Source organism: Pinus tabuliformis, chromosome 3_1 (assembly GCF_031772625.1).
Source record: "Pinus tabuliformis cultivar Carrire ecotype Pingquan chromosome 3_1, CPIR1, whole genome shotgun sequence".
Classification (NCBI taxonomy): domain Eukaryota; kingdom Viridiplantae; phylum Streptophyta; class Pinopsida; order Pinales; family Pinaceae; genus Pinus; species Pinus tabuliformis.
The window spans coordinates 817,171,683-817,243,771 of record NC_142301.1 but is presented as its reverse complement, the minus strand read 5'-3'; the positions used below and the strand labels follow the sequence as shown (position 1 = coordinate 817,243,771).

Sequence of the window (72,089 nt, the reverse complement as noted above, 5' to 3'; positions counted from 1 at the left end):
AGGAGAAATTGCGCAAGGAAATACGAAGCTTGGAGCACTGAAGGAAGGCACAGGTGTTGTCTATTCTGTCTATGAGCAGCAGTGAGGGATTGTACTGAGAGCTGGATAGCTTGTGAGCTAAAGCTTTGTGTAATCCTGAGATATTTCCACTTGTATGATAATACAGATAGCGAGGTTTTTAGCTGAGGCTTTCCCCAAAGTATTCTTTTGTGTTTCATGTGTATGATTTCTTCTTCTCTGTTATATATGTTTCGATTGATCTTGCTCAAAATCGATTAAGCTTCCGCAAGTTTGATTGTGGAAGTAGATTAAGTATATTGCTTTAGTTACATTGTATTATTAATTCCTCATCCAAGGAGTACGCACGTTGCATACTTTCTAAGGACCCTACTACATGAAAAATGAGAAATACATCAAAATCGTGATTGCATTCACGTTTTTTCATGTATTTCTCATTTTCCGGTTAGTAGGGTCCATCGAAAGTATGAAACATGGGTACTCCTTGGATGAGAAATTAAATTTTGCATCCAAGGAGTACTCCTGTTCGAAATATGATTAAAAAATTAAAGAGATAAGTTGAAAATACGAGTCGAAAAAACAATTTTATTATTTTATTATTTTTTAATCTTTTTACTTTTTTACTCCAAAAATGTTGAATCATCCCCCATGGTTGACATCATAATCTTGAATCCTATTGGTTCTTATAAATTTTATTTTGGTTGTACATTTTTCTTAGGAGACCCATTTTAGACCTAAAAATTCCCCTAACGCCAGAAGAGACCACCTCTACCTTCCCCTCAATATACTCTCTTGGTCCTCCTCGATCAAGGCCATCTATCTCCAAATTTGTTAAGAAACTTGATGATATTCTAGAAATTGTTTTACCCCCCTCTCTACCTCGTCGAGCTGCCCTCTCTCTTTCAAAGCATGGCTTGGTGGGTCAATTTATAGGCCTCTGGCCTTCTCCTAGATCAATGCAAAAGTGGGTCGAGCGGAACTGGCCACCTTCAATCAATGGGAAAATCTCCATTCGTTACGGTGGAAGAGGATATTTCGCATTCCACTTTGAAACCAAAGAAGACAAAGATCTGCTATTCAAGAATGGACCATATTTCATGGACACAACAGGACTTTATCTAAATCGATGGACACCAGACTTCGACCATGAGTTGGATGTTCTGAATGTTGTTCCAGTTTGGGTTCGCCTCCCCCACCTCCCCCTCCACTGCTGGGGAGACGAATCAGTAAAAGCAATAGGAAATGCAGTTGGAAAATACATAGACAGAAGCGAACCAAAGGAGAATATGCACGCTTGTGAAAGGATTTGCGTGGAAGTCAATTTGGGAAAAGGCCTTCCGGAAGCAGTAAAGATCAGAGTCAATAGCTGGATGCACATTCAACAACTGGACTACAAACAAATCCCATTTAAATGCAAGGTATGTCACGAGTACGATCATTTTGCTAATAGATGTCCAAAAAAGAAAGAAACTGATGAAGTAGAAGTCCAAGAAACAAAATGGGAACCAGTAAAAAAGAAGAAGATAGCGAACAAATCTTCCTCTCAGCAAGCCCCATCCCAATTAGCTCCTCTAAATCCATCCCCCTCTCTTTCAGCCATCCCCCAACCTCCCCTCCATGACCCCAATCCCTTCGGGCCCCTCAACCCCTCCTTCGATCCTTCTTTGGCCCTAAATGAACCCCTCATCCCCTCCCCTCTCCTTCCCCCTTGGTCCTCCCTCCCTACCTCCCTTCACTCTCTCTTCCTCCCCAAACATTCCTCTCAGTCCCCTTCCCCCCCCATCCTTTGAGAGAATACTCACAAGGAATCAATCTAGAGACTTCCTCTCCTCTGACCTTCACAAAAGACAAGGAAGAAGAACCAACAAGGAAGTAAGAGACAAGGTGGCAGCAAAGGAAATGGCAATGGGAACACAACAATTGATGGATTCTTTCTTAGAAAAAAGTGTGGGAAACAAAACAAAAAAACCACCACCCTAACTGAGGGAAAGTTCTGTCCACTTCAACCAAAATAAATAATGATCTTGGTCTCCTGGAATTGCAGAGGATTGGGACACTCCTCCAAATTCAATTCAGTCAAAGACATTCTAACAATTGAGAATCCAAACATATTCATGATCCAGGAGACCAAAATAAATGAACAAGAAATAAGGAAAATCATCCAAAAAACAAGGAACTATGATGGAACAACACTCCAAGCAACAGGGGCATCTGGAGGAATCTGCACAATATGGAGAAAGGACATCTGGGAACTACAACACCAACAAAAAGATCTTCATTGGATCAAAACATAATTAAGAAATAAAGCAAATGAAGAGAAAATCTGCCTCTTCAACATTTATGCACCAAATCATTACAAAGAGAAAAAGTTATGTTGGAACTCCCTCAAAGAAACTTTACTTCAGCACCATAACAAGAACATCATAGTAGGAGGTGACCTAAATCTAGTAATGAATGTTGAAGAGAAAACTTGAGGCACTTTACACGATGATCCATTTCGAGACTTGCTGGAAAGTATTATAGAAAACCAAAATCTTCTGGACATTCCACTAAATAACAGAAAGTACATATGGAACAACAAAAGGATAGGCCAAAGTAACATAAAAGAAAGGTTGGATTGAATTTTAATTCATGACAACATCATAACCAAATACAGTTCAGTGATATAAAAAATTATCCATTCTTCCGTATCTGAACACAAACATGTTGTAATCAGCTTAGGAACCCTAAGTGTAGTGCCCGCTCCAGTTCATTGACAGTGATATGACACTAACATTTATTTAGCCCTAAGGCCCACACATTATTCTTTAAGGACCTCAGGTTGAGGATCTGGGCACATGACGGTATTATTATTAGTGATTGAGATATTCATTGTTCTGATGTTTATGTATGTTATCTACTGGTATTATGATGATTGTAACATCAAATGGTTAAGTTTGGTCTTTATTGAATTTATGATGATGATGGCAGTAAAGGATATGTATGCTCTCTATTAAAATCATGATGATGATTAATTTGATAAATAGGTATATTTCTATCGATGTTACGATGTTGATAGCTTGATGGATAGGTATGTTTCCATTGATGTTTTGATGATGATAACTATGATGGATGTGTCCCCTATGTTACCTACTTTCATTAGTTCAGGCTTACTATGAACAATGATGTGAATGACTAAGTGTTGTTAATGATGCTATTATGACAATGACTAACACTGAGAAACCTTGTTACTGATGATTATTGAGTATGGCAAGAAACCACCAAAGACACTCGCATATGACGAGTTGACGACAACTGGTTTGATGAAAAAAATTATATTATTTTATCTTTGAAATTCAAAGTCAATTTTGAAACCTACTATATATGTTTATCTATATTCTGATGAGATGTTAGTGGTTGCAGACACAGATTAGTTGCTTGGCCGAATGACACACATATGGGTGATAGGGTTGTACAAGTGGATGGAACTACACGGGAGGGGTGGGACAGTGTTCCTGATCCCACCCACTAGCACTCCCGTCGTGACTTGGGCTGGAAAGGTTGAAACACCTTCGCCTTAAAGATCATGATGTCATGAGGGCAAGTCCCAAAGTTGGGTCGCTCATGAGGATTTTACGGGGGGGCGCACATCAAGGCGGATTCCTTAATCCCCGACACCATTAGTCTCACTATAGCATGCAACATAAGAGATGATAGTGGTCTATGACGTTGCACCTATACTTTCCCCTCGTAGTCACTGAATGCTTGAAGGGCAAGTGGTTTGGCACCCTTGGAACTTCAAGAGAATTTCTTGAAGGGCACGACCAACTTGGCACCCTTGGCATCACAAATAAACTATTAGGCGTGGTACCCTTGGAACTTCAAGAGAAGTTATTGAAGGGCACGACCAAACTTGGCACACTTTGAATCATTAAAAATAAATTAATTGATAAATATAATCAAGAAATGAAAACTAGGTAAATTTACATAAAGGGTAAATGAGGTTAGAAACTGAGGGAATTAAATAAAAAATAACACTTGGGTTAAGAGGATCATAGGAAGAAATAAAATAGGTTACCTTAAAAGCTCTACCCTTCCCATGTTGAAAAATATTAGGTAGATTATGTAGTTTAATTAGGAAAAAAGGGGAAAGTGGGACATAATTGTAAGGATAAAAATTAATCCTAAAATAGTTAAAACTAATTAAGAGAAGAGGATGGGGAATTAAAATAAGATTAATAAATTAAATTCTAGAGAAATGTAGAGAACCTCCATGTGGCGACAACCAACATAAGAATATCCATCTAAGAGATAACTTGAGTTAAATTAGGGAGTAGATAGGGGATCAAATCTTGACTCATTAATTGACTTTAGTAATGAACACAAATTAAGGAGTAAAAAGGGGGATCAAGAGGCAACTAGGAGAAGAAATAGGAATCTTGATTGAGGTGAGGAAAATATTAGTTTTAAAATAAAATTTAAGTAAATAATTTTGGAGACCCTTGATAAGAGAGTGATACATCGGTGGGTGAATAATCAAACTATTGAATTATAAAAAAATAATTAATTATGCATGACATGCCAAGTGTCACCTATGAGGACTCCTATAAAAGAAGGGGCAAGCCATGGGAGAAGGGACTTTTTGGGAACCCTATTGTTGGATGGATGAGACTATGTCAGAGCAGTGATTACGAAACTATAGTGAGTTTGGTGAGGTAGAGGATTTTGGAGAGGGGACTCTTGAGCCAAGGAATGCTCTCCTCTGTCAGCTATTGCATTCCTCCATTGTACAACCCCATTGCAGCTCGGGTGTCCGCGGGGAAGAAGAGTACTCAAGGGGTAGGCTGGGAGGTTAACCAGTGGGTCATCGCATTTAGATCAAGTACGTCGTCATTCACATTCGGAGGTGACCAACAACAAGGGAAGACAAGTAACGGCAAATCAAGTGGAGTCTCGTCTTCTGGTGAACGGTACATATGTGTTGCAATATTATTTTGTATGATTTCTTTATGGCCTTAGTTAAATATATGTAATTTTATGATATGTTCAGTGAAATGAATTTCAGGGATGTGTTAGATAGAGCTGAATAAATTTGAATTCCCTATGTTTTTCTCTTCTGGTTGTATTTTATTGTGATTATGTTCAAAATATATATATATAGTATAGAAGTGGTCCTTACTCTATTATAGAAGTGGTTCTTACACTGGGAACTCTGGGGCCTCTCCCATTCCATTTTTTCCCATCATGGAACAACAAAGAAGCAACCAAACAAATCATAGCAAAAGCATGGTCGCAGAAAATTATTGGATCCCCAAAATTCGTTTGAGAATCAAAACTAAAAGCAGTGAAAAAGATTTAAAAGTTTGGGCCAAGTTCAACCACACTGAAACAAACAATAGGAAAAAAGAATTGCAAAAAGAAATGGATACAATCCAGGAAAGGAAAGAATGCATAGAAGAAACAAAAGAAATCCAGGTAAAGGAGAAAGAACTATTTTGGGAAATCTACAAGAATAACAAAGAGGAAGAGGAATGGAGACTCAAATCCAGGAGTCTATGGATTCAATCCAGGGACAAGAATACGAACTTCTTTCACAACACAACAAGGATGAGAAGAATAATAAACAAGATCGACACTCTAAAGGGTGAGGGAGAACATGAAATCAAAGGGCAAGAAGACTTGAAAAAAAAAGCACACACCCATTTTAGAAATCTTCTAACAGTTGATCCAACAACTCCTGATGTTGAGAACTTCATCAAGCACATCCCAAAAAGGATATCTGGAGAATTAAACTCAGATCTTTTGAAAGAGGTTGAAGAAAGAAAAATCCAAAATGTTGTTTGGAGTCTCCATCCTGACAAGGCTCCCAGTCCAGATGGATTCTCAATAGCATTCTAGCGACTCAATTGGGCCATCATAAAAAAAGATCTCATTAGAATGATTAGAAATGTTTTCCGGAAAAAGAAGATAGGGGGATACACAAACTTGACATTCCTATCCCTCATTCCAAAAGATCCTAACCCTTCATCCTTCAGTCAATTCCAACCCATATCCTTGTGCAACTCCTCATATAAAATCATTACCAAAATCCTTGCTAACCGCCTAAAACCTCTTCTCCCCAACCTTATCTCTGAAAATCAAGGCGGATTTGTGCCCAATAGACAAATAATAGACAATACCATGGTTGTCCAAGAAGCGTTGCACTCAAGTTTAGCAAAAAATGAGCAGGGAATCATCACAAAACTCAACATGGAAAATGCCTTTAACCGAGTTAATCTATCCTTTCTAGCAGTTGTTCTTAAAAAAATTGGCTTCTCTGAGGAATTTATAGAAATCATAAAAGCTTGTACTGTTGGCCCATGGATAGCACCCCTCATCAATGGAAGACCAAGTGAGTATTTTCAAAGCCAAGTGAGTATTTTCAAAGCTCCCAAGGACTGAGACAAGATTTCCCTATGTCTCCCTTTCTTTACATTCTTGTTGCAGACTCATTGAGCAGATATCTTGAAAATTGCAAAATTAACTGAACATTAACTGGTCTATCTATAAGTTCAACAACCAAAATCATAGACCATTCCTTTTTTGTAGATGACACCCTTCTAATGGGAGGAGCATCTTGCATAGTTGCCCGAAGGTACAATCCTAGACAACTTCATGAAGGTCTTAGGAGGTCTCCTTAACAATAAAAAATGCAGGATTTATGGATGGAATGCACCATCCCGAACTCTTCAAATAATTGCACAAATTTTGGAGATTCACATTCAAATACGATGGAGCCACTTCTTATATCTAGGCCTACCTGTATCAAAAGAAAATCTGAAAACAGAATTATGGATCAAATTCATTGAAAAAAAAAAAAAAAGATCCAAAATTGGGGAATGATTTGGTTAAATCTAGTAGGCAGAGTAACTCTAATCAAATCATTTTTGTCAGCTCTGCCTATTTATCAATTTGTTGCTATTTTAGCTCCAACAAGTATCCACAAACAATTAGAACTAATCATAAGGAGCTTCTTGTGGCAAGGAGGAAAATCAGAAACAAAAAAGTTAAGTCTTGTAAAATGGGATCAAGTAACATCCCCCTACAAGAATGGAGGACTTTATATTAGACTTTTGGGTCTTCTGAATCTGGCCCTTGGAGCTAAAATTGCCTGGAGACTCATTACTGGGGACTACTACTGGTAAAAGCAGGTATTGGAGTCCAAATATCTAAATCACTCTCGCTTCTCCCTCCTCTCAGAAAGAAATCTAATCAAGCCTTGTACCCAAGTGTGGAAGCTTATAAAAAAGGTCCTCCCTCTCCTCAAGAAAAACACCTCAAGACTGTGTGGGAATGGTCATGAGATAAGTGTTTGGAATGACAACTTAATGGGAATGCCACCTTTAGCCGACCTCCCAGAAATTCAACGGTTAAGAAGATGGATGAGTACAAAAGGGCTCACCTCTCTTGAGTCAATTTCACAATGGCATCATCATGATAATACATGGAAAAATTGGAATGCCCCCAATCTCCCTCACAATCTCAAAAATTAGTGGGAAGTTCTTATTTCACATCTTAAAGGAGTTGCCCCTATCAATCAAGACACCCAGGATTCCTTCATTTGGGATCCTTCTGGAGTTGATTATATAGTGAAGTCGGGATACATGAAACTCCAACAGCAACAAGGGAATCAAGAGTGGTCCCCTTGGAAGTCGGTGTGGAAAGTTGAAAGTTTACCAAAAGTTAAAATATTTATATGGACCCTTCTCAAAGGGAAAATTCTCACTGCTGATAACTTTAAAAAAAAAAAGGAATTTCTGGACCCTCTTGGTGTCCAATGTGTCACAAGGCTGAAGAGACCATTCAACATCTTTTTCTCGACTGCACATTTGCAAAAGAGTGTTGGACCCTATTGGCAAGTCCTTTGGAACTAAATATGAATCTTTCACGTTCTTTCAACGAGTTCTATCTTGCTTGGGGGAAATATTACCTGTACTCTCTCAAGAATAAACACACCATCAAAAGATATTGGACCAATATCCCCTCCTTCCTCTGCTGGAAAACCTGGCTTGCTAGGAACCAACAAATCTTCAATAATCATGCTCCTGAAATAGACAAGTGCTCTCCAAAACATGGGGATTAACTTCTAAGTTCCTTTCAGCAAAAGGTACGAAAGCAATTGATGTTAATCAACTACAGCAGGAGGAACGAATCTGGATCTCCTATGCAAATAGCAGACCCAATCCTCAAACCAACCCAAAAAAGAAAGAGATCAATACGAAGTGGAAAATCAGACTTAAAGAGGAAGATTTCATCCTATGGATGAATGCCCTCAAAAGACCATGCCTATTCTTTGATGGAGCATCTAAGTCAAATCCTGGGAAAGCAGGTGCAGGAGGCGTTCTAATTGAATAAGGCAGTCAAAATCCCATTGCCTTTGAATGGGGATTGGGCACAACTACAAATAATAAGGCTGAGGCTTATGCCTTCCTCTTGGGAGCAAAATTTTTAAGAAAAAGGAACACTCTCAACCCAATCATCTTTGGAGACTCAGCTATCCTTATTCAAGCCATGGTCAAGAAGACCAATCCAAAAAACGCAGCATTGAGTCAAATAACAAAAAGGATCAGGCACCATCTAATCAATCTAGGACAGGTCACCTTCATGCACATTCTAAGGGAGAATAACAAAGAAGCTGACATTCAAGCCAACAAAGCTGTGACACGGCCTCCTAGAGAAGTTTGTATTATAAATGACTCTTTTCACCTTCCAATACCATAACATTTCCACTTCCCAGCCAATCCAATCAGTGTCTTTTCGTAATCTGGGTTGGCCTGCCTCTCAATCTGCTACTATCTTATCAACTCTGACCCATAATCCTCCTCAAATCCTTATTGATCTCACTCTCTGGTCAAGTTCGTTCTCGAAGACTGACACCCTCCCTTATGATTCCTGTGACCCGCCTCCCTCCCCTCCCATCATGCTTCCTCCTCCCAATCCTTTCCTCTATTTATTCTCGCTCTTTCTTGCTTATTCCCTCACTCCTCTCTGAAACATTCCTTCTTGCATTTCTACTCCTCTGGTCTCCCTCTCGGCTCTCCTCAACCGATCTCCTCGTGGCTTTCTCCCTTCCTTCTCTTTTAGCCTGTCTCCCCCTGCTTTGACTGCGAGATTTCTTTTCATGTTCAAGCTCCCTCCTTCGTTGCTTTTCCGCAGCCCTATCTTTGTTACCCTCACATGTCACACTCCCTCAGCTTCCTTCTCCCTCTCTGTTTCATCTCCCCCATCATCGAGGATCTCTTCCCTCTACAGTTCATCGGACTTCTTCGGCCTCCAAGACCATTATCAGCTTCAAATTTCATCCTCTGCATCAAAGGTCATCTACAACAACAAAGTGATTATGGATCCACTGGAAACAACATCTAAGAATGACAAATGTGCTCATTGTAGAGCGAATAAATTCATTATTGATCAACTATGAGAGACTATCAAAGACATCCGGTTCCAAGCAAAGAATGAGAACTCTCTCCTCCTTATCAAACTCGCCAGCCAGAATTCTGAAATCGAATCTCTCAAAAATCATTGTACTCACCTGGAGGAGTCCATTGCTTATCTGAAAGGAATCCTCCTCAATCAGACATGAGAGAACTCTGGGCACCAAAGCAACAAAAAAATCCAAAGCAAGAACCTTTAGTTAACCAAAATTAGGGGCTTTTAGCAGTTCTATTTTTGTTTTGTCTAACTTCAATAGTTTTTTATGAAATGCAAATGTAATGTTTTCTTGTTTCAGTTTGTAAGAATTTACAAACAATTTGTAGTAGGCAAACTAGGATCATATGAACTCAGTCTCCAAGCTTATTGGCTTTGTGCTCTTCTGGACTTCCTTCTCAGCTTGGCTGGTGCCAAAATCTTTGTAAAGGGATTTCACTCCCACATATTTTTTGAATGAAATTCAATACCCGATTGTGTAAGAAAAAAAAAATCTATATAACATACATCATTAAGAGAAGGTACATCAAATTGTAATAGAGAGATCCACTATAATAGGTTGTAAATCATTTATAAAAGAATCCTTGGAAAGAGGCTGTGAAAATGATCATAGAAGACTGTGAATAAAAAATCCATTAAATATAACATATGTACTAGAAAACATTATATAAACAACATATTGAAATATGCATGACTATAAATTCAAAATTGGACCCGAACCTTGACCAAGGATTTGGCACAATAATTCAAACCCATATGTAAATCACGTGACTATATATGTTGTAATACCACAATCTTAACTCACAAATATAATACAATATGCCATGTATTAATTGTATGATATGGTTTATGTGACATGAGTCAAGTCATGTACGTTGAGTTTCAATGACCCCAATTTGCATTGTAAATATTTTTAGTGCGAAGCTCAAGACCAAGGCTCAACTAGTGAATTGTATTAGTCCCAATGGTGGGTTAAGATTATGGAGTGGTTGTTATGTTTTCCATCATGTGCTTAGATTTATGTAAAAGCATGTAGAAAGAAGAAATACATAATAGTATGATATCCACTAAAAATTTGCTTGAGCCAACAAGGGGGCTATGATCCCACAAGATTAGAAGAGGAAAGGGGTTCATGGGGCGATGTGACCTACTTCTTGTTTTTTGAAGTACTACTCTTTCTTTCCCATGCTTTCTTACAAGCTATCCCATCAATATTTGATTTAGGCAAATGTACCTAGTACAATTTGTCAGATCTTTGAGAAGAGAGTAGTCTCATGCAATTAAAGGGTCTCTCATTTCCTTTTCCATTATCATTCTATTATTGATTCATTTACAGAAAATGAGAATGGGCATACTCCCCAATTGGTGTTCTTCTCCCATGTTGTGGGGATGTTCTCCCTATTTTTTATGGCCATTATGATTGAAAATGGAAAGATAAACTTGTGTACTTGTGGTTGGTAAGAACCCATAGAAGTTGGGGAAACTTGTCGTTGAATATGTGAGAAAAAATGGAATGGTTTGAGAGAGAAAGCATGGTTGGTCCACAATAGTTGATGCAAACACATCTAAACCTACAGCCATGTTATTACACATTGACAATTGAGGTCAAGTGATTTCTATCCCCATGTTTTTCCTAGAAGGCAACTAACAGCCAATTTTTTTCTACATGCAATAAAGCGCATTGGAAGGGAAGATGATTCTTGAGGGATTGTTGAACAAAGATGTAAGATCTTCCTTATATTGTCTTGGATAGTGTAAGAGAGTGCTAAGACTATTTGATTTGTGGATGACTTTGGGTGATCTATAAGGAGCGGAGTGGACAAGCATGGGAGTAATGGGTTGGGATGAGAAAGATTATAGGCCGTAGGAATTTCATTTGCCTTGGTGGTATCACGATTTAGCTTGTAGGTGGAGTTCGTCACTGATTCGTAAACTTGGGTGGAAAATTACTCCTTAGGAACTAATTGTAGAATTTCCTTGAAACTTTGAAGTTGCTTGATGAACCAACTAAAACTAGGTTCAATTCACCCAGACCTAGAATTTCTCTACAAAAAAAAAAATTACAGTTGAATAAACACAGAATTAGGAAAAAAAAAACACAGTCACACAATACAATAACGCAATATCTTCTAGGGAAACCAACTGGGAAAACCCTTTGCTTGATGTAGAATTTTATTGAGAAAAGTCTGAGCAATCAGATTTCTTTTACAAGGCAATATTGTTTCAATAGAAAAACAAACTAGTTCTCTTTGTTAATCCTTAGCTGAAACTCCCTGCAAATAACCCTAAACCATCTCCTCCTTGCTTGCGCAGTCTTGACCCTGCTAGAAATCTCCTATTTCCTAACATCGAACATGCCCCTATTCTTTAGGAATTAACCCCTAAATCTCAGCGCACTTCTGCAAGGAACTTCTCTCCTTTGACCTGCGTATAGGCTTCTCCTTACACACTCTCCTAGCAACAAGCTCTCACACACAAACAACCTGTGCATATAAGAATGAATTACAAATTTGCCTTCGTCCTCCTTATAAGCAATTTGACTTAGCTAAATCTAGAAAATTGGTTTTGGAACTCAAACTTGTGATTGAATTATTAACTTGAGTCAAATTGACTCTTCTAACTCCTCTTGCCTCAATTAGAAACCAAAGCTCACTAACTCGTCCTTTTCCAAAAATAAACTCACACTTGGAGACAAACAAAATTGAGTCCCCAACTCTTGTGCATCAGTTAATTGCTCCCTGACTCGCCCTCATTTCTAGGAACTCGTGCATGCTAAAGGAAGAAGATATGTGGTCATCTTGACCAAGGCACAAGTCAAGAAGACCCTCACTCACTACTTTTCAACACTCCCTCTTAGTGAGGAAGTTGCTTTTGGAAGAACCTCGTCCAACCAGATCTATCTCTAACATTACCACATTCTCCGTTGTTACAGTTGCTCCCTCTGAACTAGAAGACTTCCCTGCTTTCTTCTACAAGAACCCGATTTAAAGACGTGTTCTTTCCCACCATGCTCTGCGAGTCTACCACTTTAGTCATAACTGTCATGTACCTCGTGTACCTCGGTGGTTGCTTCCTCTGGCTAAAGGTGATATTGGAAGGTCCAACTCTATCCTAATCTCTCGTAAACAAATCCTCAGACCCTTTGGCTCAAACTCTCCCTATACTGGGAGTCATTGCCTGAGTGGTTGCCTCCACTCGCCCTGGGCTATGTTCCTTATCATCCTGTTGGTTGACCCAACTGCTAATTAGCTTAGACTCAAACTCAAATATTGGTTGAGGCTCCATCGTAATTAGCTTCTTCTTAGGTACTCTAATATGCTCTTACTCTAAGGACTACCTGTGAGTTCTTCGCTCCTCAACCATCACTTCTCTACTCTGAGCTCTCCCTGCCTTGTTGCTCAAGGTTGCACCTGTCTCTACTTGGAACTTGTAGATATTCTTCATCCTCGCACCTATCTGCTTCTTACATCTAAGCTAAGTGTTTGAGGTAAGGGTTACCTTTGTTGAAAATGACATGATAACCCTTGTCCTCAATGGTAGATACCAAAAAAATATTCTTCTTTAATCCTAGAACATAGAGGACATCTCTGAGATGAAGAGAATTTCCTGACTCCCTCTGAAACCATAATGGCCATTACATGCAACTAGGTCAGACTTAACCATAACCTAGTATTACGATAAATGATGACCTTAATCATAACTAATACTTAACAAAATGCATTAATGGCACAATATGAGATGGCCGTGATCAAATTTGAAAATTACACCTCTCAACAAAAACAAGATTGCAAATTCATGTCAAAAAGCAAAGAAGACAAGCCAAATAGAAGAATAATGATGATGGAATTTTTTGTTAAAAATATGTTAGCTAAGCTTGGTTTGTAACCCTAATGGCTCTTAAATGTCATGTATTATTTATCCTTACTCATCAACTATGTAAAACATTGGAGGGATTAGATGCCCCATAGAAGATATCATGCCTTCCAATACAATTCACATAATAAGTAACACTATCCCCTATTTATAGGGAGGTATAAGCTTCATTTATACTAGTCTATTTGAGTAAATATATTATTTATATTATTAAATTTAGATTACTAATTGTACTCATGGGATTGTTTGTTTGTGTATGGATGTGATTGTTATTAATGTTGGATTTAGTATGTTTATCACTTATAACTAATGATGTCCTACTATTTCTAACAAATTTCTCAAAAAGGAGATACTCATCCACATACACCTCCTGCTTATTTGATATCTATTATCTGACCTCTGGCCATGACTCTTACTATCATTCATTTATTCCAATATTTACTGGTATCTACAACTATTTACAATATAACCATTAGGCCATAGACATTAAAAACTCAAATGCTGAAACAGGAGTTTAAATGACCAATTTTTGTTCCAAAGCTGATAATTACTTGTAAATATACATATTCAATGAAATAGACAGTTATCGTTGTTCATAACGGTCCTGAATATCCAACATGCTGGAACTTGCAAAAGGTCCAACTGCCCAAGTTATTTACCTTCACGCATAAATTGTTCCAAAAACTCACGAAGAAAAACTTTTATGGATTAGACCGTATGTCTAGGGAAAATACATTTAAATGCAACAACAGTTCAGCAATTACTTTTTATCAGAAAGTGTTAGCAGCTAATAAATTCACTGACCAACATTACCGATTCATTCTTCAACAGCTTTGTCAAGATTGTGTTCCTCTCTTTACAAAAATAGTGAACAGCCTGAAAACAATGAATATACAACTAAATCTGTACTACGAATATAGCATTGGACTATGCTTACTCTGCAACTTTTGTTCAGCATCACTTTTTTATATCAAAAAGAGGAGAAAAAAGACCATAATTACCCTGATGGCCCTTCAGCAATTCCATTTTTTCTTGTGTTTTGATCAAAAGTGCAGAGTTACTACAGTGAAGTATGGCAAGAAGTTCCAGCTTATAGATAAAGCAATGAATCAATAATTGCCAAACAAGCAGCACTTTGCATTTTATTCCTGATGGAAAGTTAGGTAAAATATAATTTATTTGATCATCCTATCTTTCTGATCCCTGGCGAGCCTTGTAAAGATTCTTAAGTTGTTCCATTACAGGTCGGAAATCGGAAGCAAGAGGCAAAACAGAATCAATGCGCATGTGCTGTGCATTGCCACTTTGGGGTTTACGCAATACCATACGAAACATTTGTCCTTCCAAAATTGTTGCAGCAGTTTCCACTACAAGTAAGGCCCTCAAAAAAAGCGATCAGTAAAAGAAGGTATAAACATTAGCATTCAACATAGACTAAAGTTATAAGAAAATCAAATTAATAAACTGATGTTAGTTAAAATCATGAAAATTAATCTTATAGGATGCTTGAGTGATATGTGGGAAGAAGGAAGTGAATGATAACTGCCTATGACATTTGAGGGCACAAAGTTTCGACTGTACATTTTAAAGTTATTCAAGCAAAAGATAAGTTGCATACGACTACTTCAAACTAAAGGTAATCGGTATATAAGTAAAATATTTCTATCATGTAATGCATTTTAATTGGTTCTGGAAAGAAATAAGCAAATGCTTACCCTCTGCAGCATTAGATGTATGAATATGTCACAATAATAAAGTGTGCTGACTATTCAAGTGTAATTTCAGAGCACCAATAACAAGGTTTATGAAAAGTGTTCTGACTATGTGTTCTTACTGTCTTTTGTTGGCATTTTTGTTAAACAATATACCTTGGTAACTTGGTAAGTAACACATCATTTTGAAAATCATCTTTTATAGTATAATCCACTGTTGAAATGATGGTAATCTTCACTTGTGATTACTTGATATTATTAAGCACCCTCATTGTATTATTAAGTTATGTTTCAAAATTGACCTAGTCAACATCATGTATATTATTCTACGTAGCTCAAACCAACCTAGGCATTCAAGTGGGCCCATAACCCCCTGTGGGTGAAGGTAGCCTAGTTCATAAGTTCCGTATAAACATACACCATATGAGTCTTTATATCATCACCTTGGATTTATGAATGATTGAATCTTTTGCCTAAGGGTACCATATCCCTTGTTCTTATACACCATATGAGTCTTTATATCATCACCTTGGATTTATGAATGATTGAATATTTTGCCTAAGGGTACCATATCCCTTGTTCTTATACACCATATGAGTCTTTATATCATCACCTTGGATTTATGAATGATTGAATCTTTTGCCTAAGGGTACCATATCCCTTGTTCTCTTGTTCATGCGTTCACACCTCTTTATGTGATGGTTCTGTTCAAGGTTTATAATAGATTAGGGTTTTTTAAGTGCTCACTGTAGATCAATAATCTCTTGAACATCCCAGCATGGTACCAGACATACTGCAGACTCTTTCTTCTCTATCCAAAGCTGGTGTAGCCTGTAGGGTTGTTTCAGGTCTGAAACCAGGGTTTTTTAGCACTCCTTTTGGACAGCAGCATATTTCTAAGGCTTTTTTACCCTCTTCTTCACTAATGCCCCTTTTGAAAGTTTTTGTTCTTTCCAGCAGATTTAAGGTGATCTTTTGCAGGTTTGTGCCTTTTTAGGGCAGCACCCTCCCGTTTCTCCTTTGTTCAGCCAAATACTTTAGTTTGTAGGGCTATTCAATATCTGAAAGTAGACCTTTTTTTCTAGCCCCATTTAAAGACAGTAGTGCCCTCCTACTTTTTAACCCTCTTAGTAGGGATTTTGACCCTCTGCATCGCTAGTGCCCTCCTATTTTTGGTGTTTCTTGATTCTTCCAGCAAATTTGAGGGATTATTGTTGCAGGTCAGTACTCTTGCAAGTTAGTCCATCTATCTTTCTCTCTGTTTCCACCAAAATTTGGTGTTGTTTTTTTGGAACACCTTTGGTATTTCATGGTTTTACCCTGTATTTTCAGAGTTTTTCTGGAGGCATTTGCTCATATAGCATTATCAATACGAAACCAGGAGTTCAAAATTTCAAGCTCTTTGTCATGTGCGATATCCTTGTCATGTGTTGACAAGTGGATCCCCCCAAGTAGTGATGAGCCTTGGATGCGCGAGATCCTTGTCATGTGTTGACAAGTGGATCCCCCCAAGCAGAGATGAACCTTGGATGTGTTGATTTTTGAGTAGCTCGGGAGGTACTCCAAGCCCTAGGGTTCAGGGTTTGGAGGGTGGAGCACCACAAGAGTCACTTGTGGGCTTGGAACCCAAGGTTGGAGTTTTGCACCCATTGTGATTTGGGCCAAAACCATGGAGCATTTTCGACATGTGATGGGATGAGATGATAGAGGGCAGAAAGGAGAATTGAATGCTTCAAGAATCGTCGAATTCCGAGATGTCCTTGATGAGATATGAATTTTTGAAGTTAAGGAGTGAGTTTCCACAAGAAGAGTTAAGGTCCGCTAGATGTTATGGAGGCCTCATGACAGCTTGTCAAACTCTATGATGATGTTTTGAGGAAGCCCTTGTATATGGTATAAATACAAGGTGAGTGAGTCTCATTTGGGACATCCATCCATGCAACACAAGGCAGAAAAGGAGCAATAAGAAACTTGGCTAAGGGAGAAAAGACTACCTCTGTTTGGGCCACAGGTAGGAGGGCACTTCAGCGAAGGAGGGAGGCTGTTTAGGAGCCTTTTCGTGACTGTTGAAGGGTTGTTTTCACCTACAAGCAGGCCAAGTATGAAGAGGTAAGACCGCAGGTCTGTTGGGGCACATTTTATGGACATGCATCTCTGTTTTGAGCAGGCCGTGAGCATTGGAGGAAGGGTTGGGTAGGCTGCAGGCCTTAACACCCCAAATCAGGGCATGCGTAGGACTGTTTGAGGGTATTAAAGTGCCCAGATCAGCAGTGTGGAGGCAGAGGATACTTGTGGAGGAAGCCGCAGCTGCTTAAGGGGCTGTGTGGGTGTGTTTTAGGGCTGACGTGGGCCACAGTGATGCCCTAACCAGAACACAGTCATAACAGCAGTTGTACATCAGACTTGGAGCCAGATTTGTCTTGTGTTGGGTCAAAGTATTGACCAGTTTTGGATCAGTTTTATGAACAGCCTATGGGAGCCATGTGTTGAGGTTGACTTGGGCAGTTGGAGACCTCAACTAGGAGCAGATATTGCAGTGAAGTGTTGGGCATCATTGGACTGGTGGAGGGCAGCGTGTTGATAGCCCAAAGTAGCCCTAGAGCAGCATACAAGAAGGACATTGATTGTTGCGTGATTGGGTGAAGTTTGGAGCCTAATGTGTAGCTCTTTGATGGACGAAAGAGGCTAGTAGATTGGAAGTTTGGAGCTCAAGTATTGACAAGCCTAGAAGAGCAGACTGGATCAGCCCGTGTTCATTGTAGCAAAGCAACTTGGAGCAGTGATAGGTTGCAGCCCTCCTGGAGACTCTATGTGTTGTCCTTTGAAGGACTAAGGGGCAGCTAGAGAGCAAAATGGAAGCGAGGGACCAGCAGGACGAGATACGGCATAGAGGCAACAACATGATAGTCATTGTATCTTGTATTCCATAGACTGTTGTATTATTCAGATTGGTTTAATATAACGAAGATTGGGTTGTACATATTTGTACAATATTTTGTAAAAAGTTGTCTATACTTGTGCATGTGTGATTTACTGTTTTATATTTTCCGTTGTGCAAAGTAGTTATGTTGAGATTCTTGGTTTGGTAGCATCAGAAATTCTAAGATTCTATCCTAGATCCAAGATTGTGGAAATTCAACAAGTGTGTGAGATCCTTGTCATGTGTTGGCAAGTGGATCCCCCCAAGCAGAGATGAGCCTTGGATGTGCGAGATCCTTGTCATGCGTTGACAAGTAGATCCCCCCAAACAAAGATGAGACTTGGTTGTGCGAAATCCTTGTCATATCTTGGCAAGTGGCATTCCCCCCCAAGTGAATATAGGGTGATGGATGAATCTCCCCTTTGATGATTCTTCTTCATTAGAGCGAGACATCATTGTTCTAGATGATACAGAGTAGAGATGAACAGAGATGATTAGAGAAAGCAAAGATCTTTATTGTAGAAAGAAATTCCTCCCTAACTAAGAGGGAGTGTTGAAAATTGGAAGCTCAAGGATGAATTTCTAAAAATAGAAAGTCTAAAAATAGAATTTCCAAAAATAGAAAGTCTAAAAAACAGAAAGTCAAGTATGACTTTCCAAAAATAATAAATCACCTTCCTGATCATCAATCAATCCTAATAGTTCAATTTCGACTTAATCATCAATATTATCATTAATATTATTATTCTTATGATATTATATTATTATTAAAAAAAATCAAGTCTCTCAATCATGTCATATGTAACTCCCCTCAATTAATGCATATGTTACTCTCTCTCTCTCTCTCTCTTAACGGTTTCATTCCTCTCTTTAATGCTCTTACACACCTCTTGCACTCTCTTACACAGTTTAATGACTCGTCATAAAAAGATTCCTCTTACACCTCTTTAATGCATAAGTTGCACTTCTCTCCTAAATGCATAACTTACACTCCTCTCCTTTATGACATAAGTTACACTCCTATTTTGGCATATGTAACTCCTCCTCAAGGCATAGGAGTTACTCCCTCTTGAATTTGACCTCCTTGCTCTTCCTATATATTTGTGCCTCTCATCCTCACTTGATACACTTACTTGTGCTTGTGAAAAGATAATTCGAACTTGAGAAAGAGAGAGTTGTAGAGTCTAGAGGAAGATTGAGAGAGAGAGAGTCTTGAAGTCAAGAGAATATATTGGAGAGCCAAAGTGATTCAGTGTTTGCATCAACTACTGCTATCAGAGATACTTTTCAGATTTGGGTAAAATTCTTCGATCTCTCATTGTACTTTGTATTGTTGCTGAACAATTGATTTCTAGTCCAAGAAGAATCTAGTTGGGTTTTACCATTGTGGGTTTTGCCTTGGTCATTGACCTAACTTCTCTGTGTCTCATTGAGTTCTTCATTGTCTTCCATTGTGCATATGGTTTATATGGTTTATGTTCTATCTACAATTACTTAACTTATTTTGCAACATAAAGAAGTTATGGATTTAAGTTATTGTAACAGCATAGGACATTAGAATTTCAACAATTTTCAGAGTTTTTCTGGAGGCATTTGCTCATAGCATTATCATTACGAAACCAGGAGTTCAAAATTTCAAGCTCTTTAAGATGTACGAAGTTCGGTCTTCCTACTTTCACTTTAGCTACAGCTAATCTTATTATAGCTGGATGTTCCATCTCTTCTCTCTTACTGGATGTTCCTTTCGACGCTTCTTTAAATGGACAGATCATTGGCAATATTCTTCCAATGGATGTGCAATACAATTAGGATATGTCTTTTTAGACCTCCTCCATTAAATGAGCAAGTCAATGACAACATTCTTCCAACAAAAGAGCAGTTTGGTGGTAACATCCTTCTAGGAGATTATTGGCTCACTTTTGTATTTTGTCTGGCCATTACAAACTCCCTCTTTCTTCTTCCAGCTATAGTTCACTCTTCATTGAGTTGGGTATGCCCACTCACTTTTATACCCTCTCTCTCTTGTACTCATGCCTCTTTACAACACTTCCTTATCATATCAAAAATCATATTCCCCTAGATGATGAAAAATTCAGCAGTGGCATTTCTTCAAGAGTTTCAGTTCCATGTTGATGATGATTGGGTATTCATAACCCCTTCCACATTTGTATTGAGTTGGATCATCACAAACCCACTATATCTTAGTACAATTACAATTGTCTCTCTATTGACTTGGGTATGTTCGCTCATTCTGTTCCTTCTCATTTTTCTCCACTGCCCCATCCTCACAGGGGTAATGTTGAAATGATCATAATCTTCACTTGTGGTTACGACATTATGGCTACATGCTCCCATTATTGTCTTACTAGGTTATGGTTTAATAGCCAATCGAGTCAACATTATTTTATATTATTCTAGGTGCTTAAGGCCAACCTAAGCATTTATGTGGGCCCATAACCCCCTTATTGGGGAAGACGCCCCACCTCATAGTTGTGTATAAATGCACATCTCGGGAGTCTTTTTTATTATTATCATGAATTTGTTAGTGATTGATTCGTTTGCCTAAGGGCAACATATCATCTCTTGTTCTCTCATCCATGCATTCACCTCTCTTTAAGTGATATATTTGTTCAAGGTTTATGTTGAATTAGGGTTTGTTGAAATGTTCACTATAGATCCATGATCTCATTATCATCCCAACAATTACTATCATTTAAATCTGATCAAATGGGTTTGGGACTAATTATGGTGAATGCGGATTTCACATAGACCAAGGTTTATTCTTGTAGGCTTTTTGGAAACCTCAATTTAGTTACAGCCCAAAGGTAGGGGACAAACTAATAGCAATGTGTGGCACAAACCCTATCAAGATGGCATGATCATAACCCATCTCTTCAAGGCTTTCTATTTTAGGAGTCAACAAGGAGGAAACTAAGGATAGTTGGGGTTGGTGGCCTTGTTTATGACATGGAAGGAAATAAATGTTTTTTCTTTTAACATATGGAGCCTCCTTTAACTATGTTGAAGCATGTGCATTGCTAAAAGGTTTGTAATTTGCTACGGAGAGTACAGTAGAGTAGATTAGAGGAATACTAATGTTAAACAAAATTCCACCATAAGGATATGCCACAGTAGCAATAGCTTGTAATAATAGACATCACATAGATAACAACCACAAGCCAAAGAGTGCTCACATGGCATGACACCAATACCATCAATGATGTTAGTGTTGAAGTGAAAGGAGGATGCTACCACATCAAACTAGGGACTTGCACTCCAAAGCCAACTTGGAAATGGCAAAGCTTTTGGTGATTCAAATTCAACATCAATCTTGAATGGGTGGGGGTCTAAGGTTAGAATCAAATCAATGCTAGTGGGTTAAATAGTCTTCTAACACGCTTGAAGACAAAATTAAATGCATAGAATTCATGCATGTCACTCAAAATCATAAAGTGAAATCTATCGTAGGACAAATTGTCATCTGCTCAAAATCACTTCATTTTTTCTCGTTTTCTCTTGGCCATTTGATTTTAGAGAAGCTCTTCTTAGGAATACCACTAGTTTTCTTTGAAAAACAATTTGGAGGATGGGTTTAAGGGGTATCTAGGTAGCAAAAGACTTGAAATAATTTAGGAATAATTGGATAATTTCCACCACAATCACCAACAACTTAGAAACCACCACAAAATGAAACTTAGAATATAGAAAATCCTTAAAAATTCTACATTGTTGTAGTGAACAGTTCTGAAACTAAATTGTAACACCAAGGCACATAATTTCTCTACTCTTTTACAGCGGAATAGAACAGAATTAAAAACACACTCATAAAATACAATAACACAGAATTTTCTACAAAACCCAACTGGGAAAACCCTCTACTTGTTTGAGAATTTTATTGATAGAAATTTGAGCAACAGATCTCTTACAATACAACTGTTTCAATCATAAAACAATCTTGTTCTCCCTCTGCTTGTCCTAAGCTTGAAACACCTTGCAAGAACCCTGATCTGCTTCCTAAATCCTTGCGCATAGGGAGCTCCTATTATTTAGGAATTAATTCCTAAATCCTAGCGCAAATCCCAAGGAATTCTCTTCTATCAATCTATGCACAAGCTTCTCCTTAGTACACCCTTCCCACACATGAACTCGTGATCTCTATTGCCTTGTCTCACCAACTCGTGCTCACAAAACAATGATCAATTTTGTGCCCTTGTCCTCCTTATAAGCAATTCACATTAGCTAAATCTGGCAAGTTTATTTTTGGAAGTTGAACTTGTGATTGTTGAGTTAACTAAGTCCAACTAACTCATGCAACTCGTCTAGTCTCAATTAGAACTTGAGACTCAATCACTTGTCTTTTCCAATTCTAACTCGCACTAGAAGACAACAAATTGAGCCTTCCACTCTTGCACATCAGTGAAACTGCTTCATGAATTGTCCTAATTTATAGGAACTTGTCCTAACTTTTAGGAACTCGTGCATGCTAAGGAAAAAGTGGTTGTGCTCTCTTTGACTAAGGCACAAGTGAAAGAACCTTTCTCGCTACTATTTTCAACACTCCCTCTTAGCGAGGAAGATGCTTCTGGAAGAACCTCGTCCACTTGGATTTGTCTCCAACACTACCATGTTTTTCATTGTTGCAGCTACTCCCACTGAACTAGAAGACTTCCCTTCTTTCTTTTGTGGAACCTAATCTAAAGACTTGTTCTTTCCCACCATGCTCTGCGAGTCCATCACTTCAATCATAAGTGCCATGTACTCTGTGTACCTTTGTGGCTGCTTCTTTTGGCTGAAGGTGATACTGGAAGATCCAACTCTCTCCTGATCTCCCTTAAACAAATCCTCTACCCACTTGGCTCGAACTCTCCCTATACTAGGAGTCACTGAGTTGATGTCTCCACTCGCCCTGGGCTATGCTCCTCATCAACCCAACTACCAACTAGCTTAGACTCAAACTGAGATACTAGTTGCGGCTCCATCTTGAGAGCTTTGTCCTGCTCTTGTTCAACTATCACTTCTTTCTTTTGAGAACTTCCTTCCTTGCTCCTCAAGGTTGTGTCGGTCTTTATTTGCAACTTGTAGAGATTCTTCACCCTCACACCTATCTGCTTCTTACATCCAGAAGCTAAGTGTTGGAGGTAAGCCTTACCTCTACTGAAGATGACATCATAACCCTTGTCCTCAAGGGTAGCTACCGAAACAAGATTCTGCTTTAATCCTGGAACATAGAGGACATCTCTAAGCTTAAGAGAATAACATGACTCCCTCTGAAAGCTAATAGTACCAACTCCACTAGCTACATATTGACCATCATCTCCTAGCTCAATCTGAAACTGTGTGTCCTTCAGGTGGTTGAAACTATTCTTGTTCCCGGTCATATGGAAGGATGCTCGTGAATCAATATACCATACATTGTTGTCTGTTGAGCTTGCCATGCAAGCAATCAATGAGAAATATTTCTCAAACTGGGCAAAAAAAGCATCTATCTCTGCTGATGCGGCTACATGATCCTTACTAAACTCCTTCTGCTTAAGACACTTAGTGGCATAATGTCCAAACTCATGGCAATGGAAGCACTTGATCTTGCTTATATCTTTCTTCTTGCCCTTCTGACTGGACTCGGCCACTCCTTGGCCCTCCTTGCGCTTGGCCTTGCTACCCTTGCCTGCCATGGAAATGTTATCCTTGTCCTTTGTCTTCATAAATTTGCCATCTATGGTCCCTCTCTGAATCTCTTCCTGAACGCAATCAATCCAAAACCTTTCCCAATTGGGAAAATTCTCTCTACCGCTGACAACATCTTGCAAACCATACCAAGACTTGTCAAGTCCTAATAAGGCCAAACTCACAAGGTCATGATCAAATACAACCACGTCCACACCACCCAGCTCATCTAATACTTGAGTGAACCTTGACAAATGTGTGACAATGGGCTCATTCATTCTTGCTCATCTAGATACTCCTCAGTTTCTCCTTAAGGGCAAGCTTCCTTGTATCACTGGTACTCTGATATAGTTCTAAAATAGTTTTGAACATCTCATAAGTTGTCTTCTTCTCAGGGATATGAGGAACTATATGATCTCTGACCCCTTCTAGAATAAACCTCATTGCCTTGATATCATTCTTAGTGTGTTGGGTCAACTGTTGGGGATCTTGTGGTAGTGGTATGGCCCGCTTCACAAATTCTCCCACCCCATTATCCTCAAAAACTATCATGATCCTCCCTTTGCATGGAATGAAGTTCGATGCTCTCTCTAAACAATGATCTACTCTCAATCCTTAGTATGCCATCCTGCTTCCCTAGAGAGCTCTTCAACACCTACCCACTAACAACCTCGTAGTCCTTCACAAGAAATACACTTGTGAAGGCAACTTCTAACAACCCTTCAACCTGTACACGAACTGCCAACCAAATCTGTCTCAAAGGACCTCACCACCTAGCAATGCATCAACATGGAAGAACAACAAGCATACCTTTGCAATGGATGACTTCCATTGCCTTAAATATCCTCAGCTTGTGCACCCAATCCTGAGGTTTTAGCCCTCTGATTAGGGCACTTGTACAACAATACACTAGCCTAGATCTCGGCTTCTAAACCTCCTTCAAAACCTATGTAACCCTTCCTCTTCAAGCCTTCCTTCACTATGTTGTAACTTGGCCTAATGCATGTTGTTGTTCCAAGGTTATCTACCTTCGTCCAACTCCCATCCAGGGCTTTGGCCCTCCTGTAACAAACACATAAATCTGCAGCCTGATGCACAGAGAATTACACTACAAAATAGAGCACAAAACTGCCCTCAACCTCAACCACCAATTATCCAAACTCGGCCTCTACCAATCACAGAGAAAGGACACAAGAAACTCGGCTCCTTCTTCCTTTGATAAGGCTCCTAGAGGCTTTGGCTGCTACAAAAGTTCTTCTCCTATGATTGCGTTGCTTCTTGTGATATATGGATCAACTTATGTTGGTCTTTACTCTGTTCCCTGCTCTGATACCATGTAGAAAATCCTTGAAAATTCTGCATTGTTGTAGTGAACAATTCTGAAACTAAATTGTAACACCAAGACACAGAATTTCTCTACTCTTTTGCAGTGGAATAGAACAAAATTAAAAACACACTCATACAATACAATAACACAAAATTTTCTAGGGAACCCAATTGGGAAAACCCTCTACTTGTTTGAGAATTTTATAGATAGAAATTTGAGCAATAGATCTCTTACAATACAATTGTTTCAATCCTAAAACAATCGTGTTCTCCCTCTGCTTGTCCTAAGCTTGAAACACCTTGCAAGAACCTTGAAATGCTTCCTAAATCCTTGCGCATAGGTAGCTCCTATTATTTAGGAATTAATTCCTAAATCCTAGTGCAAATCCCAAGGAATTCTCTTCTATCAATTTGCGCACAAGCTTCTCCTTAGTACGCCCTTCCCACACACAAACTCATGCTCTCTATTGCCTTGTCTCACTAACTCGTGCTCAAAAAACAATGATCAATTATGTCACATGTGCCTTCATCCTCCTTATCAGCAATTCACATTAGCTAAATCTGACAAGTTTATTTTTGGAAGTTGAACTTGTGATTGTTGAGTTAACTAAGTCCAACTGACTCATGCAACTCGTCCAGTCTCAATTTAGAACTTGAGACTCAATCACTTGTCTTTTCCAATTCTAACTCGCACTAGAAGACAACAAACTGAGCCTTCCACTCCTACACATCAATCAAACTGCTTCATGAACAATCCTAGTTTATAGAATCTTGTCCTAACTTTTAGGAACTCGTGCATGGTAAGGAAAAAGTGGTTGTGGTCTCTTTGACTAAGGCACAAGTCAAAGAAGAACCTTTCTCGCTACTATTTTCAACATAGAAAAGGAGAGGGAAAACTTGAAAGATAATTGTGAGTCTCTCCCTTGGAAATTAAAAAAATCAAAAGCATAGAATTAAGAGGCTTAAGCACGAAATGTAAAATCTTTGTAAGAAGTTGGTGAAATCAAAGACAACAACCATAGTATTGAGATAGATTCCTATGATAGTCCAAGATTGCCAACTAAGAGAAGAGTAGGTTCTCGAAAGAGGGAGTAAAGCTAAGCAACACTTAACTAAACTTTGTTATGTGAGACTAGTTTGTGCAATACCACTCATTTCTCTAATATCTAGCAAGCATTCTTTCATAAACCCTCATTTTGTAGATTCTAAAAGGCCTAGAGGTATAGCAAAGGCCACATACCACATGCAGTTTATATAATTTATTAAATGTTGTAATCCCATTTCATGATAAACAGGGTGTTCCATAGGCTTCAATAGAGAAAGTGGTAGATTCAATATTTCCTTAATGCAAGAGCATCCCTAGAGGTCAAGCGATCCCACATCAAGATCAAGAAATCCCGCATCAATTGAAAAGATTTGCTTGTGCTTTAGTTAGTTTTCATTTTTATTTAGGTTTTATTTATGTGTATGTAACTATAGGATTGAGCAAGGCCAACTGATAGGTTCATTTTGAATGTCAAGCCTACTTCAACTTGAGGTCAAAGAGCCACTAGTAAAGCCTCTGTAGTTAAATATACAGATTAGTGAAGAAATCCTTCATGGACATTTACATGGTAAGGGATTTAGGTTGTGTGGATGGAGTCATGCACCCATCAAATATAACTATAATCATGACAAAAGGTATGAGATGTGTTATCACCCCAAGAAACTCTCCTAGGTTGTAGCTCGGAGATGCCTGGGAACATATAAATTCAACTTATTGTTGCAAATTGGATGAATGGAAGGAATGATGCTTGTCCAAGCCAGATAACCACTTCTACCTTGCTTAACCCCAGACATGCGTGAACACCTTCAGATTACAAGGCTTTAGACCACCAACTACTCACAATTTAAGATTGGGTGAATATGGGGAATACTGACCACACCAGCAGATGCACAAGACCATGTGATGGTTGGCTGCAACCAGTAAGGGAGTCTGCAAATCTAATCTACCAATACACAGACAGGATGACAGCTCTCTGGCACCAGATGAAGAGAAACCTGAATAACTTATGCAATGATACATACAAGATTTTAACACAGAGCTAGGATGACAGCTACTCTAATGCTAAACATCAAGAGTTCAAGCATACAGCATATCAGGCACAGCTTAGAAGAGAAGATAAATGGAAAGTGAGCAATTAACAGCAAAAGAAGCTTGTATTAGCTGAAAATGAAGATGAGACGCTGCAAGTGTCAAAATAGTTACAGTCTCCAGAAGTTGAACCTTACATCAAAACATCAACCATCAACCCTGATTACATCTTGTTTCTGGGTATATATAGAGTTTCAATACAAAGGCACTTGGCCATTCTAGGTATGGAGGGGTCATAATTGACCACCAACCGCATTTAGTTGCCTGATGGAGCTTCTGAGTGTGTTTGCTTGCTTTAGTGGATGAATCTGATCCTTTCAGGTGCTCTGTTGTCCTCTCAGGTGGTTGGAGTGTCGTATGGGATGAAATTCCATAACTGTTAAATGCAGTTATCTGCTCGAGCTCTATCATTTTCTTTCTCGGCCATGCTGTTTGTTAAATATGGTTGTTGAGGAGCAATTGCAATGGTACTGGAAGACTGGTCACCTTCATCCTTCGAGCATACGGAGTGATCAAGTGGCATGGATTGCCTGGCGAATAGACGAGTCGGATGAAGGAGGAAAATCAACCGTCGGATCAAGAGGATAGACGGCGGGGATGAATCAACGGGGATATCGGAGGAGGTGGGAGCGGGGTGATCGTGGGCCGTTGGATCAAGAGGATAGATCCAACGGTCGTCGGACGGCGGAAATGCGCGAATCTATGTTGCAGGAAACGTGGGGCAGAAGAGCGTTTCCGTACGGAAACGGGTACGAAACGCTGAAACGCGTTTGGTACGGCCCTGAAACGCGTTTCAGGCCATACTGCCACGTTTCACGAAACTGAAACGTGGCCAGTACGGCTTGAAACGCGTTTCAGGCCCGTACAACCCACGTTTCAGCATTTACTTGTGTTTTTATTTTTATTTTTTATTTGTTTTCTAATCTATTCTTACGTTAGCCTAGTGACTTCTAGTTGCTTCCAGATGCCTGTCTAAAGTTATAAAAGTGAACATTTGCCCTAGTGTTGATATGCAATTCATGGTAATGTTAAATTCTTAAAGTAAAAGTGATATTCTCCTTTATTTTTCATTTTCATCCTTTTACTTAAATTTTTAACATTACCATGAAATGACTCAGGATGTTTGAGAGTGGTTTCGCCCTCATTAGATTTCATATGGAGAAAGTAGAATTTTAGATCTCACTCAAAATCCAGCAGACTTATCTGTTTTTCAGGATTTCAAGATTGGGGGGATTCCAATGTTTCCATTGGATTTTATCATGTACTAGGGTATGGAACTTGTATTTAATCAAGAGAACCAAGCCCTCTATGCAGGGGAGACTCCCAATAATCAAGAGAATGTAGGGTACTAGGGTATGAAACTTGTATTTAATCAAAAGCATTAAGGTCGTTCGACTATGTAGGAGGAGACTCCCAATCAAGCACGAGACAAGAAATTAGAAATTTCTCGTGGCTGATTTTGGATATTTCTATTTTCATTATGTGATTATTCATGAGTAAATGTGATGCAAATTTAGATACTTATAGTTTATGCATTGACAATTGACAGTTTTATCATAATGTAATAAATTAGAATGTATCATATATGCTTTATGATTGCACATATTTCTTAAATGTCCTAATATATATATATATATATATATATATATTCGCGTTTCCCCGTTTCCAAAATTTGGGGAGATCACGTTTCGTATCGCTTCCCATTTCGGAAACTCGTACCCGTTTCGTGCAACCTTGGCACGAAGGTTAACAGGTGAGGACGGATGACCGGCGGTAAGCGGTATTGATCGCACCGGCTTTGGGGAGTTGGGTGATAAAAGGCGATGGCACGCGATGCCATTCAGCGCATGACGCGTGGCGGTGGAGGAGAGAGGAAACCACTCTCCATCGCACGTTAACGTCCCATCGGTTTGCGGGCGCGGGGAGAGCAAACGTCGTTCGATCGTGGCGGAGATGATCGGACGGCGGGGAAACAATCGTGCGGGTTTTCCATCGGATATGATGGAGAGTCGTTGGATTGGGAAGCGGAGATCGACAGCAGAGGTTACGAGTGAAGGCACACAATCGTATGGGCGCGAGTTTATGAGGTATGGGTTTTAGTGCTCGAGGCTTAAGAGCCAGGAACTTTATATGAGTTTTAATCAAAAAGCAAGGAAAATGGAGATGAAGGGAGGGTTAGAGAGGTAAAAGAGAAGGTGAGGGCAACCATTATAAGCCTTCTTCGAGCACGACCAAGGACCAAGTTTGCCTCCAGCTTTAGAAAGTCAATGTTATATAGCAGAGCTAACACTGGCTCCTTCTGGGGATGAGATCCTCCCTGCGAGGTCTCAAGAACTGCAGACCATTGTCTTTCCTACAAAAAACCAGATTAGTAAATTTTCCTAGTGTTCCATTGGGCATGGAGTCTAATTTAGCCTACACTAAAATTGATAAAGTAACATATTTACAAATTTAAGGCCAAAGGCCTTAAATAACATAAACTTTCAGAAAACGCCCATTAACTGGGCCATCAAAAACTGTTTCTCCTTCCAAACTTTGCAGCATGAAAGTATTGTTCCCTTGGATCTGAGTGATGACAAAAGGTCCAATCCACAGAGCATCAAACTTCTCATGGTTGCTTTTCTTCTCTTTCAGTGCATCCCACTTAAGAACCAAGTCTCCAACCTGAAAATTGTTTGTTTTTGTCCTCCTGTCAAAAGCTTCTTTAATTCTCTTCTGATGTACTGCAGACCTTTCAACCAGCTGTTCTCTGATTTGATGTACCTCTGCTAAATCAGTGATCCTTTTTGCCATGTCCTCCTCCTCATTCTGCTCTCCTTGCAAGAACTTTGCCACAGGGAGGGCTAACTGAATTGGGAATACAGCCTCAGTGCCATATACTAGCTTGAATGGAGAATTCCCCGTGGATTTCTTGGTGGTCACTCTGTCAACCCACAGTGCATATTTGAGCTTGGAGTCCCAATTCTTTTTGTTGTCTTCCAACAGCCTTTTAATTATCTTTATCAGGCTCTTGTTGGAAGATTCTGCTAGACCGTTACTTTGAGGGTAGTATGAGGTGGAATGAACTAGCTTAATTCTCATTGAATCACACATGTCCACCAACTCCTTTGTCCTGAAGCTACTGCATTATCTGTAACCAGCTTATGTGGACAGCCAAACCTAGAGAGGATATTTTCCGTTAAGAACTTCAAGACCACATGGTGATCAGCGTTTCTGGTAGGGATGGTCTCAATCCATTTAGTGAAATAATCTGTGGCTACTAAGATCCATTTGTGCTAGCCACTGGAATGTGGATTGGTTTCTCCAATGAAATCCAAACCCCACTGCTGAAAAGGGCCACTAGCATGTATGGGTTTTAAGGGCAAGGACTTCAATTGCTGTTTCCCTTCAAATCTTTGGCACCTGTCACAAGATTTAACAAAAGAAAAGACATCAGAGAATAAAGTGGGCAAATAGTACCCAACTCTGAGGATCTTATGAGTTGTAGTTTTCCAATAGTGATGTCCTCCACATATGCTGGAATGAAACTGCTGCATCACCTCCATGGATTGTTCTTTGCCCAGACACCTCAAAAGAATTCCAGAGGGGTCCCTCTAGCAGAGCAGGTTTTCATGAATGCAATATTTAGCTGCCTTGAGCTTAATGGTTCTGGCTTGGCTCGAACTAAGGCCTGGAGGAACTTCTAGCTTAGCCATGGTAGAATACCATTCACAAGAAGCTATATTTTCTACCAATCACTGATTTTTTCCTGGTTCAGCTGTTTCCTTTTCTTTCTGACCATTCTCTGAATTCATGCTTATCAAATTCATGTCCAGCGTTCTGCAATTTTCTTCGGCCATTGATCTAGCAAGACCCTGACCTCTGACAAGCTTGGTGGGCTTCAGTTTTATGTTGAATTCGATCAACTTTGCAATCCATTTAGCCCTTCTTCCATCAGCATCTGGCTGCGTTAGGACATCTTTTACTGAAGCAGAGGGTACATATGCGATTACCTTGGAATGCAGAATGTAAATTCTAAAAGCTTTCAAAGATTTGATAAGAGCATATGCCTGTTTTTCAATGATATCATACCTCAGCTCAGCATCCCTTAATGTTTCGCTGAAAAATGCCATTGCATGCTCTGAGCCTTCCTCATCTACTTGCATCAAAACTTCTGCAAGGGTGTCATCAGAGGCAAATGAAAATATATGGAATTCCTTGCTATAATCTGGGCTGATCAAAGTAGGAGCTTCCATAATAGCTTTCTTAATAGATTCAAAGGATCTTCTTGTTGCATTAGTCCATTTGATTTCTGACCCCTTTTTCAACATGGAGGTAATGTGTTTTACAAGTTCTGCAAAATTTGGGATAAACCTCCTTACAAAATTTATCTTGCCCAAAAAGGACTGGATATCCTTCTTTGATCTCGGGACAGACAAGGTCTGTATTGCCCTTACTCTTTCTGGGTCAATTCTGACACCTGCAGCAGACACAACATGTCCTAACAACTTGCCTTCTTCTAAAGCAAACTATGACTTTTTAGGATTGACTGAAATCCCAAACCTTCTGCACTTTAGGAACACTTTCTTCAAATGCTGCAAATGTTCTTGATGACTGCTGAAGTACACTGTTATATCATCAAGGTAGACAAGGACAAACTTATCCTTCACTCCTACAAATGCTATATCCATAGCCCTCTGAAAGGTGGCTCCAGCATTCATCGGCCCGAAAGGCATCTTGGAATACATAAAAGTGCCCCAAGAAGTGGTGAATGCAGTCTTCTCTTGGTAATCTGAATGCACAGCAACCTGGTTATACCCTGAAAATCCGTCCACGAAAGACATCACTTTGGCTCCTGAGACCTTCTCCAGCAAATGCTCTATCTTAGGTAGAGGATAATTATCTTTCTTAGAGCGTTTGTTTAAGTTTCTGAAATCAACGCAGAGTCTGATTTCTCCACTTTTCTTCCTCACCACAACCAAATTGGCTACCCATTTTAAATACCTTAGAGGGACTATGATTTTGGCAGCCAGTAACTTTTTGATTTCTTTTTCGATCAGTGGGAGGAGCAAAGGATTTATGGGTCTCAGCTTCTGCTTCTCTAAAGGGATTTTATGCTGGATGATCTTTTTGTCATAAGTTTTCAGGTCACTATATTCCCAGGCAAAAACATCAGCAAATTGCTTCATTAAATTGCAGTACTCAAAACTTTGGGCAGCAGATAGATGGGTGGACAGATTTATGTATCTTGGATGATCTGGACTCCCTATATTATGCCTATGGACTGCAGATTGGTCTTCTTTTTGGGCAGCCTTATAAGGCACATCATTCTGGTCAAACAGCTTCTCTAAAGGAACTAGGCCTTTAGGTATATGATTGCTGGGCAGTTGGACAATGCTATTTTTGCCAATTTTGTTTCTAAGCTGGGACTGGGGATTTTCTTCCAAGGCTTCATTCTCTTGGTCAATTTGCATTTCAGAGAATTCATCAATGACTTGCAGAAACCTATTCACTTCATCATCATCCTCAAAAACTTTCCAATGCTGGACATTATCAGGCAAGGATGGTCTATATTTCATCTGAACTTCATAAACTAGTCTGGGAGGCATGGGAGGGATAAACATGCTAGCAAACACAGCAAGGGAATCAGCGAGCTGATTTTTGACTCTAGGGATGTATGAGATACAAAAACTATCAAAAGAATCTTTAAGTCTCCATACCTCATCTCTATATGCTTTCAGCCTTGGATGTTTTGCTTGAAAAGTTTTGTTCACTTGCTGAATGATAAGATCAGCATCTCTAAACACCTTTATGTTCCTAATTTCTCTGTCTTTAGCTGCATTAAGGCCCAATATCATAGCCTCATACTCTGCTATATTGTTGGTGACTTGGAAAGCTAGCTTAAAAGACAGATGTGTGCTTTCTTGTTTTGGAGATATCAGCACCACCCCTGCTCCTGCGGTTTCCCTGGAACATGCTCCATCAAAAAACATTTCCCAAACCTGACTTCCTTGCTCTCCCTCGGCTTGGACTATTGGTTACTTGAGCTGTAATGAGGCCTTTTGAGATTCTTCAATTTGGAGAATACATGCCCCAAAATCAGTGTCCACAGCATAAATGGGATGATTGGAAGGATTCTTCTCATCACTAATGATGTAGGCCAGTTGTGCTTATCTGTACAATCCCCTACTTTCCCCTCCAAAAACTGGAACAATGGCATAAGATAAATCATTCTGTAATGTCCCACCTAGTCTCTTAATCCACCCTCTGGACAGCAGCATGCCAAACTTGGGAGGGACATCTACTACCACAATGTCCATCATCATGCTCTTCATGGGCAGCTGAGAGCAAGCTGAGTTAGGGTAATAGCTAAATCTTTGATTAATCCTAGGCATTTGACCTTTCTTGAATCAAAAGAAAATAGATCATGATATGGTCTGGTAATATCAAGGCCTAACCCTTCCATGACAGCTTTAGGCATTAGATTGTGGTTGGCCCCTGTGTCCAGCAGGCAGTTATGGAGGATTTTGTCATGGATGGTCAAGGACACATAAAAATGATGGGGAGCTATTATCAGCAGGTTCAGTCATTGGGCTAAACACAACTGCAGGCTTATCATCTTGCAAATTGACATAGTCAGTGGAGGCTTGTGTGGCTTTTAGCTCAAGAGCATCAAGGATAGGCTTTCTAAAAACTTCACTCTTTGCAAGTTCTATCAGAGGCACAGATATTTTAACTTCTGGACTTCCAATTCAAAGCTGAAAGGGGAAGGGGACTTGTCAGAACCTCTTACCTCTTGAGCAAGTGCTTTGAAGATGACTGGGTCAACTACTGGTCTTTTCTGTCTGATATTTTGTTGCTTTGTTGGGAGAGCAGCTCTTTGGGCAGGATTCTCCTTGACATTGCTTGTCTTTGACCTCAGATTATACCTTTGTTGCTCATTAGTCTGCAGAAAAGTCTCTCTATCCCACTTTTGACTGGTCTGGTCCTGTAATAATGATTCTTCATAGGCAACCAATGTCAAAAAGGCAGCACTACCTTTATCTTCCATGCAATGAATGTCATCCTCTTCTTCAAACTGCTCCTCCTCCATGACTACGTTCTGGAAAGGAGCCTTAACCTTTTGTTCTTCACCAACTTCTTTACCCCTCTGAATGATCTGCAATTGTTCATTTGCTCTTCTGAATGGATTTGGATTTCTTGGAGCAAATGTGTTTGGAAGCCTTACCTTCCCAGAGTTTTGCTCAACCTTCAGCTTAGATATTTCAGCAGCCAATGACTCTATCATTTTAGTCATTTTGTCTAACTTAGGTTCTGAAGATGAAGCAGAGGAAGAAGAAGCCTCACCTCTCTGCCTCCTTCTATCAGCATGACTTTTGAGCTTTTCTGCAGCCATGATATTAGATTCCACCTCTAGGGCTGCATCTTGCATTTCAGCTAGAGTGGCACATCTTCTTTCTCTTAAAAGTAGGCAGAAATCAGAGTCAAAAGCATTGGCTGAGGTGGGGTAGGCTTTACTTTAGCTGGTATCTTAATCTACATACGATTGAATCTTTTATTAAAATCAGGCAATGATTCCCCATTCTCCCTCTTGAAGTTTCCAAACTCAGTATGATAGTATAGCCGGTCTTTTTTATGCCCCCAATGCTTCAAAAATACATCATCTAAGGCTTCAATGTCTGCTATGGATCTAGGGGTCAATTTTCTGAACCACTTTCTAGCCTTTCCATCAAGGCTCTGGACAAACACTCTCATCCACACATCATCTTCACTAATATCTAGGTTATCAGCATAACTATAAAAAGACTCAAGGTGTTCTTCAGCTGTTACTCCCTCTATACCAGTAAACTTAGGCATGTATTTCTGATACTCTCCTGCAGGCATGGCATTCAAAGGAACAGGCAAGACCAGGGGTCCATACCTAGCAGCTATGATTCTTTCCATCTTTGTGGGTGCTTGTTGCCCTGCCATGGCTGGGGTAGGTGGAAGAGTACTGACAGTTTGAAAGATAGAGAGCAGTGAAATGGATGACAGAGACAAAGGAGTATGATCGACTGTATGGGAGATTTTCTTTGGACTGAAATCCAAAGGGGAACCGAAAGAACAAGGAGCTTTATGAATCTCTGCGGGTATCTCTTCACTAACAATGCTAGGCTCTATATCTTCAACACATACATGCTCAGCTATAAACCCCTCTTGCAGAGATACATACGATTGTTTAGGCTTACCTGATCCTGATGCTCCTTTCTGTGATGTTCTTCTTTGCTTGACAATCTTCTCGGGGTCAGGTACTGGGTCAACTGGTGATTCCTAAGGATTTCTCCGAGTATGCCTCACAAACTGAGCCAGAACTGCAATGTGGAGTCGCCAAAGGTTGGTCCTCCAATAGAGTCGCCAGATAGATGATTACAACCAGAAATGTGTCCAAACTTTGTCTATCATCAAAGCTGGAACTGTGTCGTTCTCCCAGGGAAGCTGAGCTTCAATCTCCTCTCCCCGGCAACGGCGCCAATTATGTTATCACCCCAAGAAACTCTCCTAGGTTGTAGCTCGGAGATGCCTGGGAACATATAAATTCAACTTATTGTTGCAAATGGATGAATGGAAGGAATGATGCTTGTCCAAGCCAGATAACCACTTCTACCTTGCTTAACCCCAGACATGCGTGAACACCCTCAAACTACAAAGCATTATACCACCAACTACTCACAATTTAAGATTGGGTGAATATGGGGACTACTGACCACACCAGCAGATGCACAAGACCATGTGATGGCTGGCTGCAACCAATAAAGAAGTCTGCAAATCTAATCTACCAATGCATAGACAGGATGACAGCTCTCTAGCACCAAATGAAGAGAAAAATGAATAACTTATGCAATGATACATACAAGATTTTAACACAAAGCTAGGATGACAGCTACTCTAATGCTAAACATCAGGAGTCCAAGCATACAGCATTTCAGGCACAACTTAGAAGAGAAGATAAATAGAAAGTGAGCAATTAACAGCAAAAGAAGCTTGTATTAGCTGAAAATGAAGACGAGACGCTGCAAGTGTCAAAGTAGTTACAGTCTCCAGAAGTTGAACCTTACATCAAAACATCAACCATCAACCCTGATTACATCATGTTTCTGGGTATATATAGAGTTTCAATACAAAGGCATTTGGCCATTCTAGGTATGGAGGGGTCATAATTGACCACCAACCGCATTTAGTTGCCTGATGGAGATTCTGAGTGCGTTTGCTTGCTTTAGTGGATGAATCTGATCCTTTCAAGTGCTTTGCTGTCCTCTCTAGTGGCTGGAGTGTCGTATGGGATGAAATTCCATAACTGTTAAATGCAGTTATCCGCTCGAGCTCTGTCCTTTTCTTTCTCGGCTATGCTGTTTGTTAAATATGGTTGTTGAGGAGCAATTGCAATGGTACTGGAAGACTGGTCACCTTCGTCCTTCGGGCATACAGAGTGATCAAGTGGCGTGGATTGCCTAGCGAATAGACGAGTCGGATGGAGGAAAATCAGCCGTCGGATCAAGAGGATAGACGACGGGGATGAATCAACGGGGATATCGGAGGAGGTGGGAGCGGGGTGATCGTGGGCCACTGGATCCAGAGGATAGATCCAACAATCGTCGGACGGCGGAAATGCGCGAAGGTTAACGGGTGAGGACGGATGACCGAGTGGTAAGCGATATTGATCGCACCGGCTTTGGGGAGTTGGGTGGTAAAAGGCGATGGCGCGCGATGCCATTCAACGTGTGACGCGTTCAGTGAAGGAGAGAGGAAACCACTCTCCATCGCGCGTTAACGTCCCATCGATTTGCGGGCGCGAGGAGAGCGAACGCCGTCTAATCGTGGCGAAGATGATCGGATGGCGGGGAAACAATAGTGCGGGTTTTCCATCGAATATGACGGGGAGCCGTTGGATTGGGAAGCGGAGATCGACGACGGAGGTTACAGGTGAAGGTGGACAGTCATATGGGCGCGGGTTTATGAGGTATGGGTTTTAGCGCTCGGGGCTTAAAAGCCAAGGACTTTATATGAGTTTTAATCAAAAAGCACAGAAAATGGAGATGAAGGGAGGGTTAGAGAGGTAAAAGAGAAGGTGAGGACAACCATTATAAGCCTTCTTCAAGCACAACCAAGGACCAAGTTTGCCTCCAGCTTTAGAAAGTAAATGTTATATAGCAGAGCTAACAAGATGGACGAGGAGCATGCTTATTGAACAATAACTCTTATAAAGAGTTTGCGAGGGGGGATGAAACATCCCTGAAGCAATGAGAACCATTGTATCCAAACAAATCACGACCATCCTTCGAGACACTTTTTGGGAGTTTGGGGAGAAGGCCAACATACCCTCAAAATGAATAAGGGCCATTGATGGCAATAAATATCAACAAATCAACTTATTTTGGAGCTTTGAGGAAGTTGAGAACAAAGTACACCCAAAGAGTCTTAATCCACAAAATGATGACATGTGGCATGAGTTAGTTGGACCTACTCTTGCTTTTTTCCCAAAGATGTGTCACTGTTTAACTTGAGCAGATTGTCATGGAGAATCCATGAAAGTGGTAGGTACAAGTTCATTGTGTTGCCCTCTAAAAATGCAAGGGTTATTTTGCATTTTCATGTGCCTTTTTTCTCTCACCAAATACAACAGAAGACCCGTGAAGTTCAACCACAGTTATAGGTTGATATGACTTTCCAGAGGCATGATGCACCCAAGGATCCCATTCTAGCACATTTGGCATAATTGAGAAAGGGAACCCTAAAAAGGTAACACCCTAACATATTAGGGGTACAAAGCATGATTGATGGTGAGTTAAGAGGTTAAATACAGTGAAAAATAGGAGTACCCTACACATGGAAGTTCAAGAACATTAAGGAAAGGATACTCAAAACCTTACAGGTGGCAAGAAAAGAGACTAGAAGACGACCACCCTAGTTTGGATGAGGACCTATGGCAATGGAAGCACTATTTCAGAAAGGAGGTCACTTCATGAGAAGCGTTACACTTTAGTGGAGTATTTTGATTGCTTGATGGTGAGTCTACCCCTTTGTAAGTGGGACATTTGGTGTAGAAGGGGCTTTAAGGGCATGATAAAGTGAATTTATGGGGCATTACACATTATTTGAGGTACATCCTACATATCTGATGCATGTTTCACCATTGAGACATTTGAGGCAAGGACACTTGGTTTGAGACATATTATGCACATTTGAAGGAAAGTCCATTGCACAAGGAAGCATTATGTGGCAATGTTGACATATTCCAAGCCTCTAAACAAAGGACAAATGGTACTCAAAAGAATTAGCAAGATGAAGAGTGGTGAGTTGTTAGGTCCCTATAATACTAGTGATTCCCCCATTGCTATTGTCATTGTATCTCTTATTGTTATTATTGTGCCCCATAGAATCCCACTATTGTTATTTTTGTGTCTTTATATTATTATTGTTAGGTCGGCTTGGTTATATTGTGACCCCTTAGACTCCTATATATAGAAAGGAGGTTTTGTCACTTGTATCATCCAAAAATTGTTCATTTGTGTAATGTAAAGAAGGTTGCCCCCTCGAAGACGCTGAATTCTAAGGCGTTGATCTATCTTTTCTATCTTTTTGTGAGTTGGTTTCATAACATTTGGTATCGGAGCTTTGGATTCTAGGGTTTCGCTGCTCCAAACAGGTCATCATGGAATTTTCGCTATAACTTTTTTTTTGCGAAGGGGTAGACTCACCATCAAGCAATCAAAATACTCCACTAAAGTGTAACGCTTCTCATGAAGTGACCTCCTTTCTGAAATAGTGCTTCCATTGCCATAGGTTCTCATCCAAACTAGGGTGGTCGTCTTCTAGTCTCTTTTCTTGCCACCTGTAAGGTTTCGAGTATCCTTTCCTTAATGTTCTTGAACTTCCATGTGTAGGGTACTCCTATTTTTCACTATATTTAACCTCTTAACTCACCATCAATCATGCTTTGTACCCCTAATATGTTAGGGTGTTACCTTTTTAGGGTTCCCTTTCTCAATTATGCCAAACGTGCTAGAATGGGATTCTCCATGACAATCTGCTCAAGTTAAACAGTGACACATCTTTGGGAAAAAAAGCAAGAGTAGGTCCAACTAACTCATGCCACATGTCATCATTTTGTGGATTAAGACTCTTTGGGTGTACTTTGTTCTCAACTTCCTCAAAGCTCCAAAATAAGTTGATTTGTTGATATTTATTGCCATCAATGGCCCTTATTCATTTTGAGGGTATGTTGGCCTTCTCCCCAAACTCCCAAAAAGTGTCTCGAAGGATGGTCGTGATTTGTTTGGATACAATGGTTCTCATTGCTTCAGGGATGTTTCATCCCCCCTCGCAAACTCTTTATAAGAGTTATTGTTCAATAAGCATGCTCCTCGTCCATCTTGTTAGCTCTGCTATATAACATTTACTTTCTAAAGCTGGAGGCAAACTTGGTCCTTGGTTGTGCTTGAAGAAGGCTTATAATGGTTGTCCTCACCTTCTCTTTTACCTCTCTAACCCTCCCTTCATCTCCATTTTCCGTGCTTTTTGATTAAAACTCATATAAAGTCCTTGGCTTTTAAGCCCCGAGCGCTAAAACCCATAGCTCATAAACCCGCGCCCATATGACTGTGCACCTTCACCTGTAACCTCCGTCGTCGATCTCTGCTTCCCAATCCAACGGCTCCCCGTCATATTCGATGGAAAACCCGCACGATTGTTTCCCCGCCATCCGATCATCTCCGCCATGATTAGACGGCGTTCGCTCTCCTCGCGCCCGCAAATCAATGGGACGTTAACACGCGATGGAGAGTGGTTTCCTCTCTCCTTCACTGCACGCGTCACGCGTTGAATGGCATCGCGCGCCATTGCCTTTTACCAACCAACTCCCCAAAGCCGGTGCGATCAATATCGCTTACCACTCGGTCATCCGTCCTCACCCGTTAACCTTCGCGCGTTTCCGCCGTCCGACGATTGTTGGATCTATCCTCTTGATCCAATGGCCCACGATCACCCCGCTCCCACCTCCTCCGATATCCCCGTTGATTCATCCCCGTCGTCTATCCTCTTGATCCGACGGCGGATTTTCCCCTTTGTAAGTGGGACATTTGGTGTAGAAGGGGCTTTAAGGGCATGATAAAGTGAATTTATGGGGCATTACACATTATTTGAGGTACATCCTACATATTTGATGCATGTTTCACCATTGAGACATTTGAGGCAAGGACACTTGGTTTGAGACATATTATGCACATTTGAAGGAAAGTCCATTGCACAAGGAAGCATTATGTGGCAATGTTGACATATTCCAAGCCTCTAAACAAAGGACAAATGGTACTCAAAAGAATTAGCAAGATGAAGAGTGGTGAGTTGTTAGGTCCCTATAATACTAGTGATCCCCCCATTGCTATTGTCATTGTATCTCTTATTGTTATTATTGTGCCCCATAGAATCCCACTATTGTTATTTTTGTGCCTTTATATTATTATTGTTAGGTCGGCTTGGTTATATTGTGACCCCTTAGACTCCTATATATAGAAAGGAGGTTTTGTCACTTGTATCATCCAAAAATTGTTCATTTGTGTAATGTAAAAAAGGTTGCCCCCTCGAAGACGCTGAATTCTAAGGCGTTGATCTATCTTTTCTATCTTTTTGTGAGTTGGTTTCACAACATTTGGTATCGGAGCTTTGGATTCTAGGGTTTCGCTGCTCCAAACAGGTCATCATGGAAGTCACTTTAAAATTAGACTTTAATAACTTTATCACTTAAAGTCACTTTTAAATTAGATTTGACTTTATAAAAATTATAAAGTTACTTTAGGAGAAAAATTGAATTCTTTTGGACACTTTTCCCTAGGCCAAAGATCAAAGCCTTAGGTAACCACCTGTCCTCCGGTACCAAATTTCAACACTCCCTCTTACCGAGGAAGGTGTTCCTCACCACACCCATCTTGTCTCTGAAGTAGTCATGCTTGCCCCGTGGGAAGGCTTTGGTAAGAATATCTGCAACCTGCTCATCAGTGGGAATATACTCAAGCTTCACAGCGCCCTTCTGAACACAATCTCTGATGAAATGATATTTGATCCCGATATGCTTTGACTGGTCATGAAATACTGGATTCTCCGTGAGTTTAATGCAACTCTGATTATCACAGTAAATCACTGAAGGTCTCAACAGCTGACCAAATAAGCCAAACAACATCTTGCGAAGCCAGATGGCCTCACAACTAGCTAGACTGGCTGCCATATACTCTGCTTCCGCTGAACTCAATGCTACTGACTGCTGCTTCCGGCTGAACCATGACATTACTGCCGAACCCAACCCAAAACAACACCCTGAAGTGCTCCTCCTATCATAAGCACAACCTGCCCAATCAGAATCAGTATAACCTGCCAATCTCACTCCATCCCCCTGCCTGTAGTCCAGACCATAATCCACTGTCCCCTGCAAGTACCGCAAAATGTGTTTTGCAGCCACCCAGTGAACCTTCCTAGGCTCACACATAAACTGACTCATCGTGTTGACTGCAAAACAAATATCTGGTCTAGTGTTGACCAAATACATCAAGGAACCAATCAGCTGCCTGTACAATGTGGGATCCACCAACTTGGAATCTGAAGCATAAAGCTTCTTCCAGTTGGTAATCATCGGTGTCGACATAGGTTTACAATCCTCCATGTGGAATCTGCCAAGGATGTCCACAATATACTTCCCCTGCCCCAGGAAAAAATGCCCCTCCTCCTGCCACACCTCCAAACCCAAAAAGTAATGCATCAAGCCGATGTCCTTCATCTCAAACTCCGCCGCAAGATCTCTCTTGCAGTGCTCTATGAGTCTCTTTGCACCTATAATGTCCAAGTCATCCACATACAGCACCAGAATGAGAGGCTCCTCACCTATCACAATAAAGTAAAGGTTCGGATCTGCCTCACTCTTTGTGAAACCCATCCCCTGCAAGTATGTATCTATCCTGGAGTACCAAGCTCTAGGAGCTTGCTTCAGTCCATAAAGGGCCTTCTTCAGTCTGCACACATGGGAATCCTTCCCATGCACCTCAAAGCCCTGTGGCTGCTCAATGTACACCTCCTCCTATATGAAGCCATTGAGAAATGCAGTCTTCACATCCATCTGGTGGATCTTCCAACCCATCTCTGCTGCTATCGATATAATGGAGCGGATCGAAGTATATCGAGCCACGGGAGCGAAGGTCTCCTCATAATCAACTCCCTCTACCTGGGAGAACCCTCTAGCCACAAACTTCGCTTTGAATTTCTCAATGTTGCCATCTGCAGCATGCTTTACCTTGTAAAGCCATCTGGAAGTAACCATGGATTCGCCCTCAGGCCTCGGCGCCACCTCCCAAACATCATTCTTCATGATGGAAGAATACTCCTCTTGCATGGCCTCTCTCCAGACCTGCTGGCTAGCTGCCTCCTCATAGCTAGAAGGCTCAGAGTCAAGGACGCTGATAGCCATTGCCATATAGCTACAAAACCTCTCAAGTGGTCTACTCTCTCTGATCGACCTCTTAGGCTCAGCAACAGATGTGGCATCTCTCAAGGTGTCCTGAAGCCACTTGGGCTTCCTCTTCCCTGAGCGCACTTCTCCCACTGGAGAATGAAACTCCTCATCATCATCAGGAGCCTGAACTCCTGATTGTCTGTCTGTTGTCCCCCTGCCTGCACCTGAACCTGTAGAAGTTGAGGTACCGTGTGAACTGTCCATCAGTGGACTCCCTAGTGAACTGCTTTGTGAACTGCTCTACATGCTGCCCAGAGCACCACCCCTCTAGCTCGGTGAGCCACTGCTCACTGATGGACCTGACATCCTCATAGATGTACCTCCAGATCCTCCTGATCCCTGCCCACTGGATCCCTGCGACTGACTCAACTACTGCTGAGGGTCTGGCTGATCCAGATACTCTAACTCCCGTGATCTCCTAAAGGCCCTGTCCTCCTCGAATTTCACATCCCGCCTGACAACAACTTTCCTCTGTGCAGCAATGTAAATCCGAAAGGCCTTTGAGGTCTCACTGTAGCCCACAAAGATACCCTTCTCTGCGGTGGGCTCTAGTTTGGTCCTCTTCTCCTTGGGTATGTAGGAGTATGTAATGCACCCAAAGATACGAAGATGACCAATATCAGGCTTCTTCCCAGAAAAAGCCTCCTCCGGAGTCATGTTCCCCAAGGCACGATGCGGACTCCTGTTCTGCAAATAAACAGCTGTGTTGCAGGCCTCTACCCATAAGAACAATGGCAACCCCTGATCATGTAACATGGCTTTGGCAGCCCCTACGATGGATCTGTTCTTCCTCTCTGCAACCCCGTTCTGCTGGGGGTTGTAAGGAACAGTGAACTCCCTCCTAATGCCTGCCTCCGCACAATAGTCAACAAACTCTCCAAGGGTGTACTCTCCCCCATTGTCTAACCTCAAGGACTTGATCTTCCGACCTGTCTGTGTCTCCACAAGAGCTCTGAACTCCTGAAACCGCTTGAAGACCTCACTCTTAGTCTTCAAGAAATAAATCCAGGTCCTCCTGGAGTGATCATCAATGAATAAAACATAGTACTCATATCCACTCAAGGAAACATGAGACATCCGACCACTCACATCAGAATGAATCAAATCAAGAATCTCAGTCGCTCTGCTGTCACTGCTGGGAAAAGGGGATTTGGCAAACTTGCCCATCGCACATCCTCTGCAAGTATCAAAGTGATCAGTACTAAAATCTGGCACACCTGTAGTGATCTCCCGCAAGGTCCTCAAGGGTCAATGATACATATGCCCCATCCTATGGTGCCAAATCTCACACAGCTCAGAACTGCTAGCTCTGCTGTCGGTACTACTGCTCAATGCCAAAAGGGGCTGGAATGCAAACTTGTACACCTTTGCATGGCGTACACCTATCACTCTAGCTGAATCAGCTGGAGTGCCCCTGGGATACATCAACACCTGTCCTCCTCTGAACAGTACCTCATATCCTCTATCCTCCAAAGCTGAGATGGATATGAGGTTCTTCCTCATCCCTGGCACATAAAGAACATCTGACACCTTCAAGGGAGGTTTGGACTCCCTCTGAAATGTCAGTGTCCCCACACCGACTGCTCTAACAACTCTGTCATCACCGAGTACTACCTCTATATCAGTGCCACTCTCTGAAAGCTCTGAGAAGTACTCACGGACTCCTGTCATGTGACGTGAAGCCCCACTGTCCACATACCAGATACCCGAAGATGCTCCGCTAATCAAGGGAAAAGCATGCTCCCTCTGAACCTGTGTGGCAGGTGATCCTGCACTAGAGGACTTACACGCAGTGAACGCAAACTCCCAGTCAAAACGACCTGCAAAGTCCTCAACCTCTGCTGAAGCTGCCATGCTCTGGTTCTTCCCCTTCTTCTTCTTCTTCTCCGGACACACAACTGCATAGTGTCCCATCTTTTGACAATTCCAACACTTCACCTTGGAATAGTCCTTCTGTGTGTTATCCTGTTTACCTTTACCTTTGCCTTTGCCCCCACCATTGCTTGTGGAAGCCTGCTTCTTCCCTTTGCCTTTCTTGCCTCCTGCCACCAGTGCTACATCCTCATCCTGCTCAACTGGCTTGGTTGCCCCAAGCTAACCTTTCCTGATCTCTGTCTGAATGCAGTCATCCCAAAACCTCTCCCATGTGGGAAGGGTCTCACGTGCACAAACCCCATCAACAAAGTTCATCCATGAACGGGGGAGGCCATTCACTGCAATCCGCACCAACTCAGTGGGTGGAATGACCTCTCCAACTGCTGCCAACTCATCTCTCACATTAGTAATCTTTGTGAGATATCCAGCTGCACTATCATTACCCATCTTAATGGTCTTCAGCTTCTCCTTCAGGACCATTTTCCGGTTCTCATTGGTACTCTGGTAGAGATTGGACAATGCTGTCCACATCTCATGGGCATTTCTCTTTCCTCTCACATGAGGAATGCAATGGTCTTTGACTCCGTCTAGAATTAGTCTCTTACCCTTGTTGTTCCTTTTATTATACTCAGCCAACTGAGTGGCATCAGTAGGCACATCAACAGGGTTCTATGTGGTATGCACCATGACGTCCCAAGCTTCTGCCTCCTCAAAGATACTCTGCATTCTCTCCTTCCAAACGTTGTAATTGGAATGCCCATCCAACCTATCCTCCACCCTCAATCCCAATGACATCCTGCTGTCCTAAAACTGAAAAATAGCACTGCTGTAGTAAAGATAAAACTGTTGTTTGTGAAAAATCAGCTTGCTGGAATTTTCTGAGTGAAAAATCAGCAGGCTGTAATTTTCCTCCTTGTTGTCCCAAACTGCACTTCAGCACTCCAGCTCTGATACCATGAAAAAATTTCTCATTTCCCACCTCGGCTTTCAGTTTCACCTTATTTCTCCAAAATAGTTAAATGTCCTTTCCCATATCCATACATTCAACAACTGAAAAATAAATTTTGCTGAAAACACAAATTCTGGAAATTTTACAGAATGCTGGAAAATGTAGAAATATAAAAATCAGCACATACAAACAGCCATTTAACTCATTTAAACACAGTGATTTTTGGTCAAGGTGACCCTAGAAAAACCCCCTACAACTCTTGGGGAAAACCAGTTCGAGAGCTCCTTCTTATTTCTGAAAAATGCCTTTTACAGTGAGAAATATTCAGCAAAAAATCAGCAAGCAAATTTTACAACTTATCTCGTTTTTCGTGCCTCACAGCCACCTGGAAAAATTTGCAACAGCAAACAGAACAGCAATAAATGTTGTACAGCCTCCTAGAAAAGCGTGCAAGCTGCCATAAATACGCTATACAGATTTCCTCTATTTGCGTGCAGAAAAAACAGCAGTACGACTGTACGGATTTGCCTTGATTTGCGTGCCAAGGTACAGCCACTTGCTGTACAGATTTCTGCTCCTCGATTTCTGTGCACTTGCTGTACGGATTTCTAGAAAATTGTGCCCAATATATGTCTTTCATTGTGTGCTAACTCAGCTGTATGGATTTGCTAAAACACTGCCTTGGAATGTGTGCCAAACTGCTGCCTCCTTCTTCTCCCTGTCCAGAAATCTCCCTTGCTCTCTTGCTCTCCTTCTCTCAATCTGCTCATGAAAGAATGAATGACCTTTTCCTCATTTTCCTCCCTTAATCTAACCCTAAGTGACTTTTGAGAAATCCCTAAATCCAATGGCTGAAATAGATTGAGATCTAGGGCTGAGATTAAATGCTCATTTAAATCTCACTTTCTATTTTTTAATTCACCCCACTTTAATAAAGACCCACTTAGTCATTTATTTCCAAAGTCACTTTTCCTTTCTAATTTTACATTGAATTTAATAAAGTCACTTTAAAATTAGACTTTAGTAACTTTATCACTTAAAGTCACTTTTAAATTAGATTTGACTTTATAAAAATTATAAAGTCACTTAGGAGAAAAATTAAATTCTTTTGGACACTTTTCCCTAGGCCAAAGATCAAAGCCTTAGGGAACCACCTGTCCTCCGGTACCAAATTTCAACACTTGGTTTCATAACATGAGTGGAGAAAAGTTAAACTTGGACCTATCATCTAAAGAAGGACATAATGGAATATCATTTGCAATGTAAAAGAAAAGCGCTAGGGTTTATGAGCTCTCCAATTGTATACTAGAGCTAAGGAAAGCTCTAGACAGTATAGAAAAGCCCCAAGGAGGTGCACACTAGGTAAGCGAGACTTTCCATGGATAAAAATATTGTTCTCTCTTTCAAACCATAGATTGGTGAAGCCCTAATTTGGGATGGAGAAAGGTACAAATAGAGGGAATATTGATTTGATAGAGGCATGGTTTGAAGAGTAGGAAATCCCCTCCAAGCTTAGCTGAAGATCTTTTGTGAGAAAGAAATCAAGGGGTGTGTTAATGTGAGGTTCTTCATCTTTCTTTTGTTTTCTTGCATCATTTTGATTGTTGGAGATTACTAGTACAAATACACTGGAATAATATTTGTAGAGGGCAATTTTGCTCCAATAAGAGGACATTAGGATCAAGGTGAAACCCTCCCTTTTCCCATTGTAATAATTGTGATTTTTGAAGGATATTTTCTATTTTAATGTCTCTGTTAGGGTTGTTCACTCTATTTTAAGGGCTTCCCTAGCGAGGGTTGAAAGTTAAGTATGGTACATTTAAGCCCTCTTGATCTTTGGCCTAAAGAATAATGTAATGTTGGTTGTTCATTCTCTAAAGAAGATTTTCTACTTTCGTCTACTTAGTTTATGATTGTATAGGTGGCTGTCCTTTAATTTTTCATGGTTGCACGCTATTACTTGGCTGATTTTGTGCTTGTTGTGGGGAGCATCTTTGGAAGAGCCGTCCTTTAATTTTGTGCATTTTGAAGTAAATACGTGCAAATATTTTTGAGTGTATTTATTATTTATAACAGCCTTACTATGCCCCCTTCCATATTGTTCAAATCCTCTTGATTGTCGTTCTTGACTCTATCACCCATCACCCAATTGGATAGGCATTGGTCTTGGCAATCCACTATTCCATTATTTCTAAAGAAAGCGATAAACATCTTTTCTAGAGTTCCCCAGTTTCTGCCAAAGGAGAGTCGGCCTAAAGTGAGAGGAGTTGCTAAAGTGACAATGGGCACCTTTCTATGTGCCTCTAGGGTTGCATTTGGTTTTGGAACTTTGATTACCTTTAAGTGCAGGTCCAGGAGGTAGCACGTTGAAGCTGTTGACATTGGTTGGGAAATGAATTTTAGGATCTTCCGACCTGAAACTTCCCAGGCTTAACCCACAGGGATATGTGTACAAAGGAACATATGGCCTTCTGTCATGTCACGAAACAGAGACTACGTAGAGTCCACATCAGTTGTGGATGATTAGGTAACCATGGGAGTTGAAACAGTTAGACTCCATGCAACAATCCAGCTTCTAAAGCTAAAATAAAATCATAAGGACTAGAAAGAGAAAGGATTTTGGGCCTCCATTTGCTGTTGCCGTAAGAGGCTCTTGGCCATGAGTGTAGTAGTGGGACCTTCAGGCTTGTGTGATTTAATAAGTTTCAGAGATTTTGAAGCCCTCTGTAATTTAATTAAAAGGTAACAGAATCTTTGTTGTATTTATGCTGTGTATGAATTTTAATTGCAGCCTTGCATATGTACTATTTTCTTTCGCTTTGTAAATCTGATTTGCAGGCCTACACATGCATCAGTCCCCCATGAAATCCGAATATTTACCCACGTGCTGAAAGTAAATAATCTTCACTACTTGAACACAACTTGCTGATATTAAAAGTTTTGCATTCCACGCCGGTTTCTATCTAATTCCCATTTCTTGCAGTTTGTGGTATCATCTATGCTAAATGTTTGATGCCTGAAAAATACTGACTTAAAGTTACCTGCAAAGGGGTTCATAGATGCAAAGTCAAACAACTCATCTGCAGAACAGCCCATTAACACTTGGGCTGGCCGATCAAAGCAGATCACCACCATTACTTTGGATTCGCTTGCAACCGAGAGCTGCCAACACAACACAAACTTGTTTAAAAAATAAATAAAAAAGAACCATGATAAGCTCAAGGAGACAGAGGAATCTAACACTGTCTAACGTTGGGCACAATCTTGGGAATAATATTAGGTCTCTGCTATGTGTGAAAGTGAAAGCTGAAACCACCCATCAGGACTTGAAATCATGCTCAATTGATTCAAACTTTGCAGCAATTCACCTCCAGATAAACCCGCTTCCTCCTTGGCATTGCCGAATATTCCTATTGAGACAGAAGGCATATGTCGTGTGTGTGGCTAACGAAAGTGCCTTCAAAGGGGGATTGCAATTATGAATACAGATTTGCATATTGCGATCATTCACAAACTAACAGACCAAACCCACTTCATGTCGTACTTCTATAGGGCCATTGCATTTTAACCAGAAGAAAACAAACAGGGATCGCTGAAAGCGTACTTTACAATTCAATAATAATGTCTATGCTTAAACCTATTAAAAATTTTCTCTGTACAAAACAAATGTTTTTGGAGTGCAGTGTAACATACAAGTATGCGGTACACTCGTTTGGAAGCAACAGGGACGAGTGGTTGATTAAAGGAGCGTGACCTGCAATGTTGACATTCATAACCACCGAATACAGAAGAAGACTCACTTCCCTTGTCTGGTATCACTCTCTCGCAGTTCTTACACACTCTGTACCTGCAATTGTAGGGTTACTTAATGAGGAGATATTCACGATTCATGAATTGTTCATTTTTCTGAAGTCAGTGACCTGCCCAATACTGTAAATCTCAAAATTTCACAATTCGATAATCATTCTGAGCTAGTCGAATCCAATAAATTAAGGTCACCCAAATGTATCGCGTTGGGTACCAGAAATTTGAAGAATCCATTGCAACGATGGTGCAGAAGGGCAGAAGCAGGTCTGCATTAGCCATAGCGTAGGGCTCCAAATGGAAACGGGTTTGAAATCTGAATCGGAGTGGTTTTTGTACCTTTCCACTTGTATGCCTTATGGCTTTGGAGGTGACCATAGTTGAAGTAAAATACTGGATAACTTCTTATTTAAATTTTTTATATTCGCACATCTCATCATAAAGCCTAGACCTTACAAATGTGAGTTAGAATTGGATGTATATATAATATATATATTGTTTTTTTAATGTGATTTTTGAGTGGTTAATATAGTTTAGATTTATTTTAAATTTGGATTTACTAAGTTTTTATAGGATTAAATTTTTTTTAGTCAGAAAGAGATTTATATCTTAAAAAAATACTAGATTAGGAGTTAATATAGTTCTAGACTAGTTTATTATTAATGTTCTGTGACTCATAATGATGAATGATAATTTCTCTGAATTAATCATAATATTATTTTAAGAGTCAAAATGAAAATGTTTTATTGATAATTATCATTATTATTTATTTTATTTTATTGTTTAATTTAATTTATTTATTTGATCCATTGGGTAATTACCCTTAACTTCTTCTTTTTTTATTGAGCTTAAAGTACAACATTTCCCCATATCTATTTACATCACTACAAAATTTCCCCATACCTTTTTGCTTTTAGATTTAATTCAAAAAAATGTTATAAAATAAAATATTTTGATTTTGGAATGAGTTATAGTTTTTGTGCAAGTGGTATTAATAAGCCATGGTGTTGCTCCATGGTATTGTAACAAAGTTTATTTACAAGTTAATAATATTCATGGTAAAATGGGGGTGAATATTTATGGTTAAAAATCTTGTTATATTTGTAAGTATTAAATTTTTATGTGCTTATTGATAAATTTTAAATATAATTGTAAAATCATTATTTTAATTTATATGGTAAAATGGATTTTAATTCATAACTACTATTTATATGTTATATTTTTTAATGGAGTTGTCTTTAGTGACTTTTTGGACTTTCCAATGCCAGAATCCGGTGGAAAAAATTGAGGTTAAATCTTGATTTGTGGTATTTAAATTGGTGCTTTGACTATATATGGATTCAACACCCTGAAAAATCCCTAGGGCACTTCGATGGTGCAGGGGGTACCCATCAAACTTGTGATTTCAATAAATTCATGTTGTATTTTAGAGAAATTAGACCAGAAAAACCCCCCCAAAAAACTTCCAAAAAGTCGCACTAAAGACAACTCATTTTTTAATGTGATATCTATATAATGATTTTCTTTTATCTAAAACAGTGTTCATAATTTTATTAATAAAAACAAAATTACAATAACTTTTTAAGTTTGGTGAGGCTATATCATGGTCATGTTCAATAATAATACCCAAATAGGGTAGGGAATCGAATCGGTAACTTAACATTTAAGAGTGTTAAGATGTTCAATAATAATACCCAAATAGGGTAGGGAATTGAATCGATAACTTAACATTTAAGAGTGCCTTAACAATGCACCCAATTACCATGTATCAAAGACCCCATGGATAAAGCAAAATTGCAATATATATATATATATATATATATATATATATATTTGAATTTAAAAAATGTTTACATATGACCTCTAAAATTTAACATCTAATGCCTACACATTGCCCCTATGTTGAGTTGTAGAGTGCCTCTCAGTGCAATAATGGGATGTTATCCACACACATAGTTTTAAATCTCATAAGGGACATCTTTGACCCATTGTGATGAGGCTCAAGGAGTAGGCTCCCCCACAAATTGATGGTATATATGGCTTATAGGTTGTTGGATATACTCTTGGTGTTATAGTAGCAATCACTAGGTTTGATTTTCGGCTTCACTCAAATTACTCTAACGAGTTTGTAACAACTCTGGTTAAAAGATCATGTAACAAAAGTAAATAAAGGCAAAATAAGACCACGGGTAAGAGACATGTATTCCAAGATGAATGTTGGGCAAATATATCCTAGTGGGCATCACTGAATGTGTGTTTTGGCTAAGGAAAATTGGCAAAGGCGAAGGCAAATGCATTAAAAGGAAAAAAGACATTTTTTGCACATTTATTTATGAAAATAAAGGAAATTAGGAGAAAACGAAGGTGAAAGGTCATAGGTTGCATGCAAGGACGAAAATAATGGAAAATGAAGAAAATAGAGGCCTCATCAATAAAAAAGATTCTGAGGATTAGTTGGCAAGTCTTGACACTGTAAGCTCTTGGTCAGTTCAAGTTTGGAGCTCTCTCATTATTCTCTCTCTCTCTCTCTCTCTCTCTCTCTCTCTCTCTCTTGGTCACTTAGAGTTTTGGTGGCCTGGGTGTAGGCAATATGGTCAAACGCCTGAGACTTGATATAATTTCTTCAATTTCTTGTTGAATTCCTCTTTTTGCTTCAACAAGTGTATCAGTCATCTATTAACAGCTTCATGAATTTTCCTTTGATACACTCCAACCTTCGTTATAGGCGCAAATCATGAAATAAGCCTGTTTCCTTCCTCGGGACTATAATTCCATAAGAATTATAACGATAGACTATTGTTGCTTTAAAACAAGTGAAAATGTGTTTAAAACGCAATGAACGCAGTCGCGGCTTTTTCATCATTCCAAAGGAACATAATACACTATTGACACTTTAATATCAATATATTGTTAATTCTAAAGAATTAACTATCGGCGCTTTCAATTTCAAACTGTGTTTGAACACAATTAACACTATTGGCGATCTATAATCGCCCTTCCAAGCTCCCTCCTCCGACGCGATAACACATAGTGTTATCAGAGGTCGCAATCGGAGACTCCAGTACTCCCAAGGTAAGGCTCCTTCCGCTCCGATCTGGCGATGCAATAACAATCACGGACCCAATATCCTTTTAACTCCTCTCTATAGTGTTTCAGGTCCGGGCTGTCGGGGTTTCGGACTTTGGCGGTTCCAAGGTCCTTCCTGCTCCACTTGTGGCACTGTGATGCGATCTTGGTTTGGACCCGACATGGGAATGAACCAGAGCTTATAAAAATTTTAAGTCCAGAACTCTGCTGCGGCTAAGTAATTTCACAAATTCTCTGTGTAAAACAGAGTTTCTGCTTGGAAGCTCAACAATGCATATAAGAGGCAATAGATGTGTCGATTGTAAGGGAAAACACAATTAACAAGTTTAAAACCAATGTTAAGAGGAAAAATTGATCTGAATCACCATTGACAACGTTCATAAAGCAAGAATCGCCACCAGATACAAATACAAATTACAATCAACAGAGTACCATAACATCAGATGCATAGAGAGGGGTTTTTGCAGATGATAATGCTTCTGGGCACCTCTAACTCAGAGCGTCCCGTTATTTTCCTTAATAGATAAAGCCTTCTCGGCCCTTATCCTTTACAAAAGCATGGCTTTTTACATAGAGTGATTTAAAGCAAGCATTCATAAAAACTTATTATCGCTTATCCATAGGCGATTATTATAGAATGCTTTTATTCTTAATTCTATCCCTATCTCAAACTAGAAAAGCATGGAAACTGCTAGCTAAAGGACCCCACTCCTTTGCCTGTAGATATTTTTTGGATTTTTTGGAATAAGTTTGAAGATTTTACCTCCAAGTCACATTCTCCTGCATCAGACTCTTGAGGACAAAATTCTTCATGGGCTTCTGTCCATGAGCTCATCTATAGAACTGCCTAGTTTCTGTAGCATGTCTTTTGTAACCCAAGTAGCTTCAACGGTTGGTTGATCCTTCCATTTTATCAAATACTGGAAGTATTCTCGTCCCCTTGTTTTCTTAAACACCTTCTTGTCCAGAATTCTTTCGGGCTGCAATTCCTTTGCTGTGGGTAACTGTTTTACCAAATCAATCTCTTGTGTCTCTTGATCTTGTGTTGTATCATCTGCAGTTTTATCTTCATACTTGTACAAGCCTGCAACACTCTGCACGGTCCAATTTTTTTGAACTTCAGTTTGTTATACTCCCTCTTTGGAAACCTCTCCTTTTTGAGATGTGCTAAAACCAGATCTCCAACTTCAAAGTTCACCTCTCTTCTTCTCATGTATGCTCTGGTCTTGTACTTGATGTTTCTATCCTGCAACTGTTGTTTCACTTGTTCATGTATTGCTTGCATTTCTGAAGCAAAATCTTCACCCTCTGCACTTCTCATCTCATCTTTTCCCAAGTTTCTTAACTCAGATACTCCTCTTGGATGCATTCCATAAACAATATGGAATGGACTCTGTCTTGTACTCCTGTTAGGTGATTCATTATATGCATATTCAACTTGTGCCAATACTTGATCCCATTGCTTTGGATGTTCTGCAGTAAGGCTCCTTAAAAGATTGCCCAAACTCATGTTCACAACTTCAGTCTATCCATCAATTTGTGGATGATAGGCAGAACTGAAACTTAATTTAGTTCCCAATTTCTTCCATAGTGTCCTCCAGAAATGTCCAACAAATTTGGAATCCCTATCTGAGACAGTACTCTTAGGCAACCCATGTAATCTTACAACCTCCTTAAAAAACAAATTAGCAATGTGAGAAGCATCACTAGTTTTATAGCATGGAATAAAGTGTGCCATTTTTGAAAATCTGTCCACTACAACAAAAATTGAATCATTGCCTCTTTGAATCTTTGGTAAACCCAAAACAAAATCCATACTTACCATATCCCAAGGCCTATCTGGATTTGGTAATGGGATATACAAACCTGTGTTTTGGCTCCTTCCCTTTTGCATATTGACAAATTTTACAAGTTCTCACATACTTCTCCACTTCAGATTTCATTTTCGGCCAGAAATAAAATCTGTTCAACTGTTCAAAAGTCTTCTCTATGCCAAAATGTCTTGCAAGTCCTCCACTATGTTTCTCTTTGATTAAATTCTCCCTCATTGAACAATTTGGTATGCACAGCTGATTTTTCTTAAACAACAGCCCATGTTGTAAGAAGTAATCCAACCATCTACTCCTATCCATCAAAACATGATTTTTACAAGCTTCAAATGCCTCTTTAAAATCTGGATCTGTTTCATACAATTATTTAAGAAAATCAAAACCCAACACTTGGATTTGACTCTCTTGAAATAATACACTTCTCCTACTTAAGGCATCTGCAACTTTGTTTGATTGACCATTTATATGCTTCAAAACAAAATGGAAACCTTGAAGATACTCTACCCATTTGGCATGTTTCTGACTATGTTTTGGTTGCTGCATAATATACTATAGTGCATGGTTAACTGAATAAAGGATGAATTCCTTTGACATTATATAATGCCTCCATTTCTTCAATGTCTGCACAACTGCATAGAACTCCTTATCATAAGAAGAATACTTCTTTTCGGAATCATTTAGCTTTTCACTAAAATAGGCTATAGGTCTATCTTCCTGACTTAATACACCTCCAATAGCTTCTCTGCTGGCATCACACTTCACTTGGAAAGGCTTACTAAAATCAGGTAAAACCAAAATAGGCTTTTTAGTGATTTTCTTCTTTAACAGATGAAAATTTATGCTTCAACAGTCCATCTAAATGGTTGTTTGTCCTTCTTTATGGTCTCAATAATAGGTGCATTAATCTTACTAAAATTCTTGATGAATTTTCTATAAAAGCTAGCAAGACCATGAAAACTTCTTACCTCAAAAACACTCTTGGGTGAAGGCCACTCCATGATTGCCTTGATCTTCTTTGGATCCATCTTCAGCCCTTCAGCAAAAATAACAAAACCCAAGTACACTAGCTCTTCTTTCATGAATGAACACTTCTTCAAATTCAGCATTAATTTCTCCTCTTGTAGCCTGTGTAAGACATAATTCAGATGCTTCATGTGCTCCTCCTTAGACCTGCTGTAAACTAATATATCGTCCAGATACATTATTACAAATTTACCAATAAAACCTTTAAAAACTTCATTCACAAGTCTCATAAACGTACTTTGTGCATTTGACAACCCAAAAGGCATTACTCTCCACTCATACAATCCCTCTTTTGTCTTAAAAGCGGTTTTCCACTCATCCCCTTCTCTTATCCTTATCTGATGATACCCACTTTTAAGATCTAGTTTTGAAAAATACTTTGCTCCATTTAAGCCATTAAATCTTCAATTCTAGTCAAAGGGAATTTGTACCTGATTATGATTTTATTGATGGCTCTTGAATCTGTACACATTCTCCAGCCTCCATCTTTCTTTGGACTCAACACTGTTGGTACTGCACAAGGACTCAAGCTTTCTCTGATCAGCCCTTTGTCAAGCAATTCATGCACCTGCTTCCTAACCTCTTCATTTTATGTAGGAGTCATTCTATAAGCTGCTTTGTTAGGTAGACTTGCTCCAGGAATCAAATCTATATGATGGCTAATTCTTCTAATAGGTGGCAACTCATTTGGCAAATCATCAACAATAATATCACAATGTTTCTCCAACATTTCTTGAATTTCAATGGGTAAATCAACGATTTTAGTAGAAGTCAGTATTACCATGGGCTTGCAAATTACAGCAAAATTTACCTCATTCTCTTCAATCTGCTTCAAGTATTCCTTTCCTCCTAGTAATAGAGTTTTTTGATCATTCTTCTTTCCTGGTACATCTTCTTCTTGCAAAGGCAGCAACGTATGATTGACACCATCCTTTCCAAACTTGTAGGTGTTTCTTTTTCCATCATGCATGGCTTCTCTGTCATATTGCCAAGGTCTTCCAAGCAATATGTGACACACATCCATTGGCATCACATCACATACAATTTTATCTTTACTTGCCCACTTGAAATTCCACTTCACATTGTTCATTCACTAACAGTTGATGTCCCTTTTGTAACCATGACACCTTGTAAGGTGTTGGATGTTTCATTGTCTTCAGCTTCAATTTCTCCACCACTTCTGTAGAGACCAAATTATCAGTGTTGCCACTATCAATGATCATCTGACAGCATTTCCCTTGGACCTTACACATGGTTCTGAACAAAGTCTTTCTTTGTGATGGTTCATCTATCTCCTTTGTTGGCTTGATCAAAACTTTATTAACTACCGAAGATTCTCCTCTCTCTAGTATATTTTCTTCTTCTGTCACTGCTGCTGTTGTTGCTTCTCCCTTAGCTTGAGCAACAATAGCATTCCTCTGATTTGTTTCTGCTTTCTCTGGGCACTCAAAGGCTCTATGTCCCAGTTTGTTACATCTGTAACATCTTACTTCTCTTCCTCTTCTTCTGCCTCCTCTTCCTCTAGAAAAACTCCCTCTGCCTCTTGCACCACCTCCTGTGGGTGCATGTTGGTTGAACTGCTGCTAGCTCCATCTTTAGGTGTTGTAGATCTTCCTCTACCACCTTGACTTCCCCTTCCTCGAAAAGTACCTCTTCCTCTGGCAGATTGCTTCCTCATGAGTTTTTCTTCAGCTTTTATTGCTATCTGATAAGCTTCCTCTACTGTTTTAGGAGAGAGTAGACTTATCTCATCTTGAATGTCCATCCTAAGGCCATTCACATATCTAGCCACCTTCTCATCTGTATCCTAGGCTTCTCCAGCTCTTATGATCACCTTATAGAATTCCTCTGTGTATTCTTTCATTGTCAAAGACCTCTGTCTAAGATTCTGCATCTGACTAAACAAGGTTTGTTGATAATTACTTGGTAGAAACTTACCTCTTAGCTTTGCTACCATCCTGCTCCAAGTCTTGATAGGTTGCTTGCCAAGTCTCTTTCTTTCTGCCTGCACACCATCCCACCAAAGTGTTGCATGGCCTTTTAACTTGGCGACGGCAAACTTGACTTTCTTCTCATCTTTTTTTTTTTCATAATCAAAGAATTTCTCTATGCCATTAATCCAGTCTATCAATTCTTCTGGATTCAGTCCTCCTTCATATATTGGAACCTCAGTCTTTGGCCTAGCTGTGGATCTCAACACTGACTGAAAGAATCTCATCTCAGGGGTAACTGCTACAGCTTCCTCCTCTGCAATTTCAACCTCAGGTTCACTAACATCTCCATCATATATGTTTGTGCTTGTTGTTAATGCATCCAATCTAGCTTGCATCTGTTGCATAGCTTCCATTACTTCAGCGTTTGCAACAGACCGTCCTCTTCCACCACGTCCTCATCCTCTTCCAAATCTGAAATCCATATTAACTTTCCTTCTCTTGCTTCTGAGATTCAATGCAATGTCAGCTGGTTGCTCTGATACCACTAATGGTGGCATGGGTGCAGGCGATATGGTCAAACGGCTGAGACTTGATATAATTTCTTCAATTTCTGGCTGAATTCCTCTTTCTGCTTCAACAGGTGTATCAATCATCTATTGACAGCTTCATGAACTTTTCCTTTGATACACTCCAACCTTCGTTATCGGCACAAATCATGCAATAAGCCTGTTTCCTTCCTCGGGACTATAATTCCATAAGAATTATAACAACAAACTATCGTTGCTTTAAAACAAGTGAAAATGCGTTTAAAATGCAATGAACACAGTCGCGGCTTTTACTTCGTTTCAAAGGAGCATAATACACTATCGGCACTTTAATATCAATATATTGTTAATTATAAAGAATTAACTATCAGTGCTTTCAATTTCAAACTATGCGTTTGAACACAATTAACACTATCGACGATTATATTCGCCCTTCCAAGCTCCCTCCTCCGACGCGATAACACGTAGTGTTATCGAAGGTCGCAATTGGAGACTCCAGTACTCCCAACGCAAGGCTCCTTCCGCTCCGATCTGGCGATGCGATAACAATCGCAGACCCGATATCCTTTTAACTCCTCTCTATAGTGTTTCGGGTCCGGGCTGTCAGGGTTTCAGACTTCAGCAGTTCCAAGGTCCTTCCCGCTCCACTTTTGGCATTGCGATGCGATCTTGGTTTGGACACGACACGGGAATGAACCAGAGCTTATAAAAATTTTAAGTCCAAAACTCTATTGCAGCTAAGTAATTTCACGAATTCTCTGTGTAAAACAGAGTTTCCGCTTGGAAGCTCAACAATGCATATAAGAGGCAATAGATGTGCCGATTGTAAGGGAAAACACAATTAACAAGTTTAAAACCAATGTTAAGAGGAAAAATTGATTTGAATCACCATTGACAACGTTCAAAAATCAAGAATCGCCACTAGATACAAATACAAATTACAGTCAACAGAGTACCATAACATCATATGCATAGAGAGGGGTTTTTGCAGATGATAATGCTTCTCGGCACCTCTAACTCAGAGCATCATGTTATTTTGTTTAATAGATAAATCCTTCTCGGCCCTTATCCTTTACAAAAGCATGGCTTTTTACATAGAGTGATTTAGAGCAATCATGCATAAAAACTTATTATCGGTTATCCATAGGCGATTATTACAGAATGCTTTTATTCTTAATTCTATCCCTATCTTAAACTAGAAAAGCATGGAAACTGCTAGCTAAAGGACCCCACTCCTCTGCCTGTAAATTTCTTTTGGATTTTTTGGAATAAGTTTGAAGATTTTCCGTCCAAGTCACATGCTCCTGCATCAAGTTTTCTTGGAGCACTCTAGTTTGGAGCAAGGAAAGGAAAAGCAAGCAAAGGAAAGGAAGGAAAGTGAGGAACAAGGAAGGGAAAGCAAGATCAAGCCGCTTCGGCAGGAATACTTGCAGGTAACCTTTTTCATGTGTGATTTCCTTTGGACATGCATGGCTTTACATGTTGGTGTATGGTTCTCTTATTATCGGTGGCATGGTATTGTCGGGTTATGACAGTGGATTTCAACCTAGCCTAGCCTTTTTTCGGATGTCGTGGTATGTTGGGATGTTTATTTCGGTTTTTGAGTTTTAGTTTGCCGAATGGATTTCAGAATCCAGGGCGAAGGTGGTCTCAAGGTTCATCCCCAAAGGCCTATGAATCCATTGATCGGTTTTGGCGGGATACATGGTAAAGCCTGAGGGAGCAGTCTCGGTTTAGGGCCTACTGATCCGGGTTTGGATTGTGGTAAAGCTTGAGAGACAAGGAGACATAAAATTCCTCAAGGATATTGATGGATTCTGGATGGCATTCCAAGTTTTATCGGTTGTGATCAAAGCACCGGTTTTGGTGTGATCACAGTTTGGTGAGGGTGGAGGTGGTTTAACCTCTAGATTCCCTTTGTTGTTCTTGGATTGGTTGTTCTATGAGATTCCACATTCATGTTTGGAATATGGCACGGGGGTGACTAGCTGAAAGAGATATTTGGTTCAGCCATGTCTATGGTTGGGTGGTACGTGGAAGTCCCGAACTTGGTCGGGTTTGCCTATGATTAATAAAAGCTAAGTTCTCTTACTTTTTCATTGATTTATATGTAGATTTAATGACTGCCATATCTTTGATATTTATATGATTTTATGTTGGCTATAAGTATGGTTGAATGACGGGTTCATGTCATGGTTATTTCATACATTTACTTGTAACTTTTAAATGGATGGATGCAAGACCTAATTGCTGATGTAATAGTTCAATGGAGAAGGAGGTGATCCTTTTGGTTATGTCTCATAAGTTGTTTCAGTCATTTATGCTATGTCTTGTATCCTATACCTGTAGGTTGCATTGATGCCAAGTGTTTGACAAAATGTCAGTCTTGGTTGGGGATGCTCAGGCCTAGTCCTGAGAGTGATTTTGATTGATCAGCATTGTTACCATGTCTTTAATGAATTTTGAAAGTTACAACAAGTTTTGGACAGAGGCCAGGATTCTGGGCTAGAAAAGTGGCTTAAATCTTGGGGTCGATGGCATAGAACTGGCAATTCTGGACCACAGTCACTAGCAAGTCGGCCTGTGAGAGCGACTTTAGGTTGTTGGTCGGTCCCTTGCCCATAGCATGAGAGCGACTTAGGCCTAAGAGTTGCAGAATAGCAGTGGGACCCAGGGAAAAGCTGTCTTAGTGGCTGACTTGTCTCCTAAGGGTTATGTTGATGATGTTGGATGATTGTATGTGATGTTCTGTCAATTCCACTTCCTTAAGGTGACATAGGAGCATCAAATCTGATTGTAGTAGCATCTCTCCTCACGTTTACCCTGGTTGGTCGATTGCTTGGGTAGACCTGGGAGGGGGTGTTACAAATTGGTATCAGAGCGTGGTTGCACTCTCCTTGGGTGAATGTGTTAGTCATCAATGCATGTCAGTTGTGTGTGTGTCTCTTACACTTGCGTTCCATGTGCTTATTGCATTGCATCATATTGATCATGGATTGTAATAAGGTTATCATGAGGAACTTGATGTTGATTTTATGGAATGCATCGTTAGGAGTATATGACTGGCTACATGATTATATTCAGCTTGATTACATCCTTGTATGTTGGGTTGCATTCTTAGTTATTTGATTACATGCATCAGTCTTGTAGGTTGATTACAAGAATTGATCGCTTATGCTCGAGTACATACGGTTATGTGTATGTGTAGTTGATTAAGTATTGCTTATGCAGGTTGATAGTTGCATGAGGCAACGTGTACAGTGGAGTAATGGTTGTAGTCATGCATGTATGGTATTTGTTATAGTTATGCATGAATAGTAGGTCAAAATGCCTTGTGAAGTCATGGTATGCAATTTAGGTCATCATGGTGATATTGGTATGTTATGATGCTAATTTGTTGGTTGAGATAGAGTGGGAGATGCAGAGCATCATAATGAGGTTGTCGCATTGGACTTTGGGGTGAGAGCAGATCATCATCCAGGAATTGTATGTTTAGCATGCAGGTATGTAAGTCAATGAATTTTATATGCATTAGGTTTATATACAATAGGGTTATGTAGATGTTTTTTGATGTTATGGTTACATTCATGATAGATGTTAGTTTATTAGTGTAGTTATATGCACATGTCTCTAACGTGTAGTTGTGTGCATTGCTATTGTTGTTTTATATTAGATAACTTAGTGATTATGTTATATGTTGTTGATGAGTCTGTTATAGGTTAACTTGTGGTTGTTAAATGATAGTTAGCTTGATGATTAGGGTTATATCATTTATACCTTGATGTTATAGGTATCACACTAAGTTGGATTGGCCTATGTAGATGGTTATGGTTATGATATTTAGGTATGAGCCGACATATTTGTGATATGGTGTTGTACTAATCTAGACCGATCGTACATATGTGATTGCTATGCATAAATGATAATTGTTTATGAGTTAGGATGTGAACATGTTAGTTAGTGATTGTTATGGATAGCATGATCTTATTTATGTTTAAGCTGATGTGTTGAGAAGTTATATTGTGCTAACTAACTTGATTGTGTAGACAAGATAGCCTCCCCTAAGATACAGTAAGGTACGAGTTTTCTTATGTCATATATTTGGTGCTTGACTATTTGATTATGTCGTCTAGTTAGTTTATTTAACATGGTATGTTGCAAGTTGGTTGAATGTTTGATGAATTGCATAATATGAGTATGTGTTCAAATGATCTTGTTTTAGATGATTGTGCTAATATATGAGTTGAGATAGTTGATGTGTACTTGAGTATGATAGGTGATAGTTGTAGCATTATGTATTATGACTGATGACTATGAGTTGACTATGGATTATGACATGATTGTCAGTCCTTGTAAAGGTTGATTTCGAATTGATAAATACAATTGTCTTGATATGTGGAACATGTGGTTGACATGTGTGAGCAGTTGCAGGAAACATGCTTGGTATTAGCGTGACAAGGTAATAGTTGATGTGTTTATATAACGAATCGTTGGGTGATGTGACAGTACATAATAAGCCTCGATTGCAACAAGGTAAAAAGGTAAAAGGAAGGAATTGGACAAGAATTCATTTGGCTATGTTTGGAAACCCTAATTCCAAACAAATGAGTGCTTTGCATACAAGGAGTCTTCTTAACCTTGATTTTGTTGACATTATGTGGATATGTGCTAGATTCATGAACATGTACTTGACATGTATATTAGCTAGTCTCTAGTTACAGGTGGATCTGTCAAGATAATTGGATTCCCTTGAGAGATGGCGTGGATGTGTTCAGTTACAAGGCAGAAATCTTGGCATGACAAGGTAAGGTAAATGGTGTATTATTATGTTTATTTATGCATTGAAATTATGTGTTTATGGTAGTATAGTGCAGGGAGTTGCATGGAAAGAGAGATTGCCATCAATCTTGAAGAAGACTTGGGTTGAGCTTTCCTTTGGAAGCACTGGGAACCATGGGGATTGAGTGATGGTGTCTGTTGTTAGTCTTTTGTTTTTTTTCTTTTACGATTGTTGCGCTTGATTTGCGATTTTGCGTGTGTCTGGTGCATAACTATGCCACTTTGCTGTAGTGTCGTATTGTTGTTATGGGTTTTCATGATCTTCTTCTTGTTTTTTTCTTGGGTTGCCTTTTATGTTTTGAGTCTTGGGAATTGGTTTGGGGAAGAGGAAGAGTTGATGGAGCTCGGGGAAAGTTGTGTGGTACCCGAAAGGTAATGTAACGACACAGATGAAGCATGTGCATGAGTAAGAGTAGTGGAAGGTAAGACTATGACAGTCGGTTGGACTAGTTGGGTCCATTGCGGTGAATGGACAGTCGTAGTACAGTCATGAGAAAGGTAACCATAAAAGGTAAATTAAATGGATCTGAGATGTCAGATGGCTTGAATATGCTAGGAACGGTGGCTCTCAATGTTGTGCATGAATAAAGGAAGTTCTCTTAACCTTGACCTTGATATCTAGTATTTATGTTGTGATCATGATTATGCTAATGTTTATATATGTATGCATGTATGTATGTATGTCATTATTTGACAAGATGATGATTGTTTTATGGTAATGATTATATATGTATATATGTATGTTTTCACTATCTAACAAGGTTGTCAAGAATCATTCTTGTGGAAGAATGATTTCTTATGCAGGTGAATGGCATGAAGAGATTCCCGGTTCATGAGGAATCAAGTGGGAAAAGTAGTCACGACAAATATATGAGGTCAGTATCATGTGGATATGAATTGATATTTTATAATTGTACTATGCCTATGTTTATGACAGGTAATGTGGAAGGATACATCAGTGAAATGAAAGCAGTGTGGTCTGCAACATGTTGGGACAAGCATAGATAAGACACTCAGAGCAAGGTTTCTTTGTAGAGATAGTGTGCTTTTGGATGTGAGGTACTATTGTTGTTCATATGTTGTATATGTTGTACATGTTGCATCTATGATGTTGTGCGCATGCAGTGTTGTGTATACTTAACGTGTATACATGTTGTTTATGCAATGTTATGTATAGGATGGTATAGATAGTGTTGTGTGAATATTGCATATGCAGTGCAATGATGGTTATGTGGTGTTGTGTGCATATAGTGTTGTGCACATGTTGGACGTGCATTGATATGTACATATGGTGTTCTATGCATGTTGTACATATGGTGTTGTGTGCATGATCATACAAGTGGTGTTGTGAGCATGTGGTGTCGTGTACATGTTGTACATGTGGTGCTGTTTGCATGTGGTGTTGTGTACATGTCGTGCATGTGATGCTATGTACATGTGGCGTCGTTCACATGTCGTGCATGTGATGTTGTGCACATTTGGTATTGTGTACATGTTATACAATGGTGCAATGTACATGTGGCCTTGTGTACATGTTGTGCAGGTGGTGCCATGTACATGTGATGTTGTGCACATATTATGCAAGTGGTTGCAATGTATAAGTGGTACTGTGTACATGTGGTACATATGGCATTGATGTAGATGCATGTATTGCATGGTGTTGTATGACGTGTGTAGTTGTATGTGTGTGATGCGCACTACATGTATGTACACATGGTTGAGGGGAAGGCACTAGGTGTTTGTCTAGTGTAGCAACTGATCTAGAGTGTATACAGAATAAAGACAAAGGCAGAAGCTATGGATTGACTAAAGGATAAGTACAATATTTTATTTTAGTTTTATTATGCATGTGATTTATGACTATGGTATATGATGACTATATGTGATTTATGATTATGGTTTATGATGGTTACATATCATTTATGATTTTGATGGTTGTGTTTTGAGCTAACCTGATGTGATATGTTTATACATGATGTTTTGATCAAACAGTTAGTTTGACTTGTTGTGACAAGAAGCGAATAGGATTACAAGTGTACCTTATTGACGAACTACCAATGAGGTATGATTTGAGGTTATTTCAATTTATTTGAATCTAATAGAAATTATGTGCTTGGAATAGGAATGCATGAACATGCCCGGTTGGGTGGTTGAAATCGATTGCAAGAATCGGCAGCAACAACGAAAGAAATTGGAACATTCAGCAGTATGTTGGCAAAGTACTTTAGGAGCAGGGCCATTGTGGGACACTGGTACCAATAGTGTCCATTGATTTCCATGAGCATGCTATGACTAGTATGATGGTTTTGAGGCAGGTATATGCCTTAGTTTTGTATCTTCTGATGTGAGGAAGCCTTGCCAAGGGATGGATCGCCTGGGATAGGGGATTCTGGGGAACTTGGAAGGTGAGTGACTGCACGGAAGGGGGTGACCAGATTTCCCGAGGCACTGTGTAGCAGAGAAGGGAAGGTCACATATATATTTTGTTTGGTCACGAGCACTGCCAGATGGAATCAGATGCACATTGGGATGTTATCCCCCTCTACATGGTTTGAAATCCCATGGGAGACATCTTTGGCTCATTCTAATAAGGCTTAAGGAGTAGGTTTTCCCACCCTCCTGGAGTCTCGACTTCAATGCATAAATGGATTCAACACCCTGAAAAACCCCATGGCACTAGAATTTTATAGATTAAACAACTTAACTCGAATTTTTAAAAATCTCTGTCAGATTTTAGTTAAAATTAACCAAAAAAAATGTCGTGAAAAAAGTCATTTCATCTATAAATTACAGTAAGCCTAGTTGGCATTCACTAGGTTTAATCTTGAGCCTCACCCAAATTACTTTAACGAGTAACTAATTCACCATGAAAAAAAAAAGGATAAAAAATATATTATATTCATGTTAAAATGATGTTAAATATATAAATATGTATATGTGTAAGCCTTGATTAGTTTAATTAATAATTATTAATATTATTATAGTTGGGCTCCCTATATTGTTTTTTATTATGTTAAAAAAACTTTGATTTTCAATTAGTTTTGAATTTTTTAAACATGAAGTTTATTAAAGTTTGAAAAAAATAAATATTAAACTCAATATTTTGAAAATTAAATATTAAAAAAATGTAAATTACTTTTTTAATTGGTTGATGACTATTTTTATGTGCTTTTAAATTGAATTATAAGATATAAAAATTGTATTTGAAAAAATCTATTCGTGAAGTGTCATAATAATTTAGAATTTGTTACAATAACATGACTTATTAATACCACTTACCATTATTTAGTTTACTAAAGATACCATTCATTAATATGAATGAGCAACCTCTAGGCTTCATCCCAAAGCTTTCTTCGTTTAAAAATACCAAATTAAAGATGTTTTAAGTGGTTTTATTCGTTATCCACTCAAAAGATATTCCATGTTATAAATGATGGATATATGCATTGAATATATGGTCATGTTAATTCCAAAATAGTATCCCTGGTTATAAATGATGAAAATATGCATAAAACATACAATCATGTGAATTCAATAAAAGATTTTAGGAGAAAAAATAGACATATATAAAACATACATGGCATAAGAACTTAGTCTAAAATGTTTCTATGTAGATATTTATGGTTTTTTTAAAATTTAACATCTCGTGAAAGTAGCTCATGAAAGTATAATACACTAATGAGCATGAGCATGTAAATGATAAGAAAACTATAGGAGGGGTTATGTGACAGGAAATAGGAGGGGTATGTGAGGAAGGACAAGTAATTAGTTAATAGAATTTATGTACAACTTGATTAAGTATGTATTCAGAAATCAACACCTTCTCAACGTGCATGCAAATATTTATGGATTAGGTGGTCTCATGATTACCCTTGTCAGGGTGGTCATTCCCACACATCTTGCATTATTGGGCAATCAAAGGCTTGGAAATTTTGCAGAAAACAAGTTTGAGAGGCCACGTGTCTCTACATGGAAAAATATTTTAATTATTAAAATAAGTGAATCCTTTGTGTGAATCGTTCACTCTAATAAATTGAGAAGATCTATATTGATCTTTTCAAGTGGTTTTGTATGCCATCGAATGCCATAATTGGTTCATGCATCATGCATTTATGGTCTCAAGTCATCAGGATAAAGGTTTTTGTATGAGCTCATTATTGTTTCGTCGTGTATTCTCCTCCTCTTTTACAGAGTTCTTTGCAACTTCTGGTTCTGGTCCTTGGAACCTATAATGTCTCAATGTTTTTATGGTTCTCTATTTCTTGTTGTTTCTCCTCGGACTATTGATTTTAGCTCCCTCAATCTTTGTGTCTTCTTTATCTTCACTATGGTTTTACACTTTCCCCTTGTTCTCTCCAAAGGGATTTCTCCCAATCCTCTTATCACCCTTAGTTTATTTCAATAAGCACACGTCAACCCCTCATTCCCTCCTTACACACTCTAGTCTCCCTTTGATCTCCTCATATTCCATCCTTATCCCATTTACTATCAATTCATTATCTTTTCCTTAGGCTTCTCTCTCAGGTTGCCCTCCCTCTGTATGGTTATCCTTTTATTAATTCTCAGACATTCCAATGCCTTTTTGAGGGTTTAATCAATCGAACAAAGGCAAGTTGAGGCCCCACTCAGGGGATCCATCCATTTCTCATGTACAAGCCATTGTTGAATGCTCAACATTAATCCACTTTAGAACCACTCCCTCAGCTATCAGGGAGGAAATCAATAATGTTGAAGAAGAGGATAGAGTGGAAAGAAGGTTCATTCGAGATGAAGGCATCATTAGTAGCATGGGACAATGGATACTAAATACTAGCACCAACAAGGGAAGATTTAGTAGGTTTGTGTGGGTAGTAGACATTTACTAACATACCAAAACAATGATGGGAAAATTCCTTGTGGAAAGAAGAGAGGCATATAATCAAATCTTCCTATGCATTGGTGCTTTGCACATGCACATGCAAAAGTTGGATAAGAAGATTACTGAATTGGAAAAAAAACAACCAACTTGGAACTCTCATTTCTTGAATAAGAATAATAATTTGTGGTAAAGGAGGATGAAGTCATCATCTTCAACTAGAAATGCATGGTTCCTTCCTTTTGGTTATGTTTTTATCTCTTTGTTTACCAGTCTATCAAATTGACATAGTATATAATTCAGATAGGGTAGATTTTTTATATTCCTATATATCAAAAGCTATCCAATATAACCTATTAGTTGGACTAGACAATAATACTATCAAATTTGATAACAAACTAGAACAAATATTTTTTTGGTCTAGGAAACAACTACTATGTTATTGGTTTGATTTCCCTAATGGAAGGCCAATAGCAAAATTATTGTATAGTTTTTATTTTGTCTTATGTTAATACAATTTCAGAAAGGATTATGATAACGAGGGCAATGGAGAATACGAGTTTTGCTAGGGTTTTTTTCTTCGTTGGTTTTTTTGCAAGGCGCTACCAACGTTCTCAACCTAGGGAGTGAAGATGTTTTTCATTGTAGGAATCCACGAAGAGGTGACATCTTGGTCACTCCCACCTATGGCCATGGAAGGGGATCATGTTGGATCCTAGAAAAGCAATAGCTTTCTCACCAATCTAAGACTCTTGATCTAAACGAACTAAGAGGGCGCGACCCTATGAAAGGTTTACTAGGATAGGCATATCTTGAGTGCAAATGATCAACTTTTATTTCAAATGTCGAATGTGATTGGGTAAATAGGTTGCGGCGAAAACCTCTACATTCAGTCATTGACGACATATTTCTTCACAGGGGGTGTTTGGGTCAAGCATGCACAATGGGGTTGTTCACTCTCCACTTTTCTTCTAGCAGACAAAGATCTCATATTTCTCTGATTCACGAGGTATGGAGGTGCTAAACGTGGCACCCCCTACACTAGATATGAGGCTAGTTGCATCAAATCTTGGGGTTTCTCCCTTTCCTAGGATACCCCCCCCCCCATCACTTCCTCCCAAATCTAGTTGAGAGACATGCAAGGAAGAACAAAATCTCGATCTTCCTAAAACACTTCAATGGGAAGACTTTTATACATTGGATCCAAGCTTCGTATCCAGAGGAAAATTTGAAGCAGGGCATTTAGGACAATATGGGTATTCTAGTATCTTTACAAAGTTTGATATTTGATGGGAAATTGATGCAAGGCACACTTTGTTTGAAAGGGAAGAATGTCACTCTAGTTGATCTTATTTGTTATGAATAAAATAATCCATAAAATATTAATTAAATAAATAATTAAAAATATCAAAATAATATTAATATTAATTATTTATTTATTTAACAACAATAATCAGGTATGAAGGGTTAAAAGGGTCAAATGACATGACCATTCACCTTCATGGCCAGTTAATGCTTATATAGGAAACCATCACGCAGGCAATGTACACTTCATTCATTCTCAACAATAAACAAATTACTTATATACACTTATTTACATACAAATATTCTGCATACTGGAGTTTTTCTCTAACAGTGGCATCAGATCCCTCGATCCGCTCGTCTACAACATTGTTCAAACACCATTTCCTTTTCATTCCCCATGCTATGTACTTTATGTTGGTCGACTAGTTTGGTCCCCTCCATGTCCATCGACCCTCCCCTGTCCTTACTCATGTCGTTTCCATTTTTGTGTTATGACCGAGTATCCCACACCATCGACCTCACCATTTTTCCATGATATCTCCTGTCGCGACGTGACCTTGTCATGCTCTTTTGTCATTCTTGGTCCACGACGTTGTGTCCTCATTGTTCCACTTTGTCCACCATCGGTTGTCATGTCCCCGCCTTGTCTTCTATCATTGACCACATCTTGTTCCCCATCGATCTGACACACCCCTCCACGTCGCCATTGTGTCTATCCCACAATATGGTCTTTTCATAATAAATTCCACTTCATGTTTCATTATAAGTTCAACTATATAAGTTAATTAATACATAGTTACATGAATTAATTACTTATATAGTTCCTTACTATATATATATATATATATATATATATATATATATATATAACTTTTTTCCGAAAGAAAAATCGTAATTTTATTAATGAAAACAAAATTACATGTTGTAGATTCGAGACACATTCATCAGCAAGTCAAAGATTGCTGATCAGATGTTCATAGAAAGCAAAAAATATTGTACAGATGGGGAGAAAGGTCATGCTTTTCTCCCTTTTTTCTTCTCAACCTTTCGCCACTCCCCTTGAGTCAACATCAAAGATACAAGTGCAAGCGAAGTGTCAGCCACAGGTTGAGGGTTGTCCTTATTAGAATCAGAATTGTCTGATGTATGTAGTCTCTTTGAGCCACTGGTATCCATTGTATCTGGTATTTTTGCTGGTTGTGAGTCCATCGGATCTTGTGGATTTGTTACCTGTACTTCTGGGTCTTTGTCCATCTGATTGTTCTCATTGGATATGGGATGTTCCACATCAGCTTCCTCCTCCTCATCTGACAATGGTGGGGGAAATTTCCATCCCTTGAATTGCTTCCCTATTTTTTTCTTTCTTTGGGTATCTTTTTTGGCTCTGGGGCACGCATTTTGTAGGTGTCTTGTTGGCCGGCATATTCTACATCTAAATGTTGTATTTTCATAATCTAGTATCTATGTCCAACACCTCTATTTGTGTTTCAATTGTATGCGGTCTGGTAGCCCTTTGCTGAGATCTACTTCCACACAAATTCGTGCGAAAGTGAAAATTCTTTCCTCAAGTCTTTGTGAGTCTGTTTTAATGTATCTCCCAATGGTGTTGCCAATACATGCAAGGACTTGTTGGTTCCAAAGATGTAATGGGAGATTGTGTAAACGGACCCATACAGGCATCCTGGATACAACCATAGTATTTGCTTCAAATTCTGGAAACCATGGTGTGATGAAGAGGCTCGTGGATCCCCAGAACCATGGTCCTTCCTGTAATATAATGTCTTTGGCCTCTATTGAAGGGAAATTTACAATGAAGAAACCCTTGGAACAGAGATGAATTTCACAGTGTGTAGTCCAGTTTGTGAAAATCCAATGGAAGAGCTCGACAGGTTTTGGCCAAAAACAGTTGAATCTACAGATAATAGCTTGTTTTTCAAAAATATTACAATGTTCATCTGTTTCTGGTATATCTATGTTTAATTCTGGGGTGTAATTCAATTGCTCCACAATATATGGGCTAGGTTCAGTTCCAGCTTGCTTTGGTGTCGCTGTAGGAGTATTTTTCCCTTGGAGGATGTTCTTGAAGGAAAGCCCTGCATTTTTGTGCTTCTATTGTGTTTCTATATTTTTTGTTGAACTACTCTCTATGTCGCCTCCTATTTGTTTTGATTTACTGTAGTCTGCTGCTGCACCACCTCTCAGTCTCATATTGAGTATTATTGTAGATGCAGATATAATATTATAGTCCATGAGAGGTCTGGTGTCCTGGAGAGCTCTGCCCCCATATATCAGATGTTGAGATCCGATAGGATATCCAATATGGTGGAAAATGCTATTCTTCAAATGTAAAACAGAGTCTGTTGCAAGAACCCAAACCAAGATAGATATCCCCAAAGGGGTTTTAATAAAAAATTGATATCGTTGAGGGCTTACCAGGGGTTCTGCTTCCGTCTAGAGGTTTCTAGACCGTGCTCTGGGTGTCTCCGCAGACAGTCCATATAGCGAGACTCGTCGTTGCTCGTCCATGCACTTGTTCATGAATCGTTAGACTGTTGAGCAACGCTGGTAGCCGATGGTTGCAGAGGGTTTAGGGAAATAATTGTTGGATGTGCTTCCTTGGTCGCTGGATGCTGAAGGTGTGGAGGGGTATGAGGCAACATTGTTGGGCCTGAATGAAGATATAGTCTGTGTTCCATCAGGAACATCGCCCAACAATCCATGGCGATAGAAAAAACACGTATTGTGTTGAGCCAGCCAGGGAAGTATGCAATCTGAATGGTAAATGTGCTTACAGGGCATCTCCCTGGCTTCGCAGCTGACCTCGAATCGATCCTTACAGACAGGGAAGTGCGAATTGTAAACTAGATGCCAAGTATTGATCTTAATCGTGGGAATTACATCCATGGCTACACTTGGGGCATGAGGAGGGCAACATCTATCATTCTGAGACAGTTGTTCTATGAGTTGTTCTAATCTAGAGCCCATGAAATAATCCCCAAAGTTTGCAGGCAAGGCCCTGGGTTCTTTTCCTATATCACCACCCAAAGTTAACTCCATGTGGCCCTTAGCCCCCATCGAGCCCCATATGAGAATCAGAAGGGACTGTAGAACATCTGGTCATGGATGTGGTCATGGCCTTCATTGATTCCTCGGTTGTTCAGCCAGCTGAGAAAGGCGGCCATGAGGTCAGCCCCAGAAGGCCTCTTTCTGTCCTCCATTAAGAAGCCCTCAAAGGGGTTTGTTGGAGAGATAAAAATTCCATCGCTTACTTCGTCTATAAACCCTCAGCCACAGGTGGGACAAAGGGTAGGGTCTCTGGCCAATAATCTTGACATACGATTGCAAGCATGGCACCAGTAGGGAGAACTACTTCTAGAACCCATCTCGATAAACCCTGAAAATTCAGAGAGGCGACCTCGCACCTGCCTCGGCTCATTCTGTT

The 72,089-nt window shown here is 39.5% G+C and overlaps 1 protein-coding gene across 1 annotated transcript; it reads right to left on the bottom strand.

Moving 5' to 3' along the window:
- Positions 1-13,936: 13,936 nt before the first annotated feature.
- LOC149189998 (replication factor-A carboxy-terminal domain protein) lies at positions 13,937-49,599 on the bottom strand. Its single transcript, XM_089411997.1, has 4 exons — positions 49,448-49,599; positions 49,120-49,273; positions 48,468-48,588; positions 13,937-14,705 (listed from the first exon to the last, which is right to left on the bottom strand). The coding sequence occupies exons 1-4, from the start codon at positions 49,510-49,512 to the stop codon at positions 14,527-14,529; spliced, it is 519 nt and encodes a 172-aa protein (XP_089268123.1). The 5' UTR covers positions 49,513-49,599; the 3' UTR covers positions 13,937-14,526.
- Positions 49,600-72,089: the final 22,490 nt, after the last annotated feature.

Coding starts and splice junctions, on each gene's coding strand:
- LOC149189998 (XM_089411997.1), bottom strand. CDS start 49,512: ATGGCTAATGCAGACCTGCTTCTGCCCTTCTGCACCATCGTTGCAATG. Junction 49,274..49,447: donor ATGGATTCTTCAAATTTCTG/GTACCCAACGCG, acceptor CTACAATTGCAG/GTACAGAGTGTGTAAGAACT. Junction 48,589..49,119: donor AACGAGTGTACCGCATACTT/GTATGTTACACT, acceptor TTGTGTTGGCAG/CTCTCGGTTGCAAGCGAATC.